The sequence below is a fragment of the Entelurus aequoreus genome, linkage group LG13 (assembly GCF_033978785.1).
Source record: "Entelurus aequoreus isolate RoL-2023_Sb linkage group LG13, RoL_Eaeq_v1.1, whole genome shotgun sequence".
Taxonomy (NCBI): Eukaryota; Metazoa; Chordata; class Actinopteri; order Syngnathiformes; family Syngnathidae; genus Entelurus; species Entelurus aequoreus.
In genome coordinates this window covers 47950667-48016231 of record NC_084743.1, presented here as the reverse complement: position 1 = coordinate 48016231, position 65565 = coordinate 47950667, and the positions used below count along the sequence as shown (strand labels likewise).

Genomic DNA, 65565 nt, shown 5'->3' with positions numbered 1-65565 from the left:
CTAACTGGTGCCAACCAGTTGAGATCTCCTGAGTCGTGTAGCAGACTTTGAAGTTGTTAAAGTAGTTTACTACCAGGCTTTGGATGCATGATGGAATGTGGAAGAAGTTGAGTGCAAAGCTGATGAGTTGATGTGGAACTGATCCATAGGCATTGGCCAGATCCAACCAAACCACATGCAGGTCCGCTTTGTTGCGCTTGGCTGACTGGATTTGCTCCCAGATCATGGCCGAGTGCTCCACGCAGCCAGGGAAGCCTGGAACGCCCGCCTTCTGACAACTGGTGTCGATGTAATTGTTTGCCAGAAGGTAGTTGGTCATCCGCTTCGCCACCACGGTGAAGAAAAGCTTCCCTTCCACATTCAGTAGGGCAATGCCTCTGAACTGGTCGATGTTACAGGAGTTACTTTGGGATAAAAGTTGTTATTGCTCTGCTCCACGATGATGGTATGGACTGGGTTTTCCAGGCAACGCCCATCAGCTTCCACAACAGCTTCAGGAGTCCAGGACAGTTTTTGAAAACCTTGTAAGGTACCCCGTTCGGTCCGGGTGCTGAAGCAGTTCTTGCACGCTCAACCACTTGCTTAACCTCAGCCCATCTCGGGGGGGTGGTGGTGGTGGGGGTGGGGAGGTGGGGGGGTGGGGGGGGGTGGGGGGGGTGGGGGGGGTGTCAAACTGCGAGGAAGGCTCAGGTGGGTGAGGTACGTGCCCCGGTGATCCGAGGGGGAGGTCCTTTTTGCTATCACTGAGCTGGACTGTGATGTGTTCCTCCAACTCCTGCTCACTGGTCTGGAGTGTCCCGTTCTTCTTTTCCTCTAGCAGGCTTCGAGCATACTTGAAGGGGTCCCGGAAGAAGCTTGCCCTTGCTTTCTCCCTGCGGCTTCTGCGTTTCCTGATCCTTTCAGCTCTCCTCAGTTGTGTGAGTCTTACTTTGATCTGGTCCCACAGGTTCTTCAGGCCGACTTTCTCCTGGTCATTGGCTTTCCTCCACTGCTTGCGTAAGAGGCGGCGTTCCTTTACGAGCTGGAGGATTTCCCTCTCCCGTCTCCCGCTCTGTTTGGGAACGATCTTCTTCTGTGGCATCAATCCAAAACGCTCTTTCCCTTCTTCGTAGATGATGTTTAGTTTGGAAGTTACACTGCCTCTTAGCGCACTTTGGAGGGTGGTGCATAAGTTCAAATCGAAGCTGCTCCAGGAGTCTTTGTCGTTGGCTTTTGGCCACTTCACTTTGGCTTTCCGGATAAGCTTCTCTGATGTTCCTCTTGTGGGTTCTCTACTTGGTGTTTCACTGTGCTGCGGGCTGTGCTGTTGTTGCTGCACGTCCTGCTGGGAAGGCTGTTCCTCCTCTCTCTCACCAGTTGCAATGGTGGGATCAATAGCACTGTGGTGCTCAACCTGGCTAAGATTCCTCCTTGTCTGATCTGCTTCTGCAGTGCAAGCTTGCATCTGGTTGCGGCCACCGCCGCATTTTGCCTTTCCCTGGTGTATTCGCAGGCCCCGGTAGGTTGTTTCCTTGGCCCACCCACAGCCACATTCTCTGAGGATCCTCTGCTCGTTCGTCATTGTCGTGCCAGTCGTTTCCGTGTTATCCGTCCTGATTGGTCCATCTTTCATCCCGCCTCTCGGTGGACCGCCGGGCTGTTTCTTCCTTATATTGCTTGTAGTTAGGTTAGGGAGTCCATGGAGCTTGCTTCACAGACATGTGGAAAAGGGTAACTAGCCCCTCCACCCCTGGTGCAGTCTTTCCTGCTGCCAGCCAGTCTTCGCTGGCAGCCCACCAGTCTTTTCCTGGATGCCAACTGCACTGTTCACAGTAGTCACTGGAAAGCCAGTTAAGATAGATGTAAGCACAAGTTATCACTTGCAGGGCATTAATGCCTGACGCACCTCCGACAGTGCCATGTGGTGCTGGCTGCAGGGTCATCAGCCGGGGGCCACCCTTCACGGATGTTTCGCTCCTTTAATCCCGGAACATCTCTGGGTGGTGGAGCAGCGACAAGGACGTCTCCCTGCCGCCCCCTGCAGCCAGCTAGAGGATCCATACTGTACCCACATTCTAACCCCTGTTATATATATGTTACTCAAAAAAAACAAAAATGGGGGACAGGGGTTGAAAAAGTTTAAATGTTGACACAATTAAGTAATAAAAATAATGATAAATAAATATGTATAGATATGTGTATGTATACAATATGTGTATATATATATATATATATATATATATATATATATATATATATATATATATATATATATATATATATATATATATATATGTATATATATATATATATATATATATATATATATATATATATATATATATATATGTATATATATATATATATATATATATATATATATATATATATATATGTATATATATATATATATATATATATATGTATATATATATATATATATATATATATATATATATATATATATATATATATATATATATATATATATATATATATATATTAGAGATGCACGGTTTGCGGACACAACCGCAGATGCATGACGAAAAAAATAGATTTGAAATAGATTTGGACGGGTGGCGGTTGAAGCAATTCAGAAAAAAACAAAAACAAAGTTAAATGTTGTTACCCACTTACGAACGCGAGCAGCACTCTTTGAAATAGGCAATTATTCATCAGGCACTGCTGCAGCTGTCACGCCAAATTTCTTCTCCCCTACAAAAGCCTTCCCCCCATTTACTTCCGGGGCTGCATCCAATAAAGTCACAAAGTTGCCGGGGGTCCTTAACCCGCATGCGACTGTCCTGTTTCGCGCCTGTACAAAAAAAAACAATAATCGATTTCTTCAGATTCCAGCAGCTGTCAAAGACGAAGTATCCTTCCAGCGACGGGCAGTCAAAGCTGAAGTGCTATCGATCGCTGTCAATGACGTAAGAGGAAACATGACCACGGAAGTAAATGGGGGGTGGGGGGTGGGGAGGTTTTTGTAGGGGGAAGAAATTTGGCGTGACACAGCACACCACAACACAACACAAGGTGGTACGCGACAAACTAAAAAAGGGAATACTAAAGACCAGGGAAAAAAATTAACAATAACAGTCAGCACTTTCTTAATGGAAATAACAATAATATTATAATAATGATAAATAATATTATCACGCATTAATATCTCTTAGCCTCTAATGCGTGGCCAAGAGATATTAATGCGTGGCAATGTCTCTGCTGCATTGGATCAGTCTCCTTTCTTTAACAGGAATGCCTTGCATCGTCTATATTAGATATATAACAACGGGGAAGGGGCGGGTGGCGGGCGGTTGTGGTTTTGATAAAATGGTAGTTCGGGTGGATGGCGGGTGGATGACGACTTTTGTGATGCGGTTGCGGATGAAATAATTGCCTATCCGCGCATCTCTTATATATATATATATATATATATATATATATATATATATATATATATATATATATATATATATATATATATATATATATATATATATATATATATATATATGTGTGTGTGTGTATAGTGTATATATATATGTATAGTGTACACAGTATGTACTACTCGTATTATTCACTTAAATGCAAAAAGAGAAATTCAAGCAGTGTGATGGAGTTTGTAATCCACTCTGCATTTCCACAAGTCTCTGATCAGCAGGGGCCTGCTCACGTTTGAAAGTCTCATCAGCGACTCCATCGGGAACGCCAAGCCACCAAATTAGTGCAGATAAATGTTCTATTATCTGCGTGACACGTTGTACTCGCTGAATAAGAAATGAGGCATCAATAAAGCTCTGCAACAACGACACCCACGCAGACATTTTGGTCAAGCGTGACAAATATTAATATATTGCTTGCGCATTCATTATAAAATGTCAGCCTTTTTAAAAGTAATAATCTACTTTAAATATCGCTTGTACACACCAGTGGCGTGCGGTGAGGTTAATGTCTGGTGAGGCACGACTGCATCATCACAGTCAGATTTACAAACATATGAACCTGCAGTGCAGGTGTACCTAATGTTGTGTCCCTGCGGTCGTTCGCGGCTCCTGCAGCGCGAGCATTGTTGTTTTTGTACTTTTTGGCTTCTTGTTAAGTGACTTTTTTTGGGTGGATTCGGTCTTGCACGTGGAGGGTTTGGGTGTGTGCTTTGGTTGGTGTGGCGCTCCCGTCGGGCGGTGCATTCTGCGGCGGAGGGGCTTGGCACCAGGAGGCGGGGTTATGAGACGAGCCTCTCACAGTGCGTCTTCGCAGCAGATTTATGATCGCTCAGCACAAGAAACACGTTACACACATACAGTTGTTGACAAAATACACTGGACATTATATACCTCAGCTAACTAAACTATGGAAATGTATAATATAATTCATATAGCAATACAGTCTCACTGCACAGCAGGCCAGCAGTTAGCCGAGTCATTGCGCACAATCCATGTTGAGGCACAACGCAGTGACGTGCCTCAACTGGCTGCTGATCACCGCACCGTCTCTTCTCAGTATTTGAACGGCAAATGTGAAAATAAAAATAAAAATAATCTAAAACTGGTGAAGTTAAATGGAAAATAACTTTAGTATAATCACTGGATACATATAACAATTTAATTTTTTTTTTTTTCTTTTTACATTTTTTTTCTTTCCATGATGGCAGGTGAGGCCGTGCCTCCCCTGCCTCTAGTGACTGCACGCCACTGGTACACACGTAATAAAGTCATATGTCTATTTCATTGTTTAATTTACGCTGTGTAGGTGTACCTTATTTTGTGGCCAGTGATAGTCAGCTTTTGCACTGATGGACTTTCTCACACTTACATCATCATAAGCCCTGATGTGTTATCAGTTGACCGATACACACATAAGCATATCATTACCCAAGTATCATAAAATACATACACTGTGTCCTTTTAATGCTGCATTCAAATTTTAGCACCAGTTCTTGCCACTTATTTTTTTGAAAAAAAAAAAAAAGAAAAAAGTATCTTTACAGTTGTATCTACAGTATACTGCCACTGTGTCGATACCAAAATCATTCAATGATCATGAAAAATATAAAGTATAACGTATCAGTATTGGTGATACACTTTGTATCGGATCGATGTCAAAATTTACAGTACTCATTCAAGGTGTATATCCTTTAGTTATCTTGAAAAATCTTAGCTCAATAGCGGTTTCATTATCGGCGATACAAAGTATTAGGCCACTCAATATCAGATCGATACCAAAATTTACATGAGTAATTCTAGTAGTATTTTATTAGGATTATGATCATGATCAATAAATTAAAGGCAAAATGACAAAATCAGTCAGCGTTGAAACATTTCAAATAAAATCACATTGGTACCAATACTGGCCCTTTATTTACTTGTTTACAGATCAAAAGCAAAATTTGCTTATGTTTCAGTTGCCTTGTATTTACTTCGTTTCAGATCAATACTAAAATCTGAAGTAATTTTTCTAGTCGTATTTTTCAACTAAGGGCAAATTCCCAAAATCGTTCAATGATCTTGAAAATTTTCAAGAAAAATGTATTGTTACGGCGTGGCAAAGTTGAGAGAGTGGCCGTGCCAGCAATCTGAGGGTTACTGGTTCAATCCCCACCTTCTACCATCCTAGTCACGTCCGTTGTGTCCTTGAGCAAGACACTTCACCCTTGCTCCTGATGGGCCTGGTTAGCGCTGTGCATGGCAGCTCCCGCCATCAGTGTGTGAATGTGTGTGTGTGAATGGGCGAATGTGGAAATAGTGTCAAAGCACTTTATGTTCCTTAAAAAAAAAAGGTAGAAAAGCGCTATACAAGTACAACCCATTTACCATTTATATATATATATATATATATATATATATATATATATATATATATATATATATATATATATATATATATATATATATATATATATATATATATATATATACAGTACAGGCCAAAAGTTTGGACATACCTTCTCATTTCAATGCGTTTTCTTTATTTTCATGACTATTTACATTGTAGATTGTCACTGAAGGCATCAAAACTATGACACCTGTGAAGTGAAAACCCTTTCAGCTGACTACCTCTTGAAGCTCATCGAGAGAATGCCAAGAGTGTGCAAAACAGTAATCAGAGCAAAGGGTGGCTATTTTGAAGAAACTAGAATATAAAACATGTTTTCATGAATTTCGCCTTTTTTTGTTAAATACATAACTCCACATATGTTCATTCATAGTTGTGATTAGTGATGGGATCGGCAGTTCTTTTGACTGTACTGAATCACTAGAATCAGTTCCATAAAATGATTCGTTCAAAAAATTTGTTCACCGAACCCCCCCCCCCCCCAAAATAAATACATAGGAGGGAGGTGGGGGGGGGGGGGGGGGGGGGCGTGCGTAGTACAGTACAGTGCAGACATTCGCGGGAGAAGCAGCAAATAGGCGCCCACACAACACTACCGCCCCTCCCTGAATCACGTTCGCGAACGACACAACACTAAGGGGGCGCCCCTTAGTACAGTACGTAGTACAGTACAGTGCAGACAGTCGCGGGAGAAGCAGCAAATAGGGTGAACGCGAGTCCCCACGCACTGCGTAGGGACTCGCGTTAATCTAACAACAACAACAGTTGCAGTAGAAGGGATAATAATAATAATAATAATAATAATATGAATCAGAATTGATCCCCAAGGAGAAATGTATTTTTGTTACAATAACTGTGTAAATAATAGCCTATGTATGTGTACATACATGAGTTATTATTTTTATTTTAAATCTTCTCAAAACAGCCTGCCCTACACTTTACCCCCCGCCAGTAGACTGCTAGTAGACTAGTAGTCTACTCGCATAACTTTATGTGTTGAGATAATGGAGACGTGTGTTTGTTTTCATGTGGCTTGTTTTCATGGGATCGGCAGTTCTTTTGACTGTACTGAATCACTAGAATCAGTGACTGACACAGCGCCACACTGTGGCCGCAGTTCAGTACGTGAACCGAATCACTTCTGCAGCAGCAGTACAGTTTAATTGCAAATCAGCATTATTATAATGATGATGATAGCTACTAAACAACATCAACAACAACAGTTGCAGTAGAATGGATAATAATAATAATAATAATATGAATCAGAATTGATCCCCAAGGAGAAATTTATTTTTGTTACAATAACTGTGTAAATAATAGCCTATGTATGTGTACATACATTAGTTATTATTTTTATTTTAAGTCTTCTCAAAACAGCCTGCCCTACACTTTACCCCCCGCCCCCGCAGAGCAGAGAGCGAGAGCGTTGTCGTTCACTGAGTGATTCATGTCGTTAATCCGCGGTGAACGAATCGTTCGCTCAGTCCCTCCCCCCGCCCTCTCATTGGCTGCGTCGTTCGCCGACGTCGAGGGTTCAGTGAGTCACAGAATGCGCCAGTTCCACTCATACCGGCATGGTTGCGGCGGAGCTCAACTGAACTGAGAAAGGAACGAATCAGTTCATGAAGTGATTCGGTTCAGTACGTTCACTCAAAAGATTCGTTCTTTCGAACGAATCGTTCGCGAACGACACAACACTAGTTGTGATGCCTTCAGTGACAATAGAGTGGAGTGAAAAGTGAAGTGAAATTAAAACAATAAAAATTGGGGAAGTCAACTGGACTGTAAATTCCGATTTACACTAAAACTCACTTTACGTGGTCGTCACTGGATTATGCGTTTTGCTATAAGATGCATATAACTTATTAATGTATCTACATTGGTCTCATTTCAGTCCTGTTAGCAAATATCTTTTCTGTCAGTATGTGTCCCTGCCGTACAATATCAGTAGAGCGTCTCTCAACACCAGCAATAAACGTATCAGCGTCATTTATGACATGTTGTTAATGATATCATAGGATGACCGAGACCAGATCGGTTCTCCAGCCTCAGCACAGCCATGGAGCTTTCAAGATTTGCTCTTTTAATTGTCATCTTTGTAACAACTGCAGCCAAAGGTAAGACGTTTAGATACTTTTGCCACCACTTGATGACGGAATTCCAGTCTCATAAATCCAACACATAGCAGAGGAAAGAAAAGTCCAATATCAAAATCATTGTCACCAAGGGTAGTATCAGTATTGGTCTGACGTGATTAGGTCAACATTTTTTACTTGTCTTGCATTTTTATTTTCACTAATCTGGGTTTATGTTGTATTGTTCATCTTGTTACATTATTGATATTGTTATATTTTATTATTTACATATTCAGGGGCAAAAAATGCTAAAGGATTTCCATGAGCGCTGATGGTAGTTTTGGCTTTTGCTCAAACAATTGTATGTAATAAAAGGAAACTAATTACACACAAATGCATAAAGAAAGAAATACACAATCAAATAAAATATATTATTAATAAATAATAATTGTATAATTTTGTTATCATTGTTGGATTGTCCATCCATCCATCCATCCATCCATCCATCCATCCATCCATCCATCCATCCATCTTCTTCCGCTGCTTGGATTGTCATATATTGTTGTATTTGTATATATAAATATATATACATATACTTATACATATACATATACATGTACATATACATATATATACACACATACATACTGTATATAGATAGATAGATAGATAGATAGATAGATAGATAGATAGATAGATAGATAGATAGATAATAATAGAATAATATTAAATTCAAATATTATTGCTGAAGTTTTTTTCAATTTTAATCAACAAATAAATGGCAAAATAAAAAAAATAAAAAATTTGATGATCTTGTAAAATGTATCCTATTGTACAGTATCAGTATCGACAATAGAGGGTATTTAGCCCCTTGGTATCAAATCGATATCAAAATTTGCAGTAGTAATTTACTAGTATCCTACTTAGATTATGATCAGGAGAAACAAATGAAAAGCAAAATGACAAAATCAATCAATGATCTTGAAAAATGTTCAGTAAAAGATATTGGTGTTAGTATCTGTGATAGAGGCAATTCAGCCACTTGATATTGGATTAATAACATCATTTGCATTACTAATTCTATTATTATTTTATTGAGATTACGATCATGATCCACAAATTAAAGGCACAATCTGACACTCATTCAATAATCTTGAAAACGTTCAAGTAAAACACATTGGTATCAGTATTGGCGATAGAGGGTAGTTAGCCACTTGGTATCAGACTGATACCAACATTTACAGGATTGATTATTGTAGTATTTTATTCAGATTATCATCATGATCAATAAACTAAAGGTGAAATCACAAAATCTTTCAGTGATCTTGAAAAAATAATTTAAAAAATATATATATATCGGTGTCGGCGATACAGGCTATCCCCCCACATGGGATCAGATTGATATCAAAATTTACATGATCAGTTCTGGGAGTACAATATTTTGATTATAATTATAATCAACAACTTGAAACCAAAATTACAAAATCATTCAGGGATGTTGAGAAATTCCAAGTAAACGTATCAGTATCCGTATTGGCGATACGGGGTATTTTAGCCACATGGTATCGAATCGATACCAAAATTCACAGTAATAATTCTAGTAGTATTTTATTGAGATTATCACCATGATCAACAAATTGAAGGCAAAATAAGTCAATGATGTTGAAAAATGTCAACTAAAAAGCATCGGTTCTGTATTTACTTGGTTTCAGATCAACACCAAAATCGATTGTAAATATCAGAAATCAGAAATCAGAAATACTTTATTAATCCCCGAGGGGAAATTAAAATGTTCATAATATAATCATAAATCAATCATAAATATATTAAACAACTTAGAGGCAAAATATCCAAATGGTTCAATTAAATATTGAAAATGTTCAAATAAAAAGTATCGGTGTCAGCACTGGCTCTGTATTTATCGGGTCGATTGTAAACTCATTGTCTACTCATTACATCAAACTTTTTACCACCTCAGGAAAAAAAACTTGACTGTCCATGTATTACCATAATGACCAACATTAAAATACAGCAGCATAGTAGGCCCAAGTATTCATTAAAAACAATGCAGAGGTTTTATTTAACAAGTATATTTATTTTTTGGCCATTGTAACATCACACACAGTTTGAACAGTAACACTGTGTTTGAATATAGCTGACAAGGCATTTTCTTTCCTCTATTAAATATCTTACATTTGTACTGCTTGAATTAGTAACCATATTGCGGGTATGTTTCTGTGTACATATTGAGAGTCACCTCAGACGCACTGATAATATTGCGCTAATAATCATGCAGGAGATCAGAGGACATGATAATGAGGTGCGATACGACAACACATCCACATCATCAAGGCCTAGACAAAGAGCAGTTCACTGGTTTCTCTCATGAAAACCGCTCCGGCTCATCTTATCAAATTAACTCCGATTCCCTTCAAAAGTCAGCATCTTCCCCACAAGAGGGGTTCATGACGTTCATGTATGGCCGACGTGCTCCCTTACAGTTGAGGAGGAGAACCCGGAGTTCTGGAGATCACAAGCTCGGCAGACGTTGCGCGACGCTTTGAACAGGAAGCTGAACACCGACGTGGCCAAGAACATCTTGTTTTTCCTGGGAGATGGTGAGTTACGCAACACAGCCAGCAAGTCGAGGAGCATGTGAAACGGACGTCTGACCCAGTTAGGTGAAATCAATATCGGCATCTCAAATATTCAAACATAAACCCCCAAAGTTGTTTGGTCAGGTATTGGTCCTCCATTAGAAAATTGGATGGATAGAAAATCATGTGTGTGTGTGTGTGTGTGTGTGTGTGTGTGTTCTGGCAATGCTTACTTAATGGGGACATCACTCTGTTTACACAGTCACCTTTAAGGGACCTCTGACGGTATGGGGACAAAAAAACCAGGTCCCCTAAAGGGAAACCTTTTTAAATGATAGTCAGATCCATTCTGAAGATGCCTAAGTGATTTTTAAGCTTTGGCCCATAAAACATGTTTACTGGTTAGTTTGAGTGTGAGACATTTGCGCAGCAGCCCCCTCATCGGGCTGTAGCTGGTTTTGTTTACTTTGTTTACGTGTTTCAAATATTGGTAAGAGAGAAAATTAATTTTCTTGAAAAGCGAAACATTTGTTATCCTGGCATTAATAGTACTGTGATTCTGTATGGTATCCATCCTTAGTTTAAACTAATATATTTTTCCAAAAACAAAATCTGGTTTAGTGTTCCTTAGAATGACATTTTCACACAGCATGATTATAAAACATTATTACCTTAAAGTATGATTCACATTCAGAATTGTCCATCCTTCTATATATGGTAGTTGGAGTTGCAGACAACTTCATTACTGCTAAATAGCAGTTTTCAGTAATGTCACAGAAGATGCAGGATTTGCTTTAACATTTAAGTGGTGAAACTTCCTATAAGAGGACAGCTGTAGTGATGTATTCTGAGGATCATGTCATATTTAATTTGAACTTATTTTTTTTAAATGGTCCTCAGTAGTCACGTACAAATTTGTGTGAATTATGCAAAATTGTTTAAATTTGGTCCCCATGAACCATATTAAGTCATTTTCCCCAGGGTCCCCAGTAAGAATGATCAGCACATTACTTCATCAATCCAGAGATTTAAAGACGTGTATGAGCTAACTGGGCAGTGGCCATTTTACCTCATTTTTGTTATGCCTCCACAACCTGTAGAAAGGGTGGTCCCCACAAGTGATGATCAAAGACTTGGTCCCCATTCCAAATGATAACCAGTATGGGTGTACATGTGCACTTTAGGTATGGGAATCACAACCTACACAGCAGCTCGTATACTCAAGGGACAACTGCAGAACCACACTGGAGAGGAGACAGTGATGACCATGGACACCTTCCCTCATGTGGGCTTGGCGAAGGTAACACACACACGCAAGCATGCGGGGTTAAGGACGAGCTTCAACACAATAAAATCTAAAAAGTCACCTAAAGATTCACAAACGTGAGGATTTTTAGGAAGCAGTACGAAGCCACCTGTGCTGCTAAGCCGAGACCCGGGGTTAATAGCGGCGACCGCAGCAAACGTAAAGCCACAGGACTGATGAAGAAGTGTTTGATAAGAGCCAACAGTTTGAAAGAAAAGACCTTAGGGCGAAAGAACCTGAAAAATTGTTTACGTTCACATTTGTGGTTCCTCTTGAGGCACAGGTAACTCTTAGCTAACTTTTATCATTTCATTATAGAACAATACACTTTATCATTTGAACCCTGATGTCTTTATGTTCTACTAATGAATGTTGCTTTCCTAAGAGCAGGCACTTTTAATATTACTTATTTGTCATGATTAGACTGAAAGACCCCCGCCCTTCAAGAAATGTAACATAAAGTAGCCAGAATGTTTGTTTTTATAACCATACAATCTGTCATTTTTCACTGAAATATGATAATAAATCTGTCCCTTTACTTCGCATTGTAGAGATTTACTGATTCATGTAGGATTATCACCACTGCATAAGAATAATCACAACAATACGTTATTATTATATTACTATTATTATTAGTGCATTTACTTAAGCCTCTCCCTGTCTTTAAAAACTAATGAACTTTAATCAGGGGTCCTTGAATGCACCACAATTGTGTGCTAGGACACAGGTGCCAAACTCACACATCGTTTTTTTTGTGTGTCAGCAACACTAAATTGGCCCTAGTGTGTGAATGTGAGTGTGAATGTTGTCTGTCTATCTGTGTTGGCCCTGTGATGAGGTGGCGACTTGTCCAGGGTGTACCCCTCCTTCCGCCCGATTGTAGCTGAGATAGGCTCCAACCCCCCCCCCCCTCTTCAGCTTTTCTCACTAAATATTTTAATTATTTCCAATTTGACAGAAAACAATACAAGTACTACATGAAGTAAAAAAAAAACGTTTTTACTTTAATATGATCTAATAACGCAACACATATATTATCATACAACATAAATCAATCAATCAATCAATCAATCAATCAATCAATCAATCAATCAATCAATCAATCAAAGTTTACTCATATAGCCCTTAATCACAAATGTCTCAAAGGGCTGCACAACCCACAACGACATCCTCGGCTCAGATCTCACATCAGAGCAAGAAAAAAACTCAACCCTCAAACCTCATTTATTTATTTATTTAACTCATAATGTAGTTAAATAAATACTTAAATATCCACTTAACTCATAGCATCTATCAAATCGTACACTTTAACGATGAGAATTGATTGTACGGTAAAAAAATGGAAGCTCAGTCACCAAAATTTTACAGCAAAATACAGTGATGCTGTAAAAAAAAAACAAAGCACTGTACACTTTATGGTAAAATCTGGCACTGTTACCGCAAATGCTACAGATTTTGCTTAATATTTTTCCTAAAAAAATATGTAATGATAAAACGCGTAGGCAATTATGTAATATTAGAATACATTTATATTCAAATATCATTCAGTTACCACACGTTCCCACTTCGATTCAAACAACCTTAATATTGAAATCTGACCGCAACATGTTTTTCAGCATAATTTTATAACAGGATTTTTTTTTCAACCTTTTCGGCCTCAGGGCCCAACTTTTCCATTACAGAGGGGCCCGGGTCCCACTCAAATATTAACACAGAATTAGTCATCTTACTCTTGATTTTAATCACATTCAATAATTATATTGAACCTACTAACAATTTACAACCTTGTCAAATGATATGAAACCATGAGTTGATTATTAGTTAATTACTATATTTTTAACACACAAACTTTAGGCTTAGGTCAGGCTGATTAGAAGAAAAAAAAAGTACTAACCAAATATACTGCATAAAAAGGGACTAAAATAATTGATAGAAGTAAATGGACATACAAGTATGTTGTGCTAAAAGGAATAAACTAAATTAATAATGATGATATTTCCTAACTAAACTGTCAATAGTAGCTTCACCACTTTAGTCATAATTTTTTCGCTTAAGAAAATTGAGCTCCAGACTTCTTCGGCTCTGGTTTGAGATCGTCATTACTGCCACACATGGTGGAAAAGTGTATTACAACTTAGTACCACAGCAGCCCAAACAAACCTCATCTTAGAAAGAGATATTTTGGGGTGGCCCAACATCAGCTATGCAACACTGTTTTGTACCAGAATGATATATGAAATCTTCAACTCATTTCTAAAAGCCAAGGCTATGATCGCGTGGCACCCCCTAGTGGTTGTGGCCCTAAAAAACCACACAGAGTGTTTATGCCACGGGCCGGCCCTGCATACACGCAATGTTAATTTCATTCACTCCATCCCCAAATGGTGAGTGTGATGGTTATTTGTGCTGTACGTGTCCTGGGATTGACTGGTGACCAGTCCAGGGTGTAAGACTCTAAGACCCAAATCGTCTGTAATAGGCTCCAGCTCTACATGACAATAAATGGAGGCCTGGGTTTTGCAATCAGTACAGCATATGGCATCCTCTATCCTCAAGCCTCGATTGAATATGAATGTGATCAAGCTCGAGGCTGTACATCTGCTGCCTGACAACGCACACCATTTTAGTGCAGTGCATGCACTCATATCAGGGGAAAAGTGCCTCATTTTTTATTGACAATACCAGAAATAATATTTTGGTGATTGTCAGGTTTTGTTGAGGCAGGAACTAATGACTGCGCTGTCAAAAGAAAACAAAATAGTTGATTGAATCCCTAACTTTCTGGCCTGTCAGCCTTAGTTGTGTTCTCTAACCCAGTGTTTTTCAACCACTGTGCCGCGGCACACTAGTGTGCCGTGAGATACAGTCTGGTGTGCCGTGGGAGATGATCTCATTTCACCTGTTTGGGTTAAAAATATTTTTTGCAAAGCGGTAATTATAATCTGCAAATGATGTGTTGTTGTTGAGTGTCGGTGCTGTCTAGAGCTCGGCAGAGTAACCGTGTAATACTCTACCATATCAGTAGGTGGCAGCCGGTAGCTAATTGCTTTGTAGATGTCGGAAACAGCGGGAGGCAGCGTGCAGGTAAAAAGGTGTTTAATGCTTAAACCAAAAATAAACAAAAGGTGAGTGCCCCTAAGAAAAGGCATTGAAGCCTAGGGAAGGCTGTGCATAACTAAACTAAAACTGAACTGGCTACAAAGTAAACAAAAACAGAATGCTGGACGACAGCAAAGACTTACTGTGGAGCAAAGACGGCGTCCACAAAGTACATCCGAACATGACATGACAATCAACAATGTTCCCACAGAGAAGGATAAAAACAACTGAAATATTCTTGACTGCTAAAACAAAGTAGATGCGGGAAATATCGCTCAAAGGAAGACATGAAACTGCTACAGGAAAATAACAAAAAAAGAGAAAAAGCCACCACAATAGGAGCGCAAGACAAGAACTAAAACACTACACACAGGAAAACAGCAATAAACTCCAAATAAGTCAGGGGGTGATGTGACAGTTGGTGACAGTACACCTACTTTGAGACAAGAGCTATAGTGATGCATGCTTGGTTATGGTTTGAATTCATATCCAACACTTGCGACAACGACTTTTTACTGTCAGCTGAGTTTAGTTTTTTAATGATTTCTGCTGGTGGTGTGCCTCCGCATTTTTTCAACGCAAAAAATGTGCCTTGGCTCAAAAAAGGTTGAAAAACACTGCTCTAACCCATTGATCCTCAAACTGTGCTACGCCTATCACGGGTTCGACAAATAATCACTTAATTAAAGATTCAAACACAGTGTCACTGTTCAAATTGTGTAATGTTACAATAGCCAAAAATATTAAATATACTTGTTAAATAAAACCTCTGCTTTTTAAAAAAATAAATATTTAGGCCTACTACGCTACTGTAGTTTAATCTTTGTCATTATGGTGGTACTTTGTGAAAAAAGTTTAAGAACCACTGATCTAACCTACATCTTGGTATATTCAACAAATCAGTTATTTTCAATAGGGGTGTCCCGATACAATGTTGATATTAGATATCGTTCTGATATCAGCCCAAAAAAAATACAATTAGTGAATTATGTTGGCTTTTATCTAAAATCGCTGATTTAAGTACAAAGAAGTTTGGTGTTTTCTTGTATTTTAGTAAAGTAATTTACAAAACGTAAACATGGTAGGCTATAGGCTACTGGAGCTATCAGCTACACAACAGCTAAGCACACATTAACACACAAGCAAGACATACGTAATAAGTGCTCTTAATTGAACAGTACTGCAGTTAAAACACAACATTTGTCATAATAATATAATAATAAACATATACAAAACCCAAAACCAGTGAAGTTGGAACGTTGTGTAATTTGTAAATATAAACAGAATACAATGATTTGCAAATCCTTCTCAACTTATATTCAATTGAATAGACTGCAAAGACAAGATAGTTCATGTTCGAACTGAGAAACACATTTTTTTTTGCAAACAATCATTAATCATTAAAATAATTTAATGGCAGCAACATATTGCAAAAAAGTTGGCACGGGGGCATTTTTACCACTGTGTTACATGGCCTTTCCTTTTAACAACACTCAGTAAAAGTTTGGGAACTGAGGACACCAATTTTTGAAGCTTTTCAGGTGGAATTATTTCCCATTCTTGCTTGATGTACAGCTTAAGTTGTTCAACAGTCCGGGGTCTCTCTTGTGGTAATTTAGGCTTCATATTGCGCAACACATTTTCAATGGGAGACAGGTCTGGACTACAGGCAGGCCAGTCTAGTACCCGTACTCTTTTACTATGATGCCTCGCTGTTGTAACACGTGGCTTGGCATTGTCTTGCTGAAATAAGCAGGGGCGTCCATGATAACGTTGCTTGGATGGCAACATATGTTGCTCCAAAACCTGTATGTACCTTTCAGCATTAATGGTGCCTTCACAGATGTGTAAGTTACCCATGTCTTGGGCACTAATACACCCCCATACCATCACACATGCTGGCTTTTCAACTTTGCGCCTATAACAATCCGGATGGTTGTTTTCCTCTTTGGTCCGGAGGACACAACGTCCACAGTTTCCAAAAACAATTTGAAATGTGGACTCGTCAGACCACAGAATACTTTTCCACTTTGCATCAGTCCATCTTAGATGAGCTCGGGCCCAGCGAAGCCGGCGGCATTTCTGGGTGTTGTTGATAAATGTCTTTCGCTTTGCATAGGAGTTTGAGTTTGAGTTTGAGTTTGAGTTTATTTCGAACATGCAAGCATACAACATGATACATCACAATTTCCAGTTTCTCTTTTCAACATGTTCGAAAAGGAGTAGGAAGAAGTAGAGCTTATTTACAACACAACTTCACTGGTTTTGGGGTTTGTACAATCATTAATTGCATATTACTTACAGATACAATGTGTCCAAGGCAGTAGTATCCAGTAACAAATGTGTCCGCATCATTCAACCTGCTATGCCATGAGCTTAAATGAATGAATTATTGTGACCACTAGGTGTCACCAAAAGCAATTACCACTCCACTTCAATTTGAAGACAGCATTAGTCCAGTCCAGGTGATAGATAATACATAGGTTAGTATTTTGCATACCTTTGATTGTTCTCTGCTTGAGCAATTTTACTGGATGATGCTTTTTCCAACATGCCACACTACAAAATAATAAAAGTATGTATGACTCGTGCTGATATCATATCATATCAATATCTGTATCAGCCAATAGTGAAGACTCCAATGTCGTTATCGTATTGGAAATAAAAAAGTTTTATCGAGACATTTTTAAACTACCTTTAAGTTACCTTCTGAGTCAATGAAGTACAATATAAGCAATTATTTAAAAAAAAAATCTAAAATATTACAATACATAATTTTACACTTATGACTAAAAAAACACAATAAAGTAAAACTACACTAAATACTGTGATACTATCGCCTGAAGGTAGTTTATGGTGTTGCTGGAATTAATTGAGTGTTGTAGGTCTGTTTCATGTTTGTCATTAGATGCTCGCCTTACCTGTTCAACCACCAGGTTATGTTTTCCTTCTGGGACATATTTTTCATGCAGAAAAGGTTCCACTCTGGAGAGTCAAGGCCAAACCTGTGGACTGTCAGTAAATAGCATTAATGCTGCTTTATTGTGCTTTGTGCAGACTTACAGTGTGGACTTCCAGATTGCAGATAGCGCCGCCACAGCCACTGCTTATCTGTGTGGAGTCAAAACCAACCTGAACACCATTGGTGTCAGTGCAGCAGCTCGAAATGGCGTCTGCAGGAGCCAGATGGGAAATGAAGTCACATCCATCCTGAAGTGGGCCAAGGATGCCGGTGAGAAAACTTTAAGATGCTGTAACAACCACGAGATGTGTACAGTATATTAAAAAGTAGGCGCGGGTTACTGTACTCATACTGAAGAAGCACCCTGAGTCTTATCATGTTATCATGTTATCAGCAGCCATAAATATCTTATGACCCACACACACACACACACACACACACACACACACACACACACACACACACACACACACACACACACACACACTGACCTCTGGACCAAGGGGGTCAAGGCCCATGACAACAAGTTTTAACGTGTTCAAATATTATCTTTCCTTGTTTTTGACCAGAAAATAATCGTAATCATACAAACCCCAAAACCAGTGAAATTGGCACGTTGTGTAAATCGTAAATAAATACAATGATTTGCAAATCCTTTTCATCCTATATTCAATTGAACAGACTGCAAAGACAAGATACTCAACGTTCAAACTGGATAACGCTGTTATTTTGATGCCTGCAACATGTTTCAAAAAAGCTGGCACAAGTGGCAATAAATACTGATAAAGTTGAGGAATGCTCATCAAACACTTATTTGGAACATCCCACAGGTGAACAAGCTAATTGGGAACAGGTGGGTGCCATGATGGGGTATAAAAGCAGCTTCCATGAAATGCTCAGTCATTCACAAACAAGGATGGGGCGAGGGTCACCACTTTGTGAACAAATGCCTGAGCAAATTGTCGAACAGTTTAAGAACAACATTTCTCAATGAGCTATTGCAAGGAATTTAGGGATTTCACCATCTATGGTCCGTAATATCATCAAAAGATTCAGAAAATCTGGAGACATCACTGCACGTAAGCGATGATATTACGGACCTTGGATCCCTCAGGCGGTGCTACATCAAAAAGCGACATCAGTGTGTAAAGGATATCACCACATGGGCTCAGGAACATTTCAGAAAACCACTGTCAGTAACTGCAGTTGGTCGCTACATCTGTAAGTGCAAGTAAAACTCTACTAAGCAAAGCGAAAACCATTTATCAACAACACCCAGAAACGCTGCTCGCTTCGCTGCGCCCAAGCTCATCTAACATAGACTGATGCAAAGTGGAAAAGTGTTCTGTGGTCTGACGAGTCCACATTTCCAATGGTTTTTGGAAGCTGTGGAAGTCGTGTCCTCCGGACCAAAGAGGAAAAGAACCATCCGAATTGTTCTAGGCACAAAATTGAAAAGCCAGCATCTGTGATGGTATGGGGGTGTATTAGTGCCCAAGACATGGGTAACTTACACATCTGTGAAGGCACCATTAATGCTGAAAGGTACATACAGGTTTTGGAGCAACATATGTTGCCATCCAAGCAACGTTATCATAGACGCCCCTGCTTATTTCAGCAAGACAATGCCAAGCCACGTGGTGCAACAGCGTGGCTTCATAGTAAAAGAGTGCGGGTACTAGACTGGCCTGCCTGTAGTCCAGACCTGTCTCCCATTGAAAATGTGTGGTGCAATATGAAGCCTAAAATAGGATACGGAGACTGTTGAACAACTTAAGCTGTACATCAAGCAAGAATGGGAAAGAATTCCACCTGAAAAGCTTCAAAAATTGGTCTCCTCAATTCCCAAAGTTTACTGAGTGTTGTTAAAAGGAAAGGCCATGTAACACAGTGGTAAAAATGCCCTGTGCCAACTTTTTTGCAATGTGTTGCTGCCATTAAATTCTAAGTTAATGATTATTTGCACAACAAAATGTTGTTTCTCAGTTCGAACATTAAATATCTTGTCTTTGCAGTTTATTCAATTGAATATTAGTTAAAAAGGATTTGCAAATCATTGTATTCTGTTTTTATTTATGAATTACACAATGCGCCAACTTCACTGGTTTTGGGTTTTGTACTTTGACTGGTTCACGACACAAAGTGGATGATGTTTATGTCGACGCCCCTTGGACATGATTTTCTCCATTTGTGCATACATTTTAAAAATGTTTTTTCTCGTTTTATATATAACTTTTTCCATCAAGGGCTGCAAGCTATGGATGTATCATTGCAGCAAAACAATTTGTAAATGTGTAATTCAATCTGTGTGTGTGTAATCAGATCCGGGTGTGCATGTTCCAATTTATAAAAATAATATCTGTCTTTCTTTGTCGCAATTTGTGCGTCTGTGTTGGTATTTTTCTGTGTGTAAAAAAAGCAATGCAATCTGTCTGTCTGTGTTGAGACTTGTGTGCCTGTGTTTAGATTTGTGTCTGTGTAAAAAACCCAAATCTGTGTCGTGATTTGTTTGTTTGTGTTGAGATTTTTCTGTGTGCAAAAAAAAAAAATCTCCGTCTGTGGTCCGATATGTGTGTCTGTGCTTGGATTTGTGTCTTTGTAAAAAATAAATTTAAAAAATAGGTCTGTGTCGCAATTTGTTTGTCTGTGTTGAGATTTCTCTGTGCGTAAAAAAAAATAAAAATCTGTCTGTCTGTGTTGCGATTTGTGTGTCTCTGTGTAGATTTGTGTCTATGTAAAAAAAAGGTGTCTTGATTTGTGTCTGTGATTAGATTTTTGTGTATAAAGAAAAATATCTCTGTTTGTGGTTGGATTTGTGTGTCTGTGCTTAGATTTGTGTCTTTGTAAAAAAAAAAATCTGTCGCGATTTGTGTGTCTGTGCTTAGATTTTTGTCAGTGTAAAAAAAAAAAAATCTGTGTTGTGGTTTGTCTGTGTTGAGATTTTTCCGTGTAAAAAAAAAAATCTCTGTCTGCTGTCCAATTTGTGTGCCTGCGCTCAGATTTGTGTCTTTGTAAAAAAAAAAAAAAAAAAAATAGGTCTGTGTCGCAATTTGTGTGTCTGTGTTGAGATTTCTCCGTACGTAAAAAAAAAAAATCTGTCTGTCTGTGTTGCGATTTGTGTCTCTGTGTAGATTTGTGTTTGTGTAAAAAAAAAAGGTGTCTTGATTTGTGTCTGTGATTAGATTTTTCTGTGTGAAAAAAAAAATCTCTCTCTGTGGTCTGTGCTCAGATTTGTGTCTTTGTAAAAAAAAAAAAAAAATCAGTCTGTGTCGCAATTTGTGTGTCTGTGTTAAGATTTCTCTGTGCGTCCCAAAAAAAAAAATCTGTCTGTGTTGCGATTTTTGTGTCTGTGTGTAGATTTGTGTCTGCGTAAAAAAAAAAAGGTGTCTTGATTTGTGTCTGTGATGATATTTTTCTGTGTAAAAAAAATAATCTCTGTGTTCGGATTTGTGTCTGTGCTTGGATTTGTGTCTTTGTAAAAAAATATACTGTCTGGGTCGCGATTTGTGTATCTGTGTTGAGATTTCTCTCTGTCTAAAAATGTTTTTCCACTTGACGGGAACTTATTATAGTTTCTGTGTTGTATTTTTTTTGGTTTGCCCTGTTCTTGCTGTGCACCGTAGGCGGCGCCTTTACTCAAGGCGGTGAGTGCTTGGTGCACAGCTGGGACTTACTGGCAATTAGGGTTATCTAATGCAGCTTGGAAGCCTCAGCTATTTGCCGCATCATTGCATCTTTGTTGCGTACGCTGTTGGTGCTACTCCGAGAACGTGAGTTTTTTGGATTAGAATTGTAACTCACCTTGTAGTTTTTTGTATTTGCACTTCAGAGCTCCATGACATTTTGCTGCCTTCCTACCTTTTTTCGTAGCACCTTTGCAGATTTAGCTAATGTGCATTTCTGTATGTTGTGCTACTATTATTGAGCACCTCTCGGTCATGCCGTTGACACAAAGAGCAAAACATAACAACTTCACTTTTATTTTCCTATACTGACCACATAGCAGTCAGAGATGTTAACAAGGCTGATGTTAACTTCCGAATCCAATGGTGGCCGATACTGATGGTCGATACCAGACATGTACTTTTTACTTGAAATTAGTGTTGTCCCGATACCAATATTTTGGTACCGGTACCAAAATTATTTTGATACTTTTCGGTACTTTTCTTAATAAAGGGGACCACAAAAAATTGCATTATTGGCTTTATTATAACAAAAAATCTTAGGGTACATTAAACATGTTTCTTATTGCAAGTTTGTCCTTAAATAAAATAGTGAACATACAAGACAACTTGTCTTTTAGTAATAAGTAAGCAAACAAAGGCTCCTAATTTAGTTTGCTGACATATGCAGTAACATATTGTTTAATTTTCCATTCTATTAATTTGTCAAAATTATTAAGGACAAGTGTTAAAAAATGAATTATTAATCTACTTGTTCATTTACTGTCAATATCTGCTTACTTTCTCTTTTAACATGTTCTATCTACACTTATGTTAATATGTAATAATCACTTCGTCACGTGGGGTGGAGGGGGTGGCAGTTTACTGCGGGGTTCATTCCCCCGGGATACAGACGGAACGCTCCGGACAGGACGTGCAGGTAGGAACATGGTTTATTTGTCGAAAGTCAAACAAGTACCAAAAACTGAAAACAAGCCAGAGGAAAAATGTGCCGATCGCACTCGAAGCTAAGGCTAACACTTAGCATAGGCAAGGAATACTCACGTAACTGTAGCAAAAGCAAACAATGAAGCCAGGCCGACTGACCGGCAAAGGCAGGCTTAAATAGTCTCTCTGATTAGTGCTCGGAAAAAAGGTGAGCGTCCCGAGCGCCAATCAGAGACAGGTGGAAACAATAAGCACCCACGGTAACTAAAAACAAACAAGGGTGCACAAAAACAGGAACTAAGGGAGTCCAAAACTAACAGAATATAACAAAAACATGATCCGGGCCACGGATCATGACACACTTATTCTTCTGTTTGATACTTTACATTTGTTTTGGATGATACCTCAAATTTGGGTATCAATCCGATACCAAGTAGTTACAGGATCATAAATTGGTCATATTTAAGGTCCTCATGTGTCCAGGGCAGTGTTGGGTTAGTTACTGAAAACCAGTAACTAGTTATAGTTACAAGTTACTTTATTTCAAAAGTAACTCAGTTACTAACTCAGTTACTTACACCAAAAAGTAATGCGTTACTGTGAAAAGTAACTATATAGTTACTTCTTCTACTTTTTTTTTAAAGCTCCCATTAATGCCCTTTTAGCCTTCATTTCAATACTGTTATTGCTCTGGAAAATAATACAATGTGTTGATCAACTTGACATGCATTTGCATCACTGAACTCTGCTAAGCAATGTGGTCTACATACAACACACAAAGACAAAGATATGTTTCAAAGGGCCAATTTATTTCAGGCCAGAACAAATTGACAAAACTATTTTAAATAGCTGCAACATAACATACATAAGTAACAAACTGCATAATAACACTAACACTAACCACGTTAAACCCAGATTCCGAACTAACAAAGGTCTTAACTCATTCTCTTTCTATGCCACATCAATATGGAATGCACTCCCAACAGGTGTAAAATAAAGGGCATCTCTATCCTCCTTCAAAACCGCACTAAAAGAACACCTCCAGGCAACTACAACCCTAAACTAACACCCTCCCTTCCACATAATACCTCTTCGGATTGTAAATAATCAAATGTAGACACTTTTTCTTATACTTTCTGATCTCTCTTTCTGTGTCCACTACTTGCTGTACATATCCTACCAAGTCAGTCCTACACTGTTCCAATGTCCATTTCTCTGATGGTGCAATTGTTGATGACTGAAGTGTTGATACCAACCAAACCTACCCCCCCCCCCCCCCCCCATCCATATCCCATACCCCGGATTGTAAATAATGTAAATAATTCAATGTATATACTCTGATGATTATCTTGTGTGATGACTGTATTATGATGTTAGTATATATTTGATAGTATATATCTGTATCATGAATCAATTTAAGTGGACCCCGACTTAAACAAGTTGAAAAACTTATTCGGGTGTTACCATTTAGTGGTCAATTGTACGGAATATGTACTGTACTGTGCAATCTACTAATAAAAGTTTCAATCAATCAATCAATCAATCAATATAGCTGTAAACCTGGCTTCACCTAAGGAAGGCACCCGTGACATACACAAAGCCTAACCAGGCAGATTTGAATTGTTGTTTTGGGCAGTAGACGGGATCTTTGATCCAAGACACAACTTACATTTAACTAAAATGTTATTTTCTTTGTGCTCGACAAAAGAAAAGAAGTGAGAATATCTCATACTTGCCAACCCTCCCGAATTTCAGTGCCTCTCCCTGGGACAACCATTCTCCCCAATTTCTCCCGATTTCCAGCCGGACTTAGGGCACGCCCCCTCCAGGTCCGTGCGGACCTGAGTGAGGACAGCCTGTCGGCACGTCCGCTTGGCCAACCAAAAAGTAACCACAGAACACTATACCATATTGGCCAACGGTTTACGTTGTATTGCGCACCCCCCTCCCCTCCCCTCCCCTCCCCTTCCCTTCCCACCCACACCCAGACACACACACACAGAGCGCAGAGGAAGAATCAGAAGCACGTCACTGCAGCGCTGCAATAGAACACACTCAGATCCTCTGTTGCTAGCCAATACTACATAAAAAATAACGTAAAATAACGCAGTAACGCATCATGTAGTAACGGTAACTGAGTTACTGAATATAAAAAATAATGCGTTAGATTACTAGTTACAGCCGGCAGCAGAGGTCTCAAAAAGCGGAGACATCAAGACTGGTTTGATGAGAACGACACTGAGATCCAGCAACTAATTGACAACAAGCGGCAAGCTTTCATCACTTGGCAAAACGACATCCACTGCAAAGTGAAAAGAGTAGCCCACGCTAAAGCGAAGGCAGCTGTCCAAACACAGGTTAGGAAACTGAAGAACCAGTGGTGGACAAAGAAGGCTCTGGAGATCGAACAGCTTGCTGACTCTGGAGACACGAGAGGCTTCTTCGATGCCACAAGAGTGGTGTATGGTCCCAGCCACCGCTGCCTAACCCCCCTTCGCTCAAAGGATGGTCTGCTGCTGCTGAGGGACAAGGACGCAATTTCAAACAGGTGGAAAGAACACTATGAGGACCTCTTAAACAGGGACACTATACCTGAGATGGAGGCTCTTGACCAACTCCCACAACAACCCACAGACGAAAGCATGGGAGAACCACCTACCTTGGATGAGCTGCAGGATGCCATTGGAAAGATGAGGAACAACAAGGCTGCTGGGCCCGACGGCATTCCAGCAGAGGTCCTGAAGAAAGGCGGACCCGATCTTACCAAGCACATCCATGCCCTGCTTCTCAAAATATGGGAAGAAGAGGAAATCCCTGCACAGCTCAGAGATGCCCTAATTGTCTCCATAATTAAGAAAGGAGACACGGCAGACTGTGGGAATCACCGTGGCATCTCTCTCCTGTCCACCATAGGGAAAGCCCTCACTCTGGTTTTGGCCAACAGACTCACCCCCCTGTCAGAAAGCGTGCTTCCTGAGTCTCGCCCAAGCAGAGGCACCACAGACATGATTTTCATCGCACGACAACTGCAAGAAAAATGCCGGGAACAAAACCAATCATACATGGCCTTCATAGACCTCACCAAAGCCTTCGACTGGGTTAACCGTCAGGCCATTTGGCTGGTTCTGTCCAAGATTGGCTGCCCAGACAAATACATCCGGGTACTGAGACTACTGCATGATAACATGTCAGCCACAATGCTCAGTGGCAGTGGAGATGAAACGGAACCCTTTAGGGTAGACACAGGTGTAAAACAGGGATGTGTCATCGCTCCAACACTATTTTCCATCTTTGTTGCTGCTATCCTCCATCTCACAAACATACATCTGCCCCAGGGAGTCAAAATAATGTACAGAACCGACGGTAAACTCCTCAACATCAACCGTTTCAGGGCTAAAGGTCAAACCACCACCATATCCATCATGGAGCTGCAGTATGCAGACGATAATGCCCTCGTAGCCCTCTCAGAAGAGGACCTACAGTGCACTCTGTCTGCTTTTGCGAAGGCATACAAACAGCTTGGTCTTGCCATCAATATAAAGAAAACCCAAATTCTCCACCAATCACCACCAAACAGTAGTGCGCCTGTCCTGCCCCCAAACCTCTCAATTGACAAAATCCGACTGGAAAATGTGGACCACTTCCAATATCTCGGGAGCCTCCTGTCATCTAAAGCTGTCATTGACGATGAAATTCACCACCGCCTCAGGTGTGCCAGTGGGGCCTTCTCAAGGCTGAGGAAGCGAGTCTTCGAGAACCGTGACCTCCAAGCAAAGACCAAAATCCTGGTCTACAAAGCAGTCGTGCTCCCCACCCTTCTGTATGGGTCAGAAGCCTGGACCACCTACAGCAGGCAATTAAAGGCACTCGAGACCTACCATCATAGATGTCTCAGAAAAATCCTCAGGATCAGCTGGGAGGACCGACGCACCAACACCAGCGTCCTGGAGGAGGCTGGCTTGCCCACCATCACTGCCACGATTGCCCAAAACCAACTTAGATGGACTGGCCATGTAGTCCGCATGCCTGACTCTCGCCTCCCAAAAGAAGTTCTTTATTCCCAGCTTGTTGAAGGGAAACGGGCCCCGGGAGGTCAAAAGAAGAGATTTAAGGATAACATCAAGGCAAACCTGACAAAGTGTCGCATAGACCTTAAGTCTTGGGAAGTCAAGGCAACAGACAGGACGATGTGGAGAAACCTTGTCCGTGAGGGTGCCGCGCAATATAATGACGACCTCCGCCATGCTGCACAAGACAAGCGCAGACTAAGAAAGGAGAGAGCATCCACCAAGCAGGCCCAACCCAAACCCAGCACCACTACATTACCTTGTCCACATTGCCCCAGAATAATCGGGTCCAGAATTGGCCTCTACGCCCACCTGAAGACCCACAAGGACCAGGAAGGAGGACAGTCATACTCGACCACAAGTGACCGCCGATGATGATGATGACTTTGTAACGCGTTAGTCCCAACACTGGTCCAGGGACATATTTCCTGAGTTTATAAACATAATATAAATTTAAAAAAAACGAAAGATGTTGTGATGCCAAAAAATATCGACGTAATCATAGTAGTATCGACTAGATACACTACTGTACTTGGTATCATTACAGTGGATGTTAGGTGTAGATCCACCAATGGCGTTTGTTTACATTTTGACGCCGGTGAGCTACGGTGTGTAGTGAAGCATGTTTAGCTATTCCTCATCCTGCAGGGATGATACTTGTAAGAAACGTACTTTATTTGTCGCCATGGAGGCGAGGATTAGTGATTTAGAAGTAGCTAAAACACTGCCGATGGCGGATGGACGTTAGCCGCTAGCTAGCTAGCCATGTCTTAAAGCACTTCTTCCTGAGGGAGTTTCAGTGTTATAACTTCACCTTTATCATTAGTTTTTAAGCCAAAATGCGTCCATTCTCCCTTTTCTGTCTACACGCTGTGTCTGCTTGTAAGTACTCTGTGATTGTGCACTGCCGAACATGCTCCTCTGCTCCTAAACCAGCAATGACACGATGTGACGACGACGGGGGAGCGAGGGCGTGGGTGACCGGTACTTTTCAGAGGCGGTATAGTACTGAATACGATTCATTAGTATCGCGGTACTATACTAATACCGGTATACTGTACAACCCTACTTGAAATGTTATGGTAATTTAATAATTTTGTTACTACTGTAGTTCAAAATATGATCAAAAAACAAGAACATTGTTTTAAATTATTGACAAGGCAATATTTCTGTTCTATACGTTAAATATATTATTGTCTCCGTAAAAACTTGATCAATTACATGTCTATTTCCATGCAGTGACTGGTGCTATTATTTTAGTATCACTCATTCCAGTTATACACTGCTGAACATGCATCCCACGGAAAATTCTGTGTTTTTCTTTTTCAGTGGGATAATTTCTCCAAATTTGAGATCTTTAAATACAGTTGAAGGATGGGGCCAGTGTCACCACTTTGTGAACAAATGCGTGAGCAAATTGTGGCACAGTTTAAGAACAACATTTCTCAACCAGCTATTGCAAGGAATTTAGGGATTTCACCATGGTCTGTAATATCATCAAAAGGTTCAGAGAATCTGGAGAAATCACGGCACGTAACATTGAATGCCCGTGACCTTCGATCTAATTTATGACACTTTTATGAGTGGTTCCCTTTAGGATCCTAAGAGTAAGTGTTCATAGTAAATATATCTCAACCTGCTGTCACTTTGCCTTTGCGGGGAAAACCAATGAAAATTGTTATTATACCTGGTCTGTGCAATGTATATACATATATGTATATAGTGCAATGTCTCTATAAAATAAACAAATAAATATATCTCGACTGCAATGATGAAAAAACGTTTTTGTACTTATGCAAAACTTTCTTCCAGGGGATAGTAATATACTATATATGATATAATAAACTCCACGGCGAGGGGGGGGGGGGGCTCGCCGTGGAGTTTACAGTTACGGTAGCACAATTAGCCCCGAACGGGCTAACATCACCAACGTGTTACAAGTCTGATTCGCCCAGCGACTCTCTGTCGGAGTATTAGCGCTGGGGTCCAGTGCACCACACTTTTGTATTGTCGCTCGGTCCTTCGGCGGAGTGCTTTGGAAGCTACCGGACCGCTCGTCTTCCCCGCCCGGACTGTTTAGAACGGGGGCGGGAGCGTGCAGGCGGGCGAGCGAGGGAGGGAGGGAGGAAGAGCGTGTTTGGGTGTCGTGGAAAAGCGGCAAAATGTTTCTCTGCTTGCATCACGCAAGTGACGTCAATGCATACTTGCCAACCTTGAGACCTCCGAATTCGGGAGATGGGGGTGGGGGGTTGAGGTGGGCGGGCTTGGGAGGAGGCGGGGTTGGAGGTAGCGGGGGTGTTTTTGTAGCCCGGAAGAGTTATGGCTGCAAAAGATTCTGGGTATTTGTTCTGTTGTGTTTATGTTGTGTTTAGGTGCGGATGTTCTCCCGAACTGTGTTTGTCATTCTTGTTTGGTGTGGGTTCACAGTGTGGCGCATATTTGTAACAGTGTTAAAGTTGTTCATACGAACACCCTCAGTGTGACATGTATAGCTGTTCCTCAAGTATGTCTTGCAATCACTTGTGTGTGCCTGCAGAAGACTCATACAACATGTGTCTGGGCCGGCACGCCGTTTGTATGGAGAGAAAGATGATGCGGTAACAGGTTCTAGAGGACATTAAAGGCAGTGCCATCACGGCACGCCCTAGATATTGTCAAGAGCCACATACAAACGCCATTCATTTAAAACTCGCGGGCCGCACTAACATTAAACTTTCATATTATGGTGGGGGCCGCAAAATAACGTCTCGCGGGCCGCAATTGACCCGCGGGCCGCGTGTTTGAGACCCCTGATTTAGAAGCTTACTTTGCAATGAACAGGAAGCGTTTGTGTGCACATTTTAATGCTGTGTAAGCTCTGACCTCAACCATATTGAACTGTATATTTGTAGGCAAGTCTGTTGGCATCGTGACAACCACACGGGTGCAACATGCCACCCCAGCCACCAGCTACGCCCACAGTGCCAGCAGGAAGTGGTACAGTGACGCCGACATGCCTGCTGCTGCCAAGAGGGACGGCTGCACAGACATCGCCTCTCAGCTGCTCAACAACACCGACATCGATGTGAGATTACATCGATGACCTACAATATGAGATATGTCATATTTTGCTGAGGGAGTGTCCGCGTTTCCAGGTGATTATCGGGGGTGGGAGAAAGTACATGACCCCCAGGGGCACCAAGGACCCGGAATACCCGAGAGACTACTTATCCAGGGGTAAAAGACAAGACAAGCGTGACCTCATCAGTGAATGGCAAAGCATGAAACTTGGCAAGGTAAAAACATTTGAAAAAAATAAAATAAAAAATTGTCCGACGATTCAACAGAGTTGAGAGGTTGAGAGTCAAATCAGACTCCTCTGAATCGAAAAGAATAGTCCACTTTCCTACACTCTTAATATTATCCAATGTATAATTTCCTGACCATGGAAAGCACCCAAACATTATATTGTACTTATTATTATGCAAAGAAAAAATATCCTCACCTTTGTTTCCCATTAAATAACAAAACAGTGATTGAATGTACAAATACAAATGATATTGCTGTATATGGCTGCAAGGATTAATTCGATTAGAAAACAAACCTTTGATATTCTGTCGTATTCAATGAGTATAACTAATAAAAGATGATAAAATCCAGACCCCATGGAGCAGGCCTGGGCAATTATTTTGACTGGAGGGGCCAAATTTAGAGAAAAAAAAATGTGTCTGGGGGCCGGTATGTCTATTTTTAGGAACACTAATACAAAAAAAACCCTCACATTAATGTCTGATTGAATGCTAAAAATGTTATGACAGACCGCCTTAAAAAACGGAATGGAATTTTAAATTTTTTTACTGAATGAGACACCCAGAATGTACATGAAAATAAAGAATGTGGGATTTACAATATTAACTATGAACGATAAAACACTGAATATTGACAACATATGAACATCACCCTCCATCTCGATCAGTATATTTTACAACCAAGCGAAAGGCAACAAAAACAGCGAAATATGAATGCGAAGGGTAAAAATCCCCCACCTACTATCTGATACAGTACATCTGATATATCCCTAAGCTTTAGAACTTTGTTGTAAAAATCTCCTTCCGCGTCGGTCCCTGACACCCGCATTTCAGGCTGGCTGCTCTGGAAACACTCTGTGGAAACGATCCCCACCCACACTGCTTGGTGCCTCGTCTGAGCTGCTGTGACTTAGATTACCATAGTAACTAATTAGATTACAGAGTAACTAATTAAATGAGCACAGTAACTAGTATATCATGCAAAAGTGCAGATTCCAACCATTGAAATATTTTGTATAGTTCAAGACTTACGGTAATTTGAAAACATCACTGCACATCATAATGGCGGCTACAGTTTCCATCTTAAAGATCTAAAAAAATTATTTGGGAATGTCCAGCGGGCCAGATTGAAAAGCTTAACGGGCCGCATGTGGCCCCCGGGCCTTAATTTGCCCAGGTCCGCCATGGAGTGTCTGGAACTACGCAGACAAAGTTTCTGCATGGCCGCGGCAATAAAGTGCACGTGAAAGCGGTGTGTGGGGGTGCTGTGATCTAAAGTTTCGTTTAGTCTTAAAACATTTTATAAATTAATACACACATGTTAAAAGTGATATTTCAATGTTGATGATGTGCATTCATAGTAAAAAAAAAGGGGATTATGGCAGGCAAAAAATTTTTTACTTATTCAAATTGTTTTCCCTAAAATATGCGTTGAGGCTATGATGTGTGTAATATCTGATTACACTAATCCAAGGGTCTCATTTTAACTCAGGGGCCACATGGAGGAACATCTACTTATCGGACTGATAAAATCATGGCATAATAATTTAAAAATAAAAACAACTTCAAAATGGTTTCGTTTTACTAAAATGTAGAATTTAATAGAGAATAGAATAGAAAGTACTTTATTGATCCCTGGGGGAAATTCAGCACCACAGTTCGCTCACAATAAACAATAAACACTTAGGTATCTTTTACATGTGAATAATATATATACAGTCTATTATACAGCATTATTCACATGTGAAGATTACAAATAATCCTCTTGGCAAAACACTTCAAGTTAGTTGAAAATGCTGAGGAAAAAATTGGTGAAATTTCAAAAACACCATGAAGAACACGATGAACCTAAACTTTGTCTCAGTGTATTTACAAAGTCATTAAACTTAAGCTCTTCCTGTTCAGCATTCTCATGTTGGCAGTTCACCTTTAAAGACGTGTTTTGAAAAGCAACCGTGTTTCCTCAAACTGCCGCATTGGTGGCATCCACCACTGCAACCACACATTAATTTATCATCATTCAGATAATACAATTATGATATAAACAAAACAATTCTCAAAATGACACCATAGCCGAACTCAAGAGAACATAACTACAAAAGTAACCAATGTGATCATGGTAGATTTAAGCATAAAATAAAATAGAACAAACAACAAATGTAGAAACACAAATTTTTACAATGGAGTTCAGAGTGCACATCATGCCGTTAACCAATTGCCAGCGCCACACGGAACTCTAACCACAAAGATGATGGTCAAATTGACTTAAGTCTTTGAATCTTACTGTTTCGTTGTTTTATCCGTCGAGTGGATAATTTACAATTAATGAAGGTATTGTGTGTCGCCAGTCACAACAGGAGCAACTGATAGTAGCGGCAGCCAATCCAGAGGGCGCTTAAAGTCAGCTGACACGTCATCCTTAAACACTGTCATGTGTGACGTGGGTTACACTTGAATTACTATTGCGACATCCAGTGGACACATTTTGAAAAACAGTTTCTTTCATTAAAAAATTGCAGCTTATTTTTATACTTAGCAAACTCGTCTTGCCGGCCGTACGTTTGACACCCCTGAACTAATCGATAGATTACTCGACTATTAAAATAATCAATAGCTGCAGCCCTATTACTATATGTCCTATTTACTTGCAATGATAAGGCATTTTTATTTTCTTATCTTTATTTTTTTACCATCTTTTATTTTTCTCTTAGTTTTTTATCGGTGCACAAGCAGTCTATTTTATTTTTACATATATCCTGGCAACTTTTAAAGACAAAAAGTAAACAAACCGTTTAAAGACAAAATGTAAGCACATTAATTATTGTCAGTATTAACATGTCAATGACATAGTGGGAATGAAAGATCAGTGATCGACATGGAGAAGGGGTTGGATTTAAATAAGCTCTGCTTCTTCCTACTCCTTTTTTGGACTAAAACTGTAATTGTAAACATATTCACAGTATGTACAAATTGTTGTGCATATAAACCGTAAAGTAAAGCGATAAAAAAAGCTTGTGTGACTTTTTGGTCTTTTGTGTGTGTGTGTGTGTGTGTGCATAGGTGGATTAATGACCGGGCCTACCGGGCCCAGGCCCAGGGGGCCAGAGGCCCCAAGGGGCCAGGCCAACTTGGCCCCGCGGCCGCGACCCAAGCAAAACTACTTTTGCAAAAATAATAATCTTAAGCCCCAAGGGGCCAGGCCAACTTGGCCCCGCGGCCATGATCCATAGAGGGTAAGAGGCCCCAAGGGGCCAGGTCAACTTGGCCCCGCGGCCGCGACCCACAGAGGGCCAGAGGCCCCAAGGGGCCAGGCCAACATGGCCCCGCGGCCATGATCCATAGACGGTCAGAGGCCCCAAGGGGCCAGGCCAACTTGGCCCCGCGGCCACGATCCATAGAGGGTCAGAGGCCCCAGGGGGCCAGGTCAACTTGGCCCCGCGGCCACGATCCATAGACGGTCAGAGGCCCCAAGGGGCCAGGCCAACTTGGCCCCGCGGCCACGACCCACAGAAGGCCAGAGGCCCCAAAGGGCCAGGCCAACTTGGCCCCGCGGCCGCGAGCCACAGAAGGCCAGAGGCCCCAAGGGGCCAGGTCAACTTGGCCCCGCGGCCACGATCCATAGAGGGTAAGAGGCCCCAAGGGGCCAGGTCAACTTGGCCCCGCGGCCGCGACCCACAGAGGGCCTGAGGTCCTAAGGGGTCAGGCCAACTTGGCCCCGCGGCCATGATCCATAGAGGGCCAGAGGCCCCGAGGGGTCAGGCCAACTTGGCCCCGATCCATAGAGGGTCAGAGGCCCCAAGGGGCCAGGCCAACTTGGCCCCGCGGCCACGACCCACAGAGGCCCCAAGGGGCCAGGCAAAATTGGCCCCGCGGCCATGATCCACAGAGGGCCAGAGGCTCTCAATCATTATTATCAAAGCTAATTCTCAAATTGGATGGATCACACAACCTCACTCACATATTCTTTATCAATTATTAAAGGTTGTTTCTGAATTTTGATCACAGAACTTAATGCAAATATTCTTGATTGATTGACAAAGCTCATTCTCAAATTTTGATTACACAACCTTACTCTGACAAATTATCATTATCAAAAAGCTCTATCTCGAATTTGGATCACAGAATCTCACTCAAGTATTCTTAGCTGTGCCCCTCCCCCATCAAGTCTTTCATAAACCGGTCTGTTCTTTTAGAATCTCCTCATTTGGTATTTTGAACTCGTGAGAGACTGCTCAAAATTTGGTTTCCTTTCCCTCAGTTCAGACTCAGAGATAATTTGAAATCATTCAACAAGAAGTTTAACGCGCGCACACACACACACACACACACTTGAGTTGAGCATTACTTGGAAATTCTTATATTTTCCATTTTGCTGTTATTATCAGCATCTTCCCATTTTGTCCTTTTCTTTCGAGAAAGTTTACAGTCTGACATTTGTCACTGCTGTCAGTTAATAACTTTTTGGTCTTTGACCCATTTTGTCATTTTCTCGATTCGATCGTCACTGACCACTCTCTCCTGTCTGGCAGACATCGTTGCTGCCATCATAGCTAGCAAGCTGCCTGCAGCGGGTCATCCCTATGTTCCCCGTCCCTATGTTACCCGGGTCCTATGTTCCCCTCTACCGGGGAACTAAGGACCCTTTTTAAAAAAAAAAGGGTTCTATGTTCCCCGCTGCGGGGAACGTACAACACTTTTTCCAGAAAAGGGTTCTATGTTCCCCGCTGCTTCCAATGCGCGACTAAGTAAGACGCACGCAGACACGCATGACAGAGACGCGTTTAAGTTGTCGAAGGAAGGAAGTTCGCGTTTGAGTTGCTCTATCTGCTGCCGCACGCCCTGTGACAGGTTAGGTTTAGGGATGGTTTTGGTCAGGGCACAATTTCGCCAAAAAAGTGCTCCACAACGCCCTGTGACAGGTTAGGTTTAGGGATAGTTTTGGTCAGGGCACAATTTCGCCAAAAAAAAGTGCTCCACAACGCCCTGTGACAGGTTAGGTTTAGGGATGGTTTTGGTCAGGGCACAATTTCGCAATTTCGCCAGATACAATGCAGGGAACATAGGACCCTTTTTTAGAAAAAGGGTCCTAAGTTCCCCGGTCGCATACAAAGACCCAGGAACAACCGGGGAACATAGGACCCGGGGAACATAGGACCCGGGGAACATAGGCACGCTCCCGCCTGCAGATAGCAACATTTTGGTGTCCTTTGGGAAAATATTTAGAAAGAAGACAAAAGTACACACAGTTGTACAACTATTATCTTTATGATCTTTTTTTTGTTAGTTTCTCTGTTACTGTGTGTGGCCAATTAAGCGACTTTTGGCCATACCTGGCTGGTGACATTTAGCGACTTTCTGGTTGATGTTAAGATTAATAATAGCAACAGTTCTCTTCATCTTAATGCAATTTATTGTGTCTGTCTCTCCACATTTTGCCATTAGGTACTTTGAGCTCTTGTTGTTCAGTCACTCTAAGGTACATTGTTGCTGCCATCATAGCTAGCAAGCTGCCTGCAGATAGCGACATTTTGGTGTCCTTTGAGAAATATTAAGAAAGAAGACAAAAGTACAAGACATTGTACGATTACTATCTTTTTAAAATTATTTGTTTCACTGTGTGATTGACCGACTTTGCCGCTAGATTTCGCGTCTTTTGGCCATACCTGGCTAGCGACTAAAAACATCATTTAGCGACTTTTTGGTTGTGAAGATAAGTGGTAAAAGCAGATCTTCCTGTTGGTCTTCCCACATTTTGCCATTTGGTACTTTGCACTCTTCTTGGTCACTCCAAGGCATTTGTCCCTGCCTTCAGCTAGTCACTTGGCTCTTTTGGAATATATTTCACTGTAATTGGCTCTCTCTCTCTCTTTCTCCTCAGTACAAATCAGCCTGTTCCCTTGCCATTCATCACTGACCACTCTGCTCTCCTGTCTGTCAGACATTATTGCTGCTTGCAGATAGCTTGGGGTCCTTAGAGAAAATATCAGAAGAGAAAAGTACACAATTATCTTAATTATCTTTTTTATTCAGTCAGTCCTTCAGTGAGTCCCAGTGTGTTGGCGATTAAGCAACGTTGGCATTCAATTAGCGACTTTTGGCCATACATGGCTGGCGACTCAAAAAACTAGAAAAAAAGTACAAAAAGTTGTACAATTAATATCTTTATTATCCTTAATTCCCCTGAATCCTAGAGTGTGTTGCAATTAAGCAACTTTGCTGCTAGGTTTAGCGACTCTTGTTTTGGGCATACCTGGCTAGCGACTACAAACATTATTCAGCAACTTTTTGGCTGTTAAGATTAACGTTAATAAATTAAATCCTAATACAATTTATTGTGTTGGTCTCGCCATCTTGCTATTAGGTACTTTGAATTCTTGTTGGTCTCTGCTAAGGTATCTGGCTGTTGTCTTTGCCTTCAGTTAGTCACTTGGCTCTGGAATATATTTAACTGTACTTGGCTCTCTCTTTCTCCTCAGTACAAATCAGTCTGTTCCCTTGCCATTTAGACATTTTCTTGATTGGATCATCACTGACCACTCTGCTCTCCTGCTGTCTATCAGACATTGTTGCTCCCATCATAGCTAGCAAGCTGCCTTGGTGTCCTTTGTGAAAATATTTAGATAGAAGACTAAAGTGCACAAAGGTGTACAATTATTATCTTTTCAAAATATTTGTTTCACTGTCAGTGTGATTGACCGACTTTGCCGCTAGATTTCGCGTCTTTTGGCCATACCTGGCTAGCGACTGAAAACATCATTTAGCAACTTTTTGGTTGTGAAGATAAGAGGTAAAAGCAGATCTGCCTGTTGGTCTTTCCACATTTTGCCATTTGGTACTTTGCACTCTTGTTGGTCACTCCAAGGCATTTGTCCCTGCCTTCAGCTAGTCACTTGGCTCTTTTGGAATATATTTCACTGTAATTGGCTCTCTCTCTCTTTCTCCTCAGTACAAATCAGTCTGTTCCCTTGCCATTTAGACATTTTCTTGATTCGATCATCACTGACCACTCTGCTCTCCTGCTGTCTATCAGACGAATCAGTTGATTCTCTGCTCTCAATTGTCTATGCTAGTAAGCTGTTATTCTCTGCTTTGGAGTGTTGATGCTGGGTTGCTAGTTTTCTAAATCACCTCACACACTTGAAGGAAGCAGCACCGATCATAAACACACAAACAAACTCACACACACACACACACACACACACACACACACACACACACACACACACACACACACACACACACACACACACATAGTTGGTTTATCTGTTGTGATAGGCAAAGAGCCAATGTGCAAAGAAAGAAGGGAAATATGGATCATAAACGTTTAAGTGGAGGAGCTAGAAAAAAAATTCAGCAAGAAAAGAAAAAAAAGGAATCAGTTTTACTTGAGAGTGTTCCAAATATCTCCAGCTTCTTCAGTACAAAGACATCTGCTGAAAGCAATTCTATAAATGCTACTGCAAATTCAGCTAAGGTTAGCAATGCACCTGAGCTAGCATGTAGCTCCCAAGATCCTGAGACCACTACAAGTGTAGACACTGAACCAAATGCTTCTGATGCTTATGATTCAACCAATTCAGCAGTAGCCAGTTGCTCGGATGAATGTGAGGTCACTGCACCTCTGGACAGCATAGAAAATGAGCTGAATCTTTCTTCAACACCATCTACAGTGACAACTCTACCTAGTGATCCCGCTAAATGGGCTGAGACCCTCACTGAGTCAATGAAGGAAGTTCTTATTCAAAGAGGTGCAAAATCATTTCACAACCGTCACAGCCATTATCCAGCTTCTGTGAGGAACAGTGGGCTAGGAGGCAAAACCCGATGCCTAAACAATGAACATTTTACTTCACACTTGCCCAATGGACAACGAGTACAAAGAGAGTGGCTGATGTACTCTCCCTCTACTGGTAATGTTTACTGCTTTGCATGCAAACTGTTTTCCCCAAAAACGCATTCTTTTGTGACAGGCTATTGTGATTGGAAACACTCAGAAAGATTTGGTGAACATGAGCGAAGTGCTGAGCACATAACCTGCATGCAAGCAGTCTTGAACCGCGCCAAAGGTGCCACAGTTGATGCAGACCTGTTCAAACAGTTTCAGGCAGAGAGCAGCTATTGGAGGCAGGTGTCACAAAGAGTTGTTGCAGTCATTAAATTCCTTGCAGAAAGGGGCCTTGCATTTAGGGGTAAAAATGAATCGTTAGGGTCTCCTCTCAATGGGAACTACCTTGGTATTCTGGAGGTCCTGGCTGAATTTGATCCCTTTCTAAAGGATCACATCAGAAAGTTTGGGCAGATGGGTCGAGGTAATACCTCATATCTGTCCTCCACCATTTGTGAGGAATTCATTGAATTGATGGGTGCAAAAACCAAACAGGCTATAGCAGATGAACTGCAAGCAAGCAAATACTACTCTATCATTGTGGATTCAACCCCAGATTTATCTCATGTGGACCAATTGACATTCATATTCCGTTTTGTTAGCAAAGAGGGCAGTGTTGTTGAACGCTTTGTGGGTTTTGAGCCCATTACTAGCCATACAGGTGAAAGTTTGGCTAACTGTGTCATGTCTGTGTTGGAAAATCTAGGGTTAGAGCTGTCAAATTGCAGGGGGCAGGCTTATGATAATGCCAGCAACATGTCAGGGAGGTATAATGGGTTGCAGGCTCACTTAAAGAAAAGCAACCCATTAATACACTATATTCCATGTGCAGCTCACTCTTTGAATTTGGTGGGAGTCAACAGCATTGACAGATGTGGAAATGAAGTCTCTAAGTATTTTGACTTGATTCAGTCTATTTACAACTTCACAACTGCATCCACACACCGATGGGACAGGGTATTTGGCAATTCCAACATAGATCTCACACTTAAAGCTTTATCCAACACGCGTTGGAGTTGCCGTGCAGAATCTACCAAAGCACTGTGGCAGAACTACAGTAAAATAAAAGCAGCACTACAGGTTATTTCCACTGATGACACAGAGAAACGAGACACACGAACTGAAGCTGACAGTCTAGTGCGGAAGCTGGATTCACTTGAGATGGCCTTCATGGCAGGCTTTTGGGACACTGTTCTGTCCAGATTTCAGGCCACAAGTCTGCAACTTCAAAAAGCAGACATGGACCTTGGTACAGCAGTTAGATTGCTGGAATCTCTGCGCACCTTTGTTCTCTCCCAAAGAGATCTATTTGATCATTTTGAGCAGAAAGCCTTAAACATGTTGGGTGGCACCCCATCTTACAGGGCTGAACGGACGAGGAAACGTAAAAAGTTTGCTGATGAATCAGCATCCCCAGATGTTGTGCTTGAGGGAAGGCAACTGTTTCAAATAGAGACATTTATTGCCTCTATTGATCAACTGAGTTCAAGCCTTAATCACCGTCTGGAGGCCTACAAACATCTGAACAATTTGTTCAGTGTCCTTTTCTCTTTGGATACAGAGTCCAATGCTTCAGTCCTTCACAAGGCCAAGATTCTCACTGAATCATACCCATCTGACCTCAATGAAAGTCTTGGACAGGAGCTTATACAGTTCAAATCTTTTATACAGCTCAACAACACTGATGAGGAGAGGACCCCTTCAGGACTGCTCAAAACAATAATACATTTTGGACTACAGCCTACGTTTCCTAATACATACATTGCGCTACAGATTTTTCTCACTCTACCGGTCAGTAACTGTGAGGGAGAACGCTCATTCTCTCTTTTGTCAAGAGTAAAAAATGAGCTGCGCACAAGAATGACTCAGAAAAGATTAAATGCGTTATCTCTAATGGCAATTGAGAGTGAGCTGACAAGAGAGTTGGACTTCAATGATGTGGTGGATGATTTTGCAAAATTGAAAGCACGAAAGAAACCCCTTGCTTAAAGGTGCACTGTGTAAGATTTTTAGGTTATTTCCAGAATTCACCCATTCACTAATGTTAGGCTACCTGTTTTCATGAATACTTACCACCACCATAAAATTCTAAGTATCCATTATGACTTGGAGAATTGCACTTTTGCCATTTCTGGGAAGTGTCACCTGGATTGTGAAGATAGGATTGACTTTAGGCAGAAGCTTGGTGCTTTCTCTGGCAAACTGAACCTCAAGCTTCATTCTCTGCAGCTTTGCATTCTTGTGCAGACTTTCATCCACAAGGAACTTTTCAACTTCCCCACTATCGTGAAGGGGCCATCAAAAGATTTCAGTGTGTCCAGCATGTCTAGTCTCTTACTCTCCTTTCTTTGAGCCATCTCTTGTTTCTCATCTGCCCTACTCTCGAATTTTGCCTTCATGAATTTACTCCAGTTGAGTTCAACCTCCCTTTTTGCTTGTGCTGCTGCCTTGAAACCTCTGAAGCTCCTGGCTCTTCTGTAAAATTATTGACCTATTGACTGCGTTCAGTGTGCCCAACTTCTTCAGTTTGTAGTCCACCTTGCCACATTGTCTCTCCATCCCAATGTTGTGCACAGGGGTGCCATCAATGTTACTAGCCTGTTCACTGACAGGGTCCATTGGGAAGGTCTCCTCATCCATCCTCTGCCTGGCCAGGACAGTCTTCAGATGGGGCAGCATGAGATCTGTCAGCTGCTTCACTTCATCCAAGTATTCGGCAGCCACGTCTGACACTGAGTTCAGGACATGTCCAGTGCCTGTCCAGCCACTATAGCATTCTTGGAAATGGGCTATCTTGACCTGCATGCAGCCCTTGTACCATGAACTGGCCTACACCTTTCTTTGTGGTGCTCTCCGATGCATGTTATCATTTTACCTTTCTCCTTCTCCTCAAGCTTAACCACAAATAGATACAGACTTTGAGCCTCAATTTGCTGCACAGCTGCCGTTATGCCAATGTGTTTTCCTAAGATATTATTTTATTTTTAATGATAGAAGGGAGGAAAAGGGGGCAAAAATCATGTCCGATTTAGTTTTTTGGGTGGGTTGGGGGGTTTATTTCATGATAGCTACCAACTTCCAATACATAATATCTCTCAAATGACCCAATGCACCATCACTGAAGTGGGCGTAATCATTTTCAAAAATGTTTATTTTTAGGCCATTTATCCCCTCCCCCTGTGTCTGTGTGAAACCTGTGCTTGTCAGTGTCTGTGTGGTATACCTAATAGTGTGTGTGCAGTATGTGCACTCTTCTGTACAGTACAGTGTGCATGTCTGTTCACAGTATACAGTATTTCTTGCATAGTGCGTGCGTGTGTGTGCGCCCACACGCGCGGGGGGTTGAGGGGCCAAGACCATGTCAGGCCCAGGGGGCCAAAATTTCTTAATCCGCCCCTGTGTGTGTGTGTGTGTGTGTGTGTGTGTGTGTGTGTGTGTGTGTGTGTGTGTGTGTGTGTGTGTGTGTGTGTGTGTGTGTGTGTGTGTACGTGGGTGTGCATGTGACTCCTCCTGTAGGTAGCTCATTACGTATGGAATAAAACAGATTTTGACGCTGTGGACCCTGAAACAACAGATTACCTTATGGGTGAGTTTGTGTTTGCTTTTTTATTTATTCTAATTGGAAAAAACTAATAAAAAAAATATAATGTAAAAATATATTTATAATATTTATATATTTAAATTAAACGTTTCCGTTAAATGTTATTTTCATTTAAAAAAAACATTTAATTAATTTTTGAAAATTATTAATTGAATTACAGTTGGAATAAATTAATATTTTTTTCAGCACCCATGAAGCATTTAGGGCCCTCCAACTGTGCAATCATGTGAAATAGTTCCATCCAACATTGATTCAATTTCCTCATACATTCTGCCCCTCTTCTCCCTCAGCTCTGTTTGAACCCGGTGATCTGCGATATGAGGCAGAGAGGGACCCCAACATGGACCCTTCCATTGTGGAGACCACGGAAAAAGCCATTCGCATCCTTCGGAAAAACCCCAGAGGCTTCTTCCTTCTGGTGGAGGGTGAGGACAAACGCACCAAATCGGTCCAATCTCATCCCTCAAGCAGGTGACAAGTCTGCTAAAAATAGGAACTAGTGGTCGCACCTGCTGCATCGGTTGCATCATTGATCTTATAATCGTCACAAAGGGGTTGATGGTAAAACTGGTGATGTGAGAATCGATACTGAAATATCAATACCGCCGATACCAGAACTTTATGCTCTAATATTGATTCTCAAATCAAAATATAGATGCTTTTGATACTTTAGTTCAGGGGTGTCCAAACTTTTCCCACCAAGGGCCGTGTACTGAAAAGGCTAAGAATGCGGGGACCATATTGATATTTTATTATTTAAAAAACATATATAGTCTTAGCTTTGTGTTTCAGGTGACTAACTATATTATTACAAATTATTAGTTACAACATTTCAATGTTTTCTCATTACATACAGATTTTTTACTTTTTTTTTTTCTTCTTACATTTTTACCTTATTTTTTTCCCATGTAAGAATAGAAAAAAATATTAATAATACAATTGTGTAACTGCAAAACCTAATGTGTCAAAATTCTGCCTGTATGAAACAATTAATATTCAGTTACATATTTAACAGTGTTTATTATGGTTGTTGTAATTTTTCAAGTTAATTATTTCACAACTTAATAATTATTGTATTGTTTTTAATTAATTAACTAACTAAACTTTCTTCATATTTTGAGTATACTTTATTTTAATTTTAGATCTGGGTTGTCTAAACTTTTTCCACCAAGGGCCGCTTACTGAAAAGTCAAGCGGGTGGGGGGAGGAGACAGATATCATATGCATTTGAAAAAAAATTGTTGTGTTTAGGTGACTAAGTATATTATTATTATTACTAAATATTACTTTTAAAATTTCAGCTTTTTTCCTTTACATTTCGATTTTTTGCTCTTTTTTCTTACATTTGTACTGTTGTTTTTTTTAATATTTTTATAGGTAGAGATGTTATTTGAAAACACAACTTTTTAAATTTGACCAGACACACTAGGTATACAGTATCGGCGATACGAGCCTGAATTCTACTCGGTATCGGATCAGAGAGAAAATCAGTGGTAGGTAAAAAGTCAGTATCCATCCACCCATTTTCTACCGGTAGTCCCTTTCGGGGTTTCGGGGGTGCTGGAGCCTATCCTAGCTGCATCCAGGCGGAAGGCGGGGTACACCCTGGACAAGTCTCCACCTCATCGCAGGGTCAACACAGATAGACAAACAATATTCACACTCACATTCACACACTAGGGCCAATTTAGTGTTGCCAATCAACCTATCCCCCAGGTGCATGTCTTTGGAGGAAGCCAGAGTACCCGGAGTGAACCCACGCAGTCACGGGGAGAACATGCAAACTCCACACAGAAAGACCCTGAGCCCGGGGATCGAACCCAGGACCTTCTTGTTGTGAGGCACACACACTAACCCCTGTGCAATGGATTTGCATTTATATTTGGATTAGGCATTCACTAAAAATATCTCAAAATTGACTTTTTGTGAACAAACCCTCAGTCTAAAGTGCTGTATGATAGACTGGTGACTTGCCTTAGGTTTGCATTCAGCTCAATATAGTTGCCGCAGTGTGTGTGCGTGTGTGTGTGTGTGTGCGTGTGTGTGTGTGTTTGATGCCTACCAAGCCACCTCTCGTCTAATCTGACTAATGGCCTTGAGAATTCGTGGTCCCACTCAGGGTCTTCCTAATTTCTCAACAATAACAAGCGCATGTCTAAATTGGATCAGGCATATGTTCCTGCGCCTAAATTGACTTTCCCATTCAGTGCAGAGATGAGAAAGTAAAATGGAAAATCATTTGTTATCGTTACTTTCCTATAACAAAGCACAGGTTAGAATATATACATTTAAGGATGCCAGATACATTTATCCTCAAAACGAGCTGACCCTATTATGGTCTTGTATTCTGCACCCCGACTTAAACCGCGACTCTGTTCTCAGGGGGTCGTATTGACCAGGCTCACCACGACGGCCGAGCATACATGGCGCTCCACGAGACGGTGGCTTTCGACAACGCCATTGCCAAGGGCCTTGAGCTCACCAGCGAGGGGGAGACGCTCACCGTAGTGATGGCCGACCATTCCCACCCGTTTACCTTCAATGGGTACCCTTTCCGAGGGCAAAGCATCCTGGGTAATTATCAACCTTGGCAAATACGAGCCACTGTTGCTCAATTTTGACTCTAAAGAGAGTGATTCCCAGTTAGCCACCTGATGGCGCTGTTGGCTCACCCTTTCCCCTCTCCCTCTCCCTCTGCAACCAAATGTCTGTTCATGCTATATGGAGATTTTTTCCACCAACAGGAAGTGGTGTCATGTTTACTTTCGCCTTGAAAGCCCCTGTGGTCCTGCGCAGGAAGGGCTTACAAATGAAAAATTAGGTTACAACTATGGCATCAAAACAGCACCAAAATTATTGTGTGTAGAAAAACACACTGCTCATTTTACACTGGCAATGTGTTGCTCTATTTCTCAACACGCGTGGTGCTCCACCCGATTGTCTCTTTTTGACCAGGAGGCAGTAGGTGTTTAAAATGAGTCTGCATGCGCAAAATGAGATTTTGTTTTTTACGTGCGGGGATTTTGGCACTGTTTTGATGCTACACACCAGGGGTTCCTAAACTTTTTTGACCTCGGGCCAAACTTTTCCACTTTAGGTGGACCCGGTGCCCACTCAAATGCCTTACTTAACTATCATGGTGTGATTAGAAAGTTTGTCATCCTTGCCTTCAATCGTCTCCGTCTTTCAAAGGCATCCCGATACAAATCCTCGTTTTGTTCCTGGCTTTGTCATGAATAAGTTGAGAATCGTAACGACGCCTTTTAGATTTTTCTAAGGTCTGACATGTTTAGGAACTTTACCAGTGGCAGTAGCTCGACGAAGAGGGCTGTGCTTTCTAATTGGTCAGACGGTGGAGGGCGGGTCATCGAAATTAAAACAATAACAAGATTTCGGGGCTGCAAATCTAATTTTGAAATGAACATATCCCAGCTAAACTACAGTTATCAGTTATAAAGGTATTTGAAAAGAGCATGATTTATTAATGTTTTTGACATATCGGGGCCATTTAATGATGACTTGACATGAAATTATTACATATGGCACCTTTGAATAATTACCTAAATTTGTCATTGTTTATAATTGGAAATAAATATATACAGTAAATGTGTTATTTAATGTGTCAATAATGTATTGGACAATATACTTTACATACCAAATGTCAATTTCCATTTATTACAAGTAATAAGAAAACGGAAATGCCTGACTTACCTATCAAAAAGGAAATTAACAAGTTTGGCGTCAGATGAAAAAATCTTCTCCAACTTCAATCGTCTCCATCTTTCAAAGGCATCCCGACACAAATCCTTGTTTTGTTCCTGACTTTGTCATGAATAAGTTGAGAATCGTAACGATGCCTTTTAGATTTACTAAGGTCTGACATGTTTAGTAACTTTACCAGTGGCAGTAGCTAGACGAAGAGGGCGGTGGGTAACTGACAACCTAAATGTGACACACTCACAGACTTTCTAATTGGTCAAACAGTGGAGGGCGGGACATTGAAATGAAAACAATAACAAGATTTTGGGGGCTGTAAATCTAATTTTGAAATGAGCATATCCCGGCTGAACTACCGTTATCAGTTATAAAGGCATTCGAAAATAACATGATTTATTAATCCCTTTTGACATATGAGGGCCATTTAATGATGACTTGACATGACATTTCTACATATGGCAACTTTGATATTGAATTAGTAATCTTACTCTTGTTTTTAATCATAATCAATAAGTATATCTGACCTACTTAAAGTTTACACAGAATACGTTTTGTCAAATGATATGAAAGCATCACAAAGAGTATTATCAAGGCTCAGGTCAGGCTGATTACAAAAGTAAATACTAATTAAATATGCTGCAAAAGAAGGGGCGCATAAAAACCAATGAAAAATAAATGTACAAACAATTCCGCAGTGCTAAAATAAATACATTCTAACTTAATTTATAATATTAATGACGAATGTTTTTAAAATAGACTGTCAATAAAATTTAAGTGCAAATAAAGATACAGCTTCACCACTTTAGTCATAGTTTTTGCGCTTAAGAAACTTCTTTAGCTCCAGACTTCTTCTGTTTCTTTGATATTGTCATTACTGCCACAAGTGGTGGAAAAGTGTATTACCACTGATTACCACTGCGTCCCATACAGACCAAAGCTAAGAACTAAATATTTTTTGGCTGCCCTCTGGTTGGCGTTTGCGGCTCAACAATGGGTTAAAAAAACGCTGCTACAGACGACACAAAGACAGAATGATGAACATCACTGTTCATAAATCGGGTTTTAATTGACCGATTTTCACCTTTTAAAGACTCGTAGACAGTTTGAAGTCTGCACTATTGAGTCATCATGCTACGCTACCTACAGTGTAATACTGTGCTTTCATTTTCCCACTCACAGAAAGGTCAATGACTCCTAAGAATGAATTGGTCAGAAAATTATTTCCTACAAATATTAATCTATATTTCTATATCATCTATATATGATGCCAGGCAGAACAATTAAATGCTCTTCCACTAAATGGCAGAAGGTACATAAGTCAAGGCAAGTTTATTCCTAGAGCACAATTTATACACAAGGCAGTTCAAAGTGCTTTACAGAAAATTAAAAAAAGGCAAACATGAAAATATAAAATGATAAAAAAAATCATACTTCAAATTAAAATCAAAAAAGAAGATCAGCATAAAAACAAGTGTAGATAGAATACTTTCAGTTGTCATATCTACAAATAAATGAAACCGTTTTCAGCCTGAATGTGAACATTGCCAACGTTGAGTCCTGTCTCACATCTTCTGGAAGACTATTCCAGTTTTTAAGAGCATAGAACTGCAACACAGTCTCACTATGTTTGGTCCTGACTCTAGGCACCAGCAGGAAACCACTCCCTGAGGTTCTCAGAGCTTGAGATGTCTCTAACATGTTAGAGATGTACTTTGGCACAACACCATGAAAAGACTCACACAAAAGAAGAGCTGTTTTAAAGTCTATTCTCTGAGCAACGAGAAGCCAATGCAGTCACCTAAGCACTGGACTAATATGGTTGTATTTCCTGGTTCTAGTCAGGACTCGAGCAGTTGCATTCCCAATGTACTGCAGCTGCTTTACAGCTTTTTTAGAGAGCCCAGTTAGAAGGCCATTACAGTAGTCTAACCTGCCTGGAGACAAAGGCATGGATTAGTATTTTTAATAATTGACATAACTAACTTGTATATTCACCTGTTTCCATTTGTACAACTTCTTTTGGGACATGTGTTATTTTTCTGATGTAAAATAGGCGCCAAGTGAAACGCTGAGCTAAATATTGGAGTCTGTGTAGGAAGCAGAAAAAGACATTTCACTTTAAAGCTCTTTCTACTGACATTAACTGGAGTTATCATTTGTTATGTGTGTGTCTGCTTGTGTGGGGTGACACACATTGTGTTGCCGACCACCGGTTGCTTGACATTTCCTCAGGTTTGTACCCTCTTTAATTACAACACCCTCAGTCTCTACTATTCACTTTTCTCAGGACATTACATGATGTTCTCTTACTCCAGCAGCTTTACTCACTTGTTAATCTCCTTGCCGCTTTATTGACTTTACCTGTGCCTGTTCAGTTCAATTTTGTTTTGTTTACTTGGCGCTTAATGGATCCTGCAAGAACCTGTCTGGGAACAAATATGATTTATTTGCATTTTATTGTACAGGAATACCTCTAAAGGTGAACTGAGTGCTACATGATCCATTGCAAAAAGGGTGTTCAGCTGGACAGCCAATTGTTTTGTTAAACTGTTAATTGACGTTTACAGACACTCTTAGGGCCTGATCTACTCAAGGTTTGCGTGTATTAAAACTCTTTCAAACTTGATAGCACATGTAAATCTGATCTACCAAGCTTGTGCACAGAGGATTGTGTCTCATTTAGAGTGTCTGTCTTCATGAAAATGCAAAATAAATGCTGATTCCCTAGAACCCCCACAATACTGGGAGAAGAAAATGCATATACAATTATTTAGCACATGCAGTGTGATTTATCAAAACCAAAACTGTTCCGCGGTTGCTGTTTTGCGTCTATATTTCTGCACATCTAGAAAGAAGGTGCAACCTACGTATGTATGTCAACATACAGTATATGAACTGTCAAAAATAACAATATTCGACATATTGTCTATTCGGCATTATCATTTTATAATATTATAGCTGCTGGATGACTAAATAAAACAAATTCAGCTATTTTATTTTACATTAATGATGTTCGTTTTCTCCTCTCTGAGCTGCCACCTTACCGTGGTAGAGGAGTTTGCGTGTCCCAATGATCCTAGGAGCTATGTTGTCCGGGGGCTTTATGCCCCCTGGTAGGGTCTCCCAAGGCAAACTGGTCCTAGGTGAGGGATCAGACAAAGAGCAGCTCGAAGACCTCAATGAAAGATAAAAACAAGGAACCCAGATTTCCCTCGCCCGGACGCGGGTCACCGGGGTCCCCCTTTGGAGCCAGGCCCGGAGGTGGGGCACGATGGCGAGCGCCTGGTGGCCGGGCCTGTCCCAATGGGGCCCGGCCGGGCACAGCCCGAAGAGGCAACGTGGGTCCCCCCTCCAATGGGCTCACCACCCATAGCGGGGGTCATAGAGGTCGGGTGCGAAGTGAGCTGGGCGGAGGCCGAAGGCAGGGCACTTGGCGGTCCGATCCTCGGCTACAGAAGCTAGCTCTTGGGACGTGGAACGTCACCTCGCTGGGGGGAAGGAGCCTGAGCTAGTGCGCGAGGTGGAGAAGTTCCGGCTAGACATAGTTGGACTCACTTCGACGCACAGCAAGGGCTCTGGAACCAGTTCTCTCGAGAGGGGCTGGACTCTCTTCCACTCTGGCGTTGCCGGCAGTGAGAGGCGACGGGCTGGGCTGGCAATTCTTGTTGCCCACGGCTCAGAGCCTGCATGTTGGAGTTCAACCCGGTGGACGAGAGGGTAGCTTCCCTCCGCCTTCGGGTGGGGGAACGGGTCCTGACTGTGGTTTGCGCTTACGCGCCAAACCGCAGCTCAGAGTACCCACCCTTTTTGGATTCGCTCGAGGGAGTACTTGAGAGTGCTCCCCCGGGTGATTCCCTCTCGTTCTACTGGGGGACTTCAACGCTCATGTTAGCAGCGACAGTGAAACCTGGAGAGGCGTGATTGGGAAGAATGGCCGCCCGGATCTGAACCCGAGCGGTGTTTTGTTATTGGACTTTTGTGCCCGTCACAGATTGTCCATAACGAACACCAAGCGGTGTGCGGCTTCAGCGGTCGCAACCCCTGAACTCCACCTGCTCTGGTCGGGCCGGTAGGCGGCTTATAGCCGAACCCCTTGCCTCGCATCTCATTACTCTGCAGCTTTTTGCACTACCTCATACACACCCTGCCCGTAAACTGAACTGTCACTACAAACTGCCATATCCACAACCCCAACCCGTGTGTTTTTTAATGAATGAAGTAACATTTATGACAACCTTTTTCCAAAACACAATATAGAATGTGACATATAAGAGAATAATGCATCCATTTATCTGTGTTCAAAACGCTTACAAAAAAGTGGGACCCCACAATTTTACTGTGGTACCCCATTTTTATTACTTGATGGGGTCCCTGGGACCCCATTTTGAAAATTCCTACCGCCAACACTGCTGTCAACAGAGGAGAAAAATGCTTTATTTAAATAAATATATTATTTATAAAGCAAGTTCTAGTATCATTGGCAAATTTTCACCTAGTCCCCGCCTTGGCACGCATATGTGCCCTCTTTTTGGGATTTCAGAATATGGTCAGCCTACATTTGTCAATATAAACAAGTATAAACTAAGTATATTTGCAAATTGCTTACAGTGGGCAGCCGATACTCAGTCCTAGATCATTTACTTTATTGCACCATGAACTCAATGAATTACCGTGGCTTCCATTTAAAGGACATGTTGCGTCCAGATTACTTTATTTTCACTAGCAAGTCGTTTTATTTTTTGCCCCAGGAAATGAAACAAAAAGTAATTTTTAGGGCCCTGCATCTACTACACCTAAATCTAGGGTACAAACCGTAGGAAATGTCAAGCAACTGGTGGTCGGCAACACAATGTGTGTCACCCCACACAAGCAGACACACTAGAAAATAAAAAGTACATTGAATTTTACTTGATAAAGCCTTTTCTAACATTCCACACTACAACACTTATGTATGTATGATTTTATTGATTTGTGTTAGTATCGTACATCGGATCAATATCAGTATTGGCCAATACTCAAGGCTCCGATATAGGTATTGCATGGGGAGTAAACAAGTTGTATCGGACACCTAGGGAGAATCGCAGAATAACTCACAGCAATATCATAATACATGTCGCCAAACTGTTACATTACAAAACATTATATTGGGAAAAAAGATATGCACACATCACAATATCTTTACAGCCGAAGAAAAAAATAAAAATATATGTACTAAAGATTTTTTAATATTGCATAAGCTATTTGCGCATTATAATTACATATTAGTAAATATGTTCTTTGTGGACTTAACATTTGTTTTATGTTTTGCATTATCAAATGTTTTTATTTATTTATTGTTTCATTTTGGTAATTAAAAAATTGCTTTTTTGTATGATGTATGTTTTGCTTTGTGTATATGATATTTCCACACTTTAGGGACACCCTGTGTATTTGTACCTCATACAGGCCAACAGAAATATATTATAATTATCTGACAACACTGTAATGTTATTTATCATCATCAGCTCTTTCAAAAGTTATATTGATGGAGTCTTGCCTTCTGTACTCTACTTTCCGTTCTGTTCCCGTTTAACCCTCCTCTTCATCCTAATCCTCCTCCTCTTCCTCCCGGCGGTGCAGCAGTGATTAATGTGCTTGTGAAACTCTGAGCTCTTCATCAACAAGGAGACCAGGCGGGCTAATGGCTCATCTGGAGAGAACAACTGTTTAACCCGGCAAGGTTTAGACCCCTTGCGGCCCCCTAGGGATCCACAGAATGCACCCTTGTTTTGTCTGCAACTTTGTTCATGTGTGGGAAGAAGAAACATGCATATAAAAAAGAGCTGAATAACCTTTATTAAAAGGATATTTTCTGTATTTTTTCAGGTAAATCTCCATTGTGGGCCAAAGACATGTTGCCTTACACCACACTCATGTACGGCAATGGACCTGGACACAAAATCACCAACGGCACACGTCCTGACATCCGCAATGTTGACACAAGTAAGATCCTTGCAGATGGGGAGAACAGGGTTGGTTGTCACCCTTTTCATACTTTGGTGAGAAATCCCAGAAAAAAATTGTGACAACTGACCCCATCACAGGGGTTAGTTCAATCAATCAATCAATCAATCAATGTTTATTTATATAGCCCTAAATCACAAGTGTTCAAAGGGCTGCACAAGCCACAACGACATCCGCGGTACAGAGCCCACATAAGAGCAAGGAAAAATTCCCAACCCCAATGGGATGTCGATGTGAATGACTATGAGAAACCTTGGAGAGTCACATTGTAGTTTTAATGGTAAAAATGGGATGTCGACTTTCACAGGTTGAACTATACATTTATTGTATTTTCCGGCCATGTTGCGGTACTTAAGCCGCACCCACCAAATTTTAGAAGGAATAAATATTTTTATATATATTAGCCGCACCGGACCATAAGACGCAGATATATACCGATACGAAATATTTTCTAAATGTTTACTTACATTCCTTAAATAAACAAACTTTATTGATCCATTACCATGAATTGATTAACGTGGGCCCCGACTTAAACAAGTTGAAAAACATATTCGGGTGTCACCATTTAGTGGTCAATTGTACGGAATATGTACTGTACTGTGCAATCTACTAATAAAAGTTTCAATCAATCAATCAATCCACAAGGGAAATTGTTCTAACAAGGGAAATTATTCAAATGTTTCTAACCGGTACCTGTAACTCGGCATTAAAATGGCACAAAACAGAAGTCATAGGCATGGACCCACTAGCTGCGGAAGCTAGTTGTCCAATCAGCTAAACAGACTCAATGACTCCACAGTGACCTTTTAGTGAATTTACTGAGGAATCTGTGAAACTGAAACAATTTAAAAAATAATCCCATTGTATGTTAATAATATTAACACTGTGGAGTCTCACTCAGGCACCGCCTGACAGGTAGGCACCTCACAGGGGAGGAGCCAGGGCATGGAGGCAGAGTGGAACACAGAGGACAACGCCCCAGCCTTGGCCGCATCATCGAGGGGCGGTACATTCCCCAGTACCTGCTCAATCAGCCTGAAGTGCCACCAGCTGTGCGGCCAGGTGGGGCCCAGCTACAAACTGTTCTTAACTCTGCCTCATTCAGGTCTGGCTCTCCTCTGTGTCAAGGCAGGTGCATCAGGTGGTAAGTGAGACATCCACTATTTCCCCATTAATGACATTATTAGGGAAACGTTTTCTGATATGTTTTCTCTTGTTTGATAGGCAATGACCTTTGACCTTTTAAAGAAGAGTGCTGTGTGAAGGATTGAGAGCCCCAGATGGGAGATATTTATGTTTAGTAATGGACACTTTAAGTTTGCTACTTCCACAACCTGCCCTTCCTAAAACACTTGTGCAATAAATGCCTTTTTTGGCTTGCTGCAAAACCAACAATCTTGTGTCTTGGTGAGAATCAGGTACCACAACACAGACACTTGTAAACGTGTTAGCATATTTGTTAATGCTAACGACGCAAGCTTGACTACATTAAAATAACACATACAAATATGCATGAAAACGCTCCTACAGACATCACACATGGGACGGTTTAGCAAGTATTGTTTTAGTTATATTGTAAAATATTGCTCGGAGTGATGAATGAAGAATACTTTTTACTTACTTACTTCTGTAATTATAATTACTATCATTAGTTATAATCAATTAAATCAAAACAGCAATTTGACAATGATCTCTGAGTATGTGCTTTTACTGCCATCTGGTGTCTACTTTTAAGTCTGTCCGGTATAAAACGAGTAAAACATCAATACAGTACAGTGTAACCTTATGAACTGAATTAGTTCTTGGACAGGGTTCGTAAATAGAAAAAAAATATATATTAAAGCAACGTTTGCCATTTAGACACTATTTAAACATAAATAATAGGCTCCAGCTTCGCCAAAATTCCTTATTTTAGTAAGGATTTGTACACTTTGAACACAATGTAAAGTGCTATACTATACTGTATAGAAAAAAACATAGGAAGAGGATGTTGGATCCATTATCTCTTTAATAACAAAGCCAAAGCAACAAGCTGAACCGTCTTTCTATGTGGCCGCCCTGCCGACACGTACAGACACTGTCACTAGCCCTGTGGTGCACTCACATTTTGAAATCACAAAACTCTTTAACTTAAACAGCCTGGTCACCACATTAGTTAGGAATAAAAAAATAAAACACTTTATCTTGTTGGTAATCTTTTTTTACTTGTGGATACTTCCTGAATATTTCAAACCTCACATCGCTTGTCCATTGCTTTCTTTGGACTCATACTGGGCTAGCAAAACTAGACACATTTTGTAAAAAGGTTAAACGCTTACTAGTTAGGGTTAAGAGTTATAGTCTTGGACAACAGCATATCTTTTTTAAATTCTTTTTTTTTTCATATTTTTTTTACAGAAGCTAAAGCTTATGTCCAGCAGTCAGCAGTGCCCACTGACTCAGCCACCCACAGTGGCGAGGATGTGGCCGTGCTCGCCCGTGGACCCATGGCACACCTTTTCCACGGCGTCCAGGAGCAGAACTACATTGCCCACGCCATGGCCTACGCTGCGTGCGTGGGCGCAGACATGGGACACTGTCTGGAACTAACCACTCCGTCTTTGGCTCACACCCCCTTAGACAGCAGCAACAAACCTTTAGGAGCCCACGGGCCAACAGTATTGATCTGTGGACTCCTCAGCACATTCGTGGCCCTTAAAGTGCTGATTTAATGTCCCTTTACTTGAAGTCAAGTGCTACCATTTGGGAGGAAAGGGTCGTAGGAGGTGAAGTGGGGACATGTTTCCTGTTTCCTGGAATGACTGTCATCAACACCATACCGCCATTAAAGTATTTGTGGAAAAATGGTTTGTTTTTTCAAACAATAACTTATAAGTAACAAAGTTAAAACATTTTCTTTATTCATACAATGTGGAGAAAGGTTTTGAGGTCCATTTGCTACACACACTAAATATTTACCAGGATTTCACAGCATTTATCAGTATTTTTTCACAGTAAAATACTGTAATTAAAATACTGTAACATTACAGTAAATGACTGCAAAAATTACGATTTATTTTCTATTTCACATTTCATTATATTTTCACAGTAAAACACATCAAATCACAGTAAATCAGTCATCTGTAAAATCACAAAAAATTACTGTAAATTCAAACTGGGTTGTCCTTAAGGGGTTCCGTAAACTATGTGGCACACTTTTGTGCAGAAGGTGGCATTATGCTGTTAAAATAAGGTAAAGATACAATTTCAATTTTGACGTTGCAGCATAAAGTTTTAATGTTATTGTAATTGTGTGAATGCTTGAAGACATTGAAGACACACCTACGTTATTCAACAGTTTAACTACATTTTTCTTCTCCATACTTTGGCACGTTCTTCCTCCCACATTTTTTATTCGATTCATACCGTTCCAACTTCTAAATATTCAAGCCTATTCAGGAATCCAGGGCTTTACATCGACAAATTCACAAAATTCCCCTATTTCCCATTTTTTTCCCATTCAAAGTAAATTGGCCATTTTTCAAACTTACACAATTTCCCACATTTTTCAACCGATTCAAACCATTCCACCTATTCTGGAAATTTTTCCAAGTTCCAAAAAAATCCAGGATTTTCTAAATTTCCAGGTTTTACCCTATTTCCATAATTTTTTCTTTTGACTACTATTTTCACATTTTACAACCCATCCTAACCATTTCACCATTTAAACATTCCTCTTTGTCACGACAAAACAAGTTTGTTTTTGAATCATAAAAAAATTCCGGTTTTACCGAAATTCCAGAAATTCCTTAATACTATTTCTCACATAAAAATGCTACTACTTCATTTCTCAACCAATTCAAACAATTCCAAAACCATCCAATTCAGCTCATTCAGGACATTCAAGCTATTTCTTTATTTTTGTTCAGCTTTTCGTGAAATTTCCAGGAAATTCCAAATGAAATGAATTGGAAATTTTTTAAGGTTTCAGATTACCCACATTTTTCAACCGATTCAAACCATTCCACCCATTCTGGAAATTTTTCCAAGTTCCAAAAAAATCCAGGATTTTCTAGATTTCCAGGTTTTACCCTTTTTCCATAATTTTTTCTTTTGACTACAATTTTCACATTTTACAACCCATCCTAACCATTTCACCATTTAAACATTCCTCTTTGTCGCGACAAAAAACCAAGTTGGTTTTTGAATCATAAAAAAATTCCGGTTTTACCGAAATTCCAGGAATTCCTTAATACTATTTCTCACATAAAAATGCTACTACTTCATTTCTCAACCAATTCAAACAATTCCAAAACCATCCAATTCAGCTCATTCAGGACATTCAAGCTATTTATTTTTGTTCAGCTTTTCGTGAAATTTCCAGGAAATTCCAAATGAAATGAATTGGAAATTTTTTAAGGTTTCAGATTACCCACATTTTTCAACCGATTCAAACCATTCCACCCATTCTGGAAATTTTTCCAAGTTCCAAAAAAATCCAGGATTTTCTAGATTTCCAGGTTTTACCCTTTTTCCATAATTTTTTCTTTTGACTACAATTTTCACATTTTACAACCCATCCTAACCATTTCACCATTTAAACATTCCTCTTTGTCGCGACAAAAAACCAAGTTGGTTTTTGAATCATAAAAAAATTCCGGTTTTACCGAAATTCCAGGAATTCCTTAATACTATTTCTCACATAAAAATGCTACTACTTCATTTCTCAAACAATTCAAACAATTCCAAAACCATCCAATTCAGCTCATTCAGGACATTCAAGCTATTTATTTTTGTTCAGCTTTTCGTGAAATTTCCAGGAAATTCCAAATGAAATGAATTGGAAATGTTTTAAGGTTTCAGATTACCCACATTTTTCAACCGATTCAAACCATTCCACCCATTCTGGAAATTTTTCCAAGTTCCAAAAAAATCCAGGATTTTCTAGATTTCCAGGTTTTACCCTTTTTCCATAATTTTTTCTTTTGACTACAATTTTCACATTTTACAACCCATCCTAACCATTTCACCATTTAAACATTCCTCTTTGTCGCGACAAAAAACCAAGTTGGTTTTTGAATCATAAAAAAATTCCGGTTTTACCGAAATTCCAGGAATTCCTTAATACTATTTCTCACATAAAAATGCTACTCAACCGATTCAAACAATTCCAAAACCATCCAATTCAGCTCATTCAGGACATTCAAGCTATTTATTTATTTTTGTTCAGCTTTTCGTGAAATTTCCAGGAAATTCCAAAGGAAATGAATTGGAATTTTTTTAAGGTTTCAGATTCCCCACATTTTTCAACCGATTCAAACCATTCCACCCATTCTGGAAATTTTTCCAAGTTCCAAAAAAACCAGGATTTTCTAGATTTCCAGGTTTTACCCTATTTCCATAATTTTTTCTTTTGACTACAATGTTCACATTTTACAACCCATCCTAACCATTTCACCATTTAAACATTCCTCTTTGTCGCGACAAAAAAACAAGTTGGTTTTTGAATCATAAAAAAATTCCGGTTTTACCGAAATTCCAGGAATTCCTTAATACTATTTCTCACATAAAAATGCTACTACTTCAACATTTCTCAACCGATTCAAACAATTCCAAAACCATCCAATTCAGCTCATTCAGGACATTCAAGCTATTTATTTATTTTTGTTCAGCTTTTTGTGAAATTTCCAGGAAATTCCAAATGAAATGAATTGGACATTTTTTAAGGTTTCAGATTCCCCACATTTTTCAACCGATTCAAACCATCAACACATTCCACTCATTCTGGACATTCAAACTAACACTTTCCCAAGTTCCAAACCAAAATCAGGTTTTCTTGGAATTTCTGGAATTCCTGGAATTCTGTAACAGTAATTCTCAAATATAAATGTTCACCACTAACACAGTTCTTAACATCTTCCAACCATTCCAACACCAACCAATTCAGCTCATTCAGGACATTCAAGCTTTTTAACACATTCAAAACCTTCTAAGTATAAAAACTGAAAACCGCTGCAGAAGACTTTGAATCACGGAGGACGTAAATGACTTTGATCCAAGCCAAACACTGCCATGACACACACAAGCTGGGCCTCCAACATATGCAAGGGTTAATTAAGGCTGCTGTGGGTTTGATGACATTACCACCGGCAGACCGTTAATAATGCAAAATATTTAAAGACCACCTATTTTTATCTTCGGGTGACAGATTATGGTAATTATTTTGGATTTGTGCCAGGGTTCAGAGTTTATTAAATCTGTTTTTCATTTGCTTCGGACTCATTTAGACTCGCTGCAGGCCATCTTTTTGTTCCAAATGATAGACCTGCTCTCGTTTATTGCACACATTAGGCTGAGACTCACATACTTTATAAGAAGACTGAGACCTCCTTCATGTCATCATCTGGAATAAATACTCTTTAAACATCAATTTGTATCTAATTTCTTCAAAGTATATGTCTTTCATATACCATAAGCCAGGAGTGTCCAAAGTCTGTCCTGGTGGCCATTTGCATTTTTATTGCTTCTTGGAATATCTTAAACACAAAATTAAATACGGCCTCAAATCAAAACCACCACAGATTACAATGGAACCCACTTAAATCGGTCCTGTTTAGGTCGACCATAACCCATTGTTAACTTCATCATTATCACATTAAAATGTGCACACCGTCACTTCCTGCTCAATGCAAAATAAGCTCCTTTTACAGACACCAACCAAATTCCGCTGGTACTACTGGGCGTCGATTTACGGAAAGTCAAACAGTGCCATATTTTGATACCTTTGTTGCTCGTGACGCTACACGGGCTCAAGCACTTGGCCGGGAAACAAGCACTAAAGCAGCACTTAAAACGTACCCAGTTACACTGCCTCTAGGTAATGTTGCAATTTTCAATGCCAACAAAGCAAGTATGCCCGATTGAAAACAATCAAATGTAAAGTAAGGCTCCACTTTTCCAAAATGTGCTAGCTTAAGGCTAATTATTAACACATTGGCTTTGCCATGCACATGCTACTGATTTATATTAGCGATTTTACATTGCGAAAATTCATTATTAAATCCAAATTTGGTAAAGAAAAACTACAACTAAAATGCAATCAAACAATCAAACAGCTGGTGTGTAATAAATACAACACTTACAGTATAAATACTTTGTACTATAGGGCTCAATATTATCTAAACTAGCATATTCAGCTTCATGCCAGTGAACATTGTCAGTGCACCATAGTTTATAGACTACTGACATCTGATATCTTGGAATTGCAATTTCATGCAATATAATACTTGCAAATGAGTATCAGAAATGTAATCAGAAAACAAGTCTGGACAGCACAGTCATTATAATCAGCTCATTAAAAATGTGATATAAATTAAATTGTATAATTACACAATTAACATTTATTATCACACACAAAAATACAAAAAAATATGGTATTCTTGAGTACCAGTATTGATTCCCAGTTACTGGGAACTGCTATCGTAATTGGACAGCAACTAAGAAAATCTACATCTGCTATTTTTTTTTAAATTATAGATGGCTAGCCATCAGAAGAAAAACATTGTGCAATATTTTGTTTGGGTAATGTTGACAACTTCTTATATTGACTGCCGCTTATGTTGACATGAGTCCAAAGGACGTCGACTTAAACGAGTACAAACTGTCATCTATAACACAAATGCTGCTTTTTTCCTTTAAACATAATAAACTAGGTAGCATATTTTGACCTATGTTGAATTGGTTTTAGTGTGTAATTAAAATAACATAAAAATCTAATAAATATATCAAAGATCAAGAAACAAAAAAGCTTGGAGTGCATAGAGTGTGGGTCCACGCTGCAGTTTCTCAGCAGTAAACAATGAATCGCTTTATTTTGTTACTTATACAAACTACATATTCAATCTTTAATGACCTCTGTATTTAAGCTTCAGTGTAGTAACGAGCTCCTCACTTCATGTACTGCATGTCAACGTTTGGTGGCGCCACATCACCAGACACAGGCTGTCACTTCTTTTGAAATATTTAAACATGAACTCCAGGAAAATTGTCACCAGTTAAAGTCTTTAGGTTTTTTTTTGTTTTTTTTTAAATGCACTTGAAGCATCGAATCTGTGATTTTAACAAACGTTCATTCTTTGGTGGCTGCTGGTCTTTTTTATGAGGATAAGCTCATTTTCAGCTACTCCCTAAACACCAGGACAGATTACAGATATAAAGATGCTAGGTTTTACACAGACAGATCATCCGATCATCATCCTGTTGAAGCCCAGCGTCCATGCCAGCTGAAGCCAAGCTCACTTTCCATACACTGAGCGTCTGCTGGTCGGGACAAAACCATGCATTTATCCAATGATTGTCTAGTTTGGCTGCAGTGGAACAACCCACATTATGCTCCCCCGTTGAAGTCAATGGACACTATTTTTTGACATTTTTGAGGAAGCTGAGCTTCCCTTGCAGTCTTGGGGCAATGAATACTGTTGGATAAGTATCAAACCGGACTTGTCACCCATCCGATAACTAGTAGGGACGAAGATAAACAAAATAAATAGGAAGGGCAAATATTGGCCTTGTGTGTAGCATGTCAGTGTTACAGTCTGTGGAAGCGGATTTGAATCTCCTTTGGAACATGTCTTGTGTGAATGCACATTAAAGGTGTTTGTCTATATATGGCCTGCTTTTGGTTGGCCACCAGTCTAGGGTGTACTACTTTTAAGTCTGTGCGGTATAAAATGAGTAAAACATTAATACAGCACAGTGTAACCTTATGAACTTAATTAGTTCTTGGACAGGGTTCGTAAATAGAAAAAAACAATTATATTAAAGCAACGTTTGCCATTTAGACACTATTTAAACATAAATAATGGGCTCCAGCTTCGACAAAATTCCTTATTTTAGTAAGGATTTGTACACTTTGAACACAATGTAAAGTGCTATACAGTAGTGTATAGAAAAAAACATAGGAAGAGGGTGTTGGATCCATTATCTCTTTAATAACAAAGCCGAAGCAACAACAAGCTGAACCGTCCTACTATGTAGCCGCCCTGCCGACACACACACACACACACACACACACACACACACACACACACACACCCACACACACACACACACACACACACACACACACACACACACACACACACACACACACACACACACACACACACACACACACACACACACACACACACACACACACACACTGTCACTAGCCCTGTGGTGCACTCACATTTTGAAATCACAAAACTCCTTAACTTAAACAGCCTGGTCACCACATTAGTTAAGAATAAAAAAATAAAACACACTTTATCTTGTTGGTAATCTTCTTTGATTGTGGATACTTCCTGAATATTTCAAACCTCACAACACTTGTCCATTGCTTTCTTTGGACTCATACTCATACTTGCCAACCCTCCCGAATTTCCCGGGAGACGCCCTAATTTTAGTGCCCCTCCCGAAAATCTCCCGGGGTAACCATTCTCCCGAATTTCTCCCGATTTCCACCCGGACAACAATTTTGGGAGCGTGCCTTAAAGGCACTGCCTTTAGCGTCCTCTCTCACCTGAAAAGGAGACTCTTATATATGTCTCCGTTATCCATAGGTTTATCTATAACGCATAAAGTAGGCAGGCACGCAGCTATTTCTCGGCGTGTGTTTATTCCAGCCGGCACGTTAATACACTGACACACAACATCCGGATTCCCATCATGCATTGCTTCAAAACTACAGTAAGTAGTAATGTCCAAAAACATAACAGAGACGAAGCAGAAGAACGAAGAAGAGACATGGCGACGACGAGTAAGAAGAAGAAGTACGCTTGCAAGTTCCAAAATGATTGGAAAAAATAATTTCAGTTCATCCAGGACAGCTCGAAGGGGGAGGGGTATGCTGCCTGCAAATTTTGTAGATCAGACTTCTCCATTGAACACGGTGGCCGAACGGATATACTCAGTCATGAACGGATTATTTATATATATATATATAAGAATACTTGAAAATATATACACCCCCGCTTCCTATTAGCTTATTGCCTTCCGTGTTTGACTTCACTCAAGTACCTTGTGATTTTATTAGAGAACCTTTTAGATGTTAACTGAATGTCCAGCTTTGCAAAAGTAAACACGCTTGAGGACCGCCTGTATCAGAGCGCTTATTATCAGAGATTCTAGATGCAAGCCGATATCATCCAATACTTGTTTTTTCTGATATCGGACCGATATCTGATATTAAAATCGTATCGGGACACCCCTAACTGTAAGCATTGTATTTATTACACACTAGCTGTTTGATTGTAACGTGCATCTTAGTCATATTTTTGATGACCAAATTTGGAGAGGTTGAAGTTGTCATGTAAAATTGAATCATAAACGATAATTTACCGCCTCTAAGAAAATACTGGTTCCCTTTTATTTTCAAATGGTGCGCCGTTGTCACGTCGTGACATTGCTGGTTTTACGAGCAGAGGAGCATGTTCGACAACGCACAATTACGGAGTACTTACAAGCAGACACAGTGTGTCGACAGAAAGGGAGAATAAACATATTTTGGCTTAAAAACTAACGATAAAGTTGAAGCTATAACACTGAAATACCGCTCAGCAAGAGGTGCTTTGAAAAAGGCTAGCGAGCTAGCGGCTAACGGCCATCCACAGTCGGCACTTTTTTAGCTACTTCTAAATCGCTAATCCTTGCCTCCATGGCGACAAATAAACATTGTTTCTTACAAGCATCATCCTTGCAGGACGAGGAATAGCTAAACATGTTTCACTACACACCGTAGGAGAATACAATAGCTCACCGCTAACGGGCTAGTTCTCCTCAATGTAAATAAATGCCATGGGTGGATCTACACCTGACATCCACTGTAATGATACCAAGTACACGAGCGTATCTTGTCGATACTAGAATGATTACATCTATATTATTTATCATCACAAAATCTTTTTTACTTTAAAAAAAAAAAATTATATTAGGTTTATAAACTCAGGAAATATGTTCTTGGACACATGAGGACTTTAAATATGACCAATGTATGATCCTGTAACTACTTGGTATTGGATTGATACCAAAATTTGTGGTATCATCCAAAACTAATGTAAGGTATCAAACAACAGAAGAATAAGGGATTATTACATTTTAACCGAAGTGTAGATAGAACATGTTAAAACAGAAAATAATCAGATATTAACAGTAAATGAACAAGTAGATTAATAATCCATTGTATACCTCTTGTCCCTCATAATTTTGACATAATATAATGAGAAATGACACAATATGTTACTGCATACGTCAGCAGCTAAATTAGGAAGCTTTGTTTGCTTACTTACTACTAAAAGACAAGTTGTCTTGTATGTTCACTTTTTTATTTAAGGACACAATTGTTATTCGATTGCAATAAGAAACGTAGGTTTAATGTACCGTAAGATTTTTTGTTAAAATAAAGCCAATAATGCCATTTTTTGCGGTCCACTTTATTTGGAAAAGTATCAAAAAGTATTGAAAAGTATCAAAAAGTTTCAAAAAGTATCAAAATACTTTTTGATATCGGTACCGGTACCAAAACATTGGTATCTGGACAACCCTAGACTGTACCTTTCAAAAAGTATAAAACTCGGTACCCATCCCTAACCCCGCCTCTTGCCCGACGTCAGCTGGGATATACAGTACAGGTCAAAAGTTTGGACACACCTTCTCATTTCAATGTGTTTTCTTTATTTTCATGACTATTTACCTTGGAGATTGTCAATGAAGGCGTCAAAACTATGACACCTGTGAAGTGAAAACCATTTCAGGTGACTACCTCTTGAAGCTCATTAAGAGAATGCCAAGAGTGTGCAAAGCAATAATCAGAGCAAAGGGTGGCTATATTGAAGAAACTAGAATATAAAACATGTTTTCAGTTATTTCACCATTTTTTGTTAAGTACATAACTCCACATGTGTTCATTCATAGTTTTGATGCCTTCAGTGACAATCTACAATGTAAATAGTCAAGAAAATAAAGATAACACTGTGGAGGGGGGCGTGGTCTGCGGGCCTGCCACGGAGCGGGGTGTGCAAGGACTGGCCTTGAAGACAGCGGCAGGTGAGTAGATGGCCCAGCTGGGCCTGGTTATCTAATCACCTGTCGCCTTTAGTAGCAGCAGCCGGAACGAGACAAGTTGTTGGAGTTAGAGCCAGGGAGACACACGCGGGACTGAAAAGCCAAAACATATATTGCTGGAAAGCAATCGCTCGAGGCGTGCATGCAAATAAAAAGACTTTACTCACACTGTATACCAGGCTCCCGAAGATCTGTCGGCCAGGAGGACCCACCCAAGAGGGAAACCTCCACATTTTGGCGCCCAAACGGACCTTACCGAAAATAGAAGTCGACCCCCTGGCAGCATTAGCGAGGATTCTCGCGGAGGTGACGGCGGCCAGTCGTCAACAGCTAGAGGCGCTCCAACTCCAGCTGGCCCAACAGACCCAAATTCTGCAATCAATGGCTGGCCGGGTCGGAGCAGCACAGCCGACATCAGCGGCCGTCTCTGTTTCTTGCATGGGGGAGACAGCGGACCCCCGGGACTTTATAGACTCTTTCGAGGCCACGGCGGCGGCATGCGGATGGCCCGAGGAGGAGTGGGGTGTGCGACTGCTGCCGCTGCTGGTGGGGGAGGACCCCCCGTTTGTGCTGGGGCAGCGGCTGCGGGACGTGGCGACGCGCTGGCTGCAGCCGCGCGACAATAACAGCCGAGTGGTGGAACTTGTGGCCCTGGAACAGTTCCTGGAGGCCATCCCAGCGCGGACATCAGCCTTGGTGCAGTACCACCGCCCACGAGACCTGTCAGCTGCAGTGACGTTGGCGGAGGCATCGTGAGGCACGGAGGGAGGAAAGGACCGCAGAGGCGGTCGAGCACCTAGCACCGACGCCACAGGCCGCGGCGGGCCCGCCGGTTACACGGCCCCAGACATTTAATCACCCTTGCTTCGTTGCAGGTCCTGGCTGCTGTGGATACAGGAGGCGTGGACAGCCCGGTCACGAGCGTCAGGGACATCCGCGCATGGAGGTGGGGCAGGTTATCCGGGTTGTCGGCCCTCCGGAGCCCTCCCCCGGCCCGGGTGAGACGTGCTGTATTCAAGGATACAAGGGAGTACACACCGGGCGATGGTGGATTCGGGCTGAGAGCAGTCCATGTTCCACCAGAACCTGGTTCGACCCGGGGCTTTGAGGCAGGCAGCACGGGTGAAAATTAAATGTGTTCCTGGGGATGTGCACGAATACCCCGTGGTGCCGGTGGAAATTTGATGTGGCAAACAAAAATATAGTGTCAAGGTTGCTGTAAGTGCGCACCTTACGCACCCCTTAACCCTGGGTACCAATTGGGCGGGGTTTAACAATTTAGTGATGCTGTGTGTAGGGGTGCGTTCACGACCAGTAGGAAAGGGGAATATCTGCGCGGTTCTCAGCGGCGACTCAGGTTCATCCGACACTGCCGAGGGAAGCCCCCCCCCGGTCCCCCACTGGAACCCCACGGAGGACTTACCCCTTGAGCAGTCTCGGGATGATACTCTGCGCTCGGCCTGGGACCAAGTGATTTCTATTGATGGTCAGCTGGTGCGCCCGGGAACAGCGCGGGTATTCCCTCACTTTGCGTTAATTAGAGATAGATTATACAGAGTGAGTCGTGACACTCAAACAGGAGAGGAAATCACCCAGTTATTAGTGCCGAAACACCGTCGGGAAATGGTTTTCCAGGCGGCGCACTTTCATCCCATTGCCAGACACATGGGGTTTGATGAAACATTCCACCGGGTAATGGTCCATTTCTATTGGCCAGGCATCTGGGCAGACGTGCGCCGCCGGTGCGCGGCCTGCCCGGACTGCCAGCTGGTCAATCCAGCGGCCACCCCCAGGGCGCCTTTGCGCCCATTGCCACTCATGGAGGTCCTGTTTCAGCGGATTGGCATGGACCTCGTCGGACCATTTCACCCGAGCACACGGGGATATCATTTTGCGGTAGTCCTGGTGGATTACGCAACTCGCTATCCCGAAGCAGTGCCGCTGCACTCCATCTCTGCAAAGAGTGTAGCGCAAGCGCTGTTTCAGGTCATCTCCCGAGTCGGAATCCCGAAAGAGATTCTGACTAACCAGGTCACGTCCATTATGTCACGCACGATAAAGTAGCTGTACGGATTATTGGGGATCAAATCCATTCGGACCAGCGTCTACCACCCGCAGACCGACGGGTTGGTGGAGCGGCTGAATAGGACGTTCAAATCCATGATCCGTAAGTTTGTGCACGAAGACAAACCAATTTGGCATAAATGGTTGGGTCCCCTGCTGTTTGTAATGCGGGAGGTTCCCCAGGCCTCCACGGGATTTTCCCCCTTTGAATTATTGTACGGCAGGAAGCCGCGTGGGGCTTTGGACCTCGAGCTGGGAGGAAGGTCCAAGCCCCAGCAAAAATGAAATACAATACGTATGGACCTGAGAGCAAAACTCCACACGGTGGGTCACTTGTCACGCGAGAATTTGCTCCGGGCCCATGAACGTCAGCAGCGCCTGTATAACAGGGGGACGCAGC

The 65565-nt window shown here is 40.9% G+C and overlaps 1 protein-coding gene across 1 annotated transcript; it reads left to right on the top strand.

The window, feature by feature from the left end:
• The first annotated feature begins 7870 nt into the window (after positions 1-7870).
• Positions 7871-53853, top strand: alp3 (alkaline phosphatase 3). Its single transcript, XM_062067938.1, has 11 exons — positions 7871-7928; positions 10388-10504; positions 11668-11783; positions 17946-18120; positions 29419-29591; positions 29662-29802; positions 41216-41285; positions 41591-41725; positions 43683-43874; positions 50883-50999; positions 53418-53853. The coding sequence occupies exons 1-11, from the start codon at positions 7871-7873 to the stop codon at positions 53729-53731; spliced, it is 1608 nt and encodes a 535-aa protein (XP_061923922.1). The 3' UTR covers positions 53732-53853.
• Positions 53854-65565: the final 11712 nt, after the last annotated feature.

What these genes read in the sequence shown, in the direction of transcription:
- alp3 (XM_062067938.1), top strand. Translation starts at nt 7,871, where the DNA reads ATGGAGCTTTCAAGATTTGCTCTTTTAATTGTCATCTTTGTAACAACT. An exon ending in TGTAACAACTGCAGCCAAAG is followed by an intron (nt 7,929 to 10,387) that starts GTAAGACGTTTA and finishes GCTCCCTTACAG; the next exon opens with TTGAGGAGGAGAACCCGGAG. An exon ending in AACAACAGATTACCTTATGG is followed by an intron (nt 41,286 to 41,590) that starts GTGAGTTTGTGT and finishes CTTCTCCCTCAG; the next exon opens with CTCTGTTTGAACCCGGTGAT.